Raw genomic sequence first — 72,089 nt, 5'->3', positions numbered from 1 at the left:
GGATGGCTCAGTCGGTTGAGCATATGACTCCTGCTTTCAGCTGGGGTCATGATCCGGGGGTCGTGGGATTGAGATGCTGTCGGGCTTGTACTGAGCATGGAGCCTGCTTGGGATTTTCTCTCTCTCTCTTTCTCTCAGCCCCTCTCCCCTACTCACACACACTCTCTCTAAAAATAAAATTAAATAAAGTTTAATTGAAATCAATTATGTCCTCCTTGATTAGGGCACATGGTCTGCATAAAACTGTCTCTACTTTTTATCGAAAAAACTGCAGCTTAATGTGGCACCACAAGTTGCCGTGTGTTGAGCAGGTATTCTGATTGAAAGTCATTATATGTGTTAAATTATTTAATTAACAAATATAATTTGGTAGATACAGTCTTTTAAGGCAAAAGACATTAGGGGGCAGGGGGAAGGAAGCACTACACTTTGAAGGGTCAAAGATGGGAACTCATGCCCTGGGTCATCTCTAAAGTGTTTCCTGTTCCAAGATTCTAGGTCAGGGATTGGTGAACTTTTTCTGTAAAATGGTCACCCAGTAAGTATTTTAGACTCTATGAGTCAAAAGATCTCTGTCACTACTCAGTTTTGCTATTATAGCAAAATATATATGAAAGCAGCAATAGACAATATATAGGTGAACAGATTTGTCTGTGTTCTCATAAAACTTTATTGGAAAAAATAAGCAGTGCGTTAAATTTGGCCAGCAGGCAATAGCTTGCTGACCCCTGTATTTGGTGATCCCTGAAACTTATTCATCAAGGAAAAAAAAATACAGAGACAGAAGGAAAGAGAAGCAGGAGGGAACCTTATGCCTAAGTTTTCTATGCCAGGTGCATTGATGAAATGACATCAGAGGAATTGAGTTTTTAATAAAAATTTTGAATAATGAAACAGGCATCCCTCTTATCAGTTCAGATGGAAGAATGAACAATGGAGGTCATATCAAACCCAGGCACAATCAGACTGGCCAAGAAACATGTAGGCCTAGGTTCGAGGGATAAGAATGCTTGCTTACCATTCAAAGAAACCTGTAGGACAAAGAGTTAACCAGTACTACCCTAGAGATATAATCACCAGATGTACCTAATGAATTCTTTAACATAAACAATAAAGGTATGTATATTTTTTTAAGATTCTAAGTCTCTTGAGATGGAAAAGACCTCTGGGGACCAGATGTAGTGGCACCAGAACACTTGCTAGCATGACCTCATGGGCCACCAATCAATGGTGTCTCCAATCAATGGGCCTCCAATCAATCGTGGGCCTCTAATCAACAGTGGGCCTTCAATTAATGGTGTCTCCAATCAATGGGCCTCCAATCAATGGCGGGCCTCTCATCAATGGTGGGCCTCTAATCAATGGTATCTCGAATCAGTGGTGTCTCCAATCAATGGGACTCCAATAAATGGCGGGCCTCCAGTCAATGGTGTCCACCTTCTCAGGAGACTTTTGCCTCAAATTTTTCCCATAAAAACCCTCACTCGCAAGCCATCAGGGAGTTGGAGATTTTACAGCATTAGCTCCCCTTTCTCCTGCGCATTAACCCAACAAATAGCCTATCTTTCTTCACTGCAAAAGCTCAGTGCAAGTTTTTATTGACTTGCCATGAATCAGGCAGACAAACTCTCCTTTGGGTTGGTTACAATAACTGATGTCCTGTTCCCACAGTGTCAAGCCTCGGTTCATAATAGCCAACACTGAGCGCAATAGCCGGATGCAGCATAGCTTGTAGCAGCTTCACACCCAAGAGCATGCTGCAGGGCTCTGAGCTTAGCTCTCCTTTTGAGATTCTTAAATGGGGCAAATAGAGGACTCAGTACTGTGGATAGCAAGTCCCAGAAGACAGTTTTGTTTTGTATGGCAGAAGCTCCTAGTTCTCATCTTTCCAGAACAAATATCCAGAACAAATTTCCAGAACAAATACCCATGTTCTGCTCTTTCATTTTCCCTAGAGCTTCTCATTTGTAGCTGCAGTTGGGTCTGCCTGGATTAAGTGTTTATTTTCTGGCTTTGGAAGCTGGTTATGGTTTCATGGCTAAGGTTTGGCTCATGGGACATAAGCAGAAGCGTTGTGTGTGACCTTAGGGAAATATTCTGGAAGGGAGATGGTGTGCTGTCCTTAGTCCTTTCTTCCTATCAGCTAAAATGCAGACATGACGGCTGGAGTAGCACATAAAGGGATTCTGAGGAGAAAGGGACATGCTGAGGATGACAGAGTAGCAAGTTGAAAGGAGCCTGGATCCCTGATGATTTTGTGAGAAAGAAATCAATGTCTAGTTTTTAAAGAACAACCTTATTTTAGTTTTTAAACAACCTCAATTGTATGAATTTGAAATAATGTTGCCTGTCAAACCTACCTTAGAGAATTCTTTCATGTATCAGATGAGGTGAAGGTGTTCCAAGAACCATGTAAACTTCAAAAGTGTAGCATATTGGGGCGCCTGGGTGGCGCAGTCGGTTAAGCGTCCGACTTCAGCTCAGGTCACGATCTCGTGGTCCGTGAGTTCGAGCCCCGCGTCAGGCTCTGGGCTGATGGCTCAGAGCCTGGAGCCTGTTTCCGATTCTGTGTCTCCCTCTCTCTCTGCCCCTCCCCCATTCATGCTCCGTTTCTCTCTGTCCCAAAAATAAAATAAAAACGTTGGAAAAAAAAATTTAAAAAAAAAGTGTAGCATATTGTTATTGTTACGAGTAGTAATAGCGATCATCTCCTTGGAATTAAAGATTCACATGGGGCACCTGGGTGGCTCAGTCCATTAAGCATCCGACTTCAGCTCAGATCATAATCTCACGGTTCGTGGGTTCAAGTCCCACCCTGGGCTCTGTGCTGACAGCTCAGAGCCTGGAGTCTGCTTCAGATTCTGTCTCCCTCTCTCTTTGTTCTTCTCCAACCTGTGCTCTCTCTGTCTCTCAAAAATAAGTGAACATTTTTTTTTAAATTAAAAAAAAGATTCACAATGACATGAACTTGTTTTATGACGTTATTACTATACATTTTTAAACGTAATATTAAAAAAGAAACCTTCCCAGACAATAGTAGATAGAAATAAAACTAGCTTGCATATATCAAGCGCTTTCTCTGTACCAGGCACTATGCCAGTTTTCATGATTGTATGGTCACATCCTCACAACACTAGTTGTCCTTCATTACAACAAAATTGAAGCTTAGAGAAGTTAGAGGCTTGCCCAAGATAGGAGTCAGTGGTGGTAATAAGCGGGACTCCTGAATTTAAACCAAATGCAGGCTGACTCCAGAATTCAAGGCTTTATCCAAACTGTCTTCTTGCCTCTCCACTTTTAAAGCTGAAATTTAATTTAATTTAATTTAACTTAGTTTCATTTAATTTAATTAACTTGAGCTAATTAACTTAATTGTTAGGAAATCATGGGGTTGGTCAGTGGTGATACTTAGAAAAATAATTGTTAGTTCAGTAATAGCAAAAAGTTCAGAAACGTGGCTATGATAATAGTGCCTCAAATCTGTATGAGCTGGGCCATTCCGGGTGGGGGCAGGCAAGGAGATGGGGTGGGGTGGGGTGGGCTGCACGGAGGTTCTTGTCAAGGGCCTTGTTTTTGTTTAGGGTGGTGAGCCCAGCAACCTTATTAAAGACTATTAATTCAAAAACTAACTAAAAGCAGACCTTGCCTTAAATGCAACAGTGATGACTATGTCATAAAGTAGGATTACGACTAATCCAAAATCTAATTCTCTGTACTTGGTGCCAGCAAAATAAATGGAAATAAAGAAAAGAGAGGGAATTAAATTTTTGAGTTAGTTTGAGAACATTCCTTTACCATTTTCAAAGCCTGTGAGGAGGCAATACTCTCTTTCCCCCAGTGGGTGGCACCCTTCTTCTAGCTAAGCCATCCTGTCCTCTGCTCTCAGGAAATGCTTGCTTCAGAACTGACCCAAGTTCCTCTACTCCTTCTCAGTTTCACCCGACTCATCTTGGCTGAGGTCTAGTTGTTAGAGGTTGGAGTGGAGTATTTTCATGCAAATTATTCAGAGAGGTTTGAAGAGACTTTAGGAAACTGGACATGTGGGGAAATTCCGAATGGTCAGGTTTTAAAAGGGGGAAGAACTGAGGAGAAAAGGAGACCTGACCTGCCTGATGGACACAGATCAACAGTTTTGGAGACAGTAGGACCAAAACTTCCACTAGGATTGACTAAATGTAGGGCATGATGTGTGGTCTCTTCCACCTGGGAAACAGAACTCCTCAATCCTCACTAGCTCTGTGAGTTAGAAAAGGATAAACAATCTGGGTCTACATCTTTTTTTCTTTAAAATTGAGAGGCTTGAGCAGATAATATATATACACACATATACGTATTATATATACATATATATGTATATACAGAGATATATAAATACATGTATACATGTATATATATGTGTATATATATACATATATATGTATATGCATATACATATACGTGTGTGTGTATATGTATATGTATATATATATATGTATATACAGAGAGAAAGATGGAGATCCTTGAAGTACTTTGGCTCACTAAATTATGAGCCAAGTTTATGTAAAATTATTCTTACTTTGCAAATTATTCTTACTTTTTTGCTGAATGTTAAATACTATTGAGGATGACTGAATGTCATAAGAAGGTAAAGTGTTTGTTTCAGAAGTTTATACTGTACCCATCTTCTCTAAGTAGCTTCTACATATATGAATGGAATGCATGTTCACAAATTGCTCTTTGTCAGACGGGGTTCCCCTAGACTCTGATACACCTTACCCCTGCTTTCTGTTTCTGCTCTGCTTGTTCATCTAACTCTTCTCTAACAACCTTATATCGCTCTTGAAAATATTGCAAATGTGAGTTCCTGATCGGTCACCTTGCTTAAAGGAAAATGATTGAACGTAAATCATGGTCCATTTGTTTCACTCCTTATTCTCATTTTGTGAGATTCCTCTGTGAGTTGGGGTAGGGAGGCTGGAAGTGAGGTTAAGGGTGCAGGATACTTGCATTTAAAAAAAGAAGAAGAAGTGTTTTTGTCTTAAATTTTGCAGCTGGTTTGGCTTTTGGTGGCCACAGGTTAATCGAAAATACATGCCTTTAAAACTCAAAATGAGCAACATAAATTTAAGATTAGTACTTAGCACTCATCACTTCTTGTTTTCCCAATAACTCTGCAATATGGATTATGGCTGTCTTTATTTTACAAATGAGGGAACTGAGGCTTACTGAGTTACATAAGGTGCCTCTGGTTGCACCACTAGTGACTGGCTGAGTTGGAGTTATGGCCAGACCTATTGGCTGCAGGGTGGGCACACCGTGGCTCTGTCCTCTTGAAGTTTATCCATAAAATGCCGTGCCCATTGGATCAGTGTTCAGAAAGAGAAGACATCTAATTACTGTCTGCAATGAAACTTCAGCTTCCAAACCATCGTATCAAGGAATTTGGGAAAGAAAAACTTACTTTTGGTGCTGAGTTTTAAGCAATGTAAGTTTTACAGTGATTTGTATCACTTATTTGATTAATATCCTTACTTGGTTTCCCCACACAGTTAATGGTAGTTTCTTGAAGCATTTGGTTGAATTTAGTGGTGCGATTATGGAAAAGAATCACTTCTCATGTCTCGTTGATATTAACGTGGGAGTGAATTCACTGTAACCGTGAAAAATTCTGAAGCTAAAGGGCATCGTAAGAGAATTAAATCAACCCTGGCTTGGCCTCTTAACTACTTTTGATCTTTAACGATAATTTATCCAGGAGTAAGAACACATATACCGTACTTATTTCAAGCAGTAAAGAATCAAATTAGTGGTATTAAAATGGCTCAAAACTTTTTTTTTAAGTTCTAAGATGGATTTTAAAATTTAATTTTAGCCCTAATCACCTAATTGCATTTTATAAAATGTTTATTTATTTATTTTGAGAAGTGGGGGGGGGGACAGAGAGAGAGAGAATACCAAGCTGGCTCCATGCTGTCAGCACAGAGCCGGGTGCGGGACTTGATCCTACGAACCTCGAGATCATGATCTGAGCCAAAATCAAGAGGTTGGACACTTAACTGACTGGGTCACTTAGGTGCCCCTAATTGCCTTTAACTTTCTTTTCTGATTTGTATTTTTTCCTCATTTTGAACTCTAATTTCTCAAGGGATGAACTTAGACATACATCATCAGTGTTCGAGTGTATCTGTATCAGTTCATTGGGCAACATTTCTAATGTAAAATTAATGGCACATGATAGTGCCCAGAAGATATGGATTGCTTTCATTAGTGCTAAAATTGCCAAAGTATATATACATAGGAATCAAGTGGGATTTGCCTTTAGCTTCCCGGATTTCCTCACATGATCTAATTTTTAAGATTTATGCCGTGTTTCATTTATTGAACTTTGTCATTACTTGAGAAATAAGGGTTTAGTAAATAAAGAGAATAAACATCTCAACTGCACAACACAATTTGTCTCTGGAACCATTGCAAAATGGCCAATTCTGAAAGTGTCCCTGCTAGAATATTTTAAAAGCCAAGATAAATTTTATGACTTGAATGCCAACTGTGAATATATGAACTAGATAAAGTTCAAGGCATCTTTGAGGCATAGGTAAAACCATAACATCAATTCTACAGTTGAAACTGCTAGAAAAACTGAAGTTTGTTAAGGATGCCAGTGGACTTTCTTTAGGAATCTCTGCTAATCACAAAGAGAAGGGCACAGAGGACCTAAAGTGTGGCCTTAATCTAGTGAAAACAGCTGTTTCCTTCCTCGTGTCCCTTCTCTAGAGTCCCTGCCACCCGCACGCAGTTGCTAGTGTTTCGATACTGACTTGGAACGCAAGACCAATAGACTTGGAGGAGAAGCTACAGATTCTCTTATGAAATGATTTGATTTACAGATGAGGAAAACTGACAAGATAGATGTTGGTGCACATAACAAGTAAGACATATGTGATGCATTCAATGAAATGTGAAGGACAGGCTGCTACAGGAATACATGACCGTGAGAACTCACATACCTGGAGAGGCAGAGAAAGACTCTGAGATGAATAAGCCAAAACCAGGGAATGACCAGGTATTACCTGATAATGCCTACATATCTACCATCTCATTCCCCAAAGTTATTTCTCTGCGTGCCGTCAGGCTCTTCCCCATCATCCCCAACATAATGATGGTTGGCGCAGGGATGAGAGAAATCATATCGTTTGCTAAGGACTAACATTTATTCTTCACTCTTTATTCTTGATTTGGTTGATCTGGTCTGTGTGCTTTTTGTTTTTGTTTGTTTTAAAGTTTATTTATTTATTTTGAGAGAGAGAGTGGGGAGGGGCAAAGAGAAAGGAAGAAAGAGAGAATCCCAAGCAGGCTCTGCACTGTCAGTGCTGAGCCGGAAGCAGGGCTCAAACTCAGGAAACCGTGAGATCATGACCTGAGCCAAAACCAAGAGTCAGACACTTAACTGACTGAGCTACCCAGGCACCCTTGGTTTGTGCTTTGTTAAAAAGTAGAATCTTAGAACATTATTTTTATTAATTAATTAATTTATTTATTTATTAGAGCATTATTTTTAAATATGGTGGATCTTCTGGTCACAGTTTTCATTAGCCTGCCGTGAAACTGAAGGTTTGGAAAACAGATAAATACTTCCGACGATAAGCGATTAATACACAGTTGGGGCTGAGACAGAAGGAACGCTTTACAAAATACTCAGAATATTTATTTAGTATGACTAAATAGTTAAACAACTAAAATTCAGAAAAGATGGGATTTTACATGACCTGGTAAGAATTAAAATTCCCTTTATAGGACACACCACACTAAAGAAACACATAGGCGAGAGCGCACACACACAAATTCTCTCAATGGCTGTGTGTTTCTCATGAGGTTAGAATAGTGCTTTAGTAATAGAAATGTTTTAAACATTATGCTGTTAGAAATTTTTGTTTTGTAGCAAAGTCAATATTCCTTAAACAGATACTTCCTGGACAGCCAGGGTCTAGGCATGCTGCCACACACTGAAAACAAAGGACACCATAGGGCAAGAGCAGTCCTGCTTTTGTGCTGCTTGCAATATATCGTTACTATTTTACTCACACTCAGAGTGTTTTCACTGCTCTCAAAACTACTAGACATGATATTTTATTGCAAAGTCCCTTCAAAACATAATTTGAAAAATATAGCGTATAAAATTTTGTCATCTACTTCACCTTAAGAGTGACATAAGATTCCCTCAAGTTCAACCAGGTATGGTTTTCCCTTGACCAATCCAGCCAGCCAGCACTCCACCGCCTTGCAATCACAGGAAGAACATGCATTATTTTCTAAATATTGACACTGAGCAGTGAAAAGCAGGAACTGTTTAAAAGAATTGTATAATTCTCAGCTTTTATTTAAGTTTTTCAATAATTAAAATGAAACATTAAGGTATAAAAATGTTCTTAGTAACCATACAAATTTTGAAGTGTTTATTTGTTTAAACAAATAGTGTTATGTGTCTCTTCACATTGATCTACTTAGTAAAATGTTAAGTGTAAGTACACAGATAACCGAATCATGAGAAAGACCACTGAGGAACCGTAGAAGTACCCTTGAAACAGAAGCTAGGCTAGCCATGAAATGAAGACAAAACTATGACAGTAGAGATGAGCAAAGAACATTGAAGAAAACAAAGATTTAAAATGAGAAGAATAGGTGGCACAAAAACAGACACACAGACCAATGGAATAGAATAGAAACCCCAGAACTAGACCCACAAACATATGGCCAACTCATCTTTGACAAAGCAGGAAAGAACATCCAATGGAAAAAAGACAGCCTCTTTAACAAATGGTGCTGGGAGAACTGGACAGCAACATGCAGAAGGTTGAAACTAGACCACTTTCTCACACCATTTACAAAAATAAACTCAAAATGGATAAAGGACCTAAATGTGAGACAGGAAACCATCAGAACCTTAGAGGAGAAAGCAGGAAAAGACCTCTCTGACCTCAGCCGTAGCAATCTCTTACTTGACACATCCCCAAAGGCAAGGGAATTAAAAGCAAAAGTGAATTACTGGGACCTTATGAAGATAAAAAGCTTCTGCACAGCAAAGGAAACAACCAACAAAACTAAAAGACAACCAACGGAATGGGAAAAGATATTTGCAAATGACATATCGGACAAAGGGCTAGTATCTAAAATCTATAAAGAGCTCACCAAACTCCACACCCGAAAAACAAATAACCCAGTGAAGAAATGGGCAGAAAACATGAATAGACACTTCTCTAAAGAAGACATCCAGATGGCCAACAGGCACATGAAAAGATGTTCAGCGTCGCTCCTTATCAGGGAAATACAAATCAAAACCACACTCAGGTATCACCTCACGCCAGTCAGAATGGCCAAAATGAACAAATCAGGAGACTATAGATGCTGGAGAGGATGTGGAGAAACGGGAACCCTCTTGCACTGTTGGTGGGAATGCAAATTGGTGCAGCCGCTCTGGAAAACAGTGTGGAGGTTCCTCAGAAAATTAAAAATAGACCTACCCTATGACCCAGCAATAGCACTGCTAGGAATCTACCCAAGGGATACAGGAGTACTGATGCATAGGGGCACTTGTACCCCAATGTTCATAGCAGCACTCTCAACAATAGCCAAATTATGGAAAGAGCCTAAATGTCCATCAACTGATGAATGGATAAAGAAATTGTGGTTTATATACACAATGGAATACTACGTGGCAATGAGAAAAAATGAAATATGGCCTTTTGTAGCAACGTGGATGGAACTGGAGAGTGTGATGCTAAGTGAAATAAGCCATACAGAGAAAGACAGATACCATATGGTTTCACTCTTATGTGGATCCTGAGAAACTCAACAGGAACCCATGGGGGAGGGGAAGGGAGAAAAAAAAAAAAAAGACGTTAGAGTGGGAGAGAGCCAAAGCATAAGAGACTGTTAAAAACTGAGAACAAACTGAGGGTTGATGGGGGGTGGGAGGGAGGGGCGGGTGGGTGATGGGTATTGAGGAGGGCACCTTTTGGGATGAGCACTGGGTGTTGTATGGAAACCAATTTGTCAATAAACTTCATAAAAAAAAAAAAAAAAAAAATAAAATGAGAAGAATAGGGGCGTCTGGGTGGCTCAGCCAGTTAAGTGTCCAACTTCGGCTCAGGTCATGGCCTCAGGGTTCCTGGGTTCGAGCCCCATGTCGGGGTCTGTGTTAACAGCTTACAGCCTGGAGCCTGCTTCAGATTCTGCGTCTCCCTCTCTCTCTGCCCCTGCCCCAGTCGCTCTCTGTCTCACCCTGTCTATCAAAACTAAATAAATATAATAAAAAAAAAGAAAATGAGAAGAATAAATGCTTCATGATTAATAAAACAGAAGTACTTGATACAAATAATCAGAAAGCTATAATCGGCTTGGAAGGGTGGAAGGCACACTGCGAAACCAGATATCAGAATTTGAGACAAACATTGAACACAAGTGTGAATATAATACCATTTAATAAAAAATATTAAGTTAAGCCAAGACTGTGTGTGGTACACTGGAAAAGTTAGTTTCTCCATTATTCGTGCATGGATATAGTGGTCTACTAAATTGGAAAAACACAAACAAGACAAAAAGTTATACAAGGTAAAGCTTTAAAAATTAGGTATTATTACTGTGAATGTTTATAGTGAAATCAAAATGGGTAATTTAAGCCTTCGTGTAAAAAACACAAAACATTTTTATTTTGGGGAAGTGCATTTATGTATCCATTCCTTTAACTCCAAAGCCTACCCATCACAGTTATTTGTATTGTTAAAAGGAACTCTTCTGAAAAGCATTTAATGAGACAATGATAATGTCTGTCTTGTACTCGGTCCTTGTAGATTCCGAGCTGAATGCCAAGCCCAAGTGAGCACACTGTCAATTACTTAAGCTTTACTCGATATCCAGAGAGAGGGACCAAAGGGCTAAGTGTGAGATCCGACTGATAGCTTATTCCCATGAGAGAACAATATTTTTGCAATTATGAAAAAGTCTCCATGGGGAAATCTTATTTTAAAGATGCTAACTACTCTTGGTGTGCTAGGGTGCTTACCCCCTAGAACACATTATAAAAATCGAAAATATGATGAATTTAAACAATTATTTTTTATATTAAAATCAAATTTCAAACATTATTTTTATATTGAACACAGAATGAAAATATGGTAAGCTAATGTGAGCTGTCTGATTTGAGTATTTATAAGAAAGTATGTTTAGAAAAAAAATAGTGAAGATGTCACTAGATGTCACCTTTGATAAAAAAAGTTTTTCAAATGTGATAGAGGAAGGGATTAATCAAAATAAAAGAGATATTATGTGTATCTCAAGTTATGTATGTTACTTTATGTGGGAGGAGGTAATCAAAAGGATATGACCATCAGTTGACCTGGGTGCTGGACCAGGGCAATCGGAGGCTCCCCGCCCCCATCCAGTCCTTGGCATGCGTTATGCCCACCGTTCCCACAGGGGGAGCTGTTCCAAGGATGCTGCCTAGAGAGAGGACGGTGTTGTTGACACCAGCTGGCCTGAACCAGGGAGCAAATATTTGTAAAAATACAAAATTCAGAGAAATTAAGTCGCTTATTATGAAGCTAAATAATTCAGAGAAATGCCTTTGTGACTTCCTTCACAAACTCAGCTGAATATAATGATTACAGGCTAGGGCAACAATCTATTTTAAAAAGAACAGCCCATGAGTACATCTGCTTTGAGTTCTTATTGATTTTCTAGGTAAGTGTTTACATAACAAATGACCTGATTACTCGCAAATGTCAACTTCATCTAGGACTCAAGTAGAAAAAAATAATAGTTGTACTACAGTTGCAGAATGTACATTTCAGATTTGTACCTGATTTGGGCTTAATCCATCAAAAATCAGCTTCCTGTCTAAATTATCTGCCTTTTCAACCTATGCTTTTTTTGGACTGAGCATTCTAATCTTTATATTCCTAGTCTTTGTGTATCTTTCTATTCTTTACACAGCTACAACCTCATTTCTGAGCTTGGTACATAGGCTATAAGATAACAACATTATTTTGTATCAAATTATGTCAAATATAAGTGATTATAGTTTATATTATCTGATACCTTCACCAGCCCCTTGAGATAGAGCAGGTATCTTCAATTTGAATGTGAAGAAACTGAAGCAGAGAGAAGGTAAATGGTTTGTCTACAGTTAGATAATAAGAAGAATCAGTACAAAAAGCAGATCATTTTATTCTAAATCCACGGCTCATATCATTGAAGTGATAGCCTTGGAGAATCAGGTTATTTGTGGATCTGTGAAATGTCTGACATTCACTCATTATGTTTACTACTATTGTTGTCACTTATAACGCCACAGTTGGTTTTCACACTGTGGTTAAAATTTGAGGATTGAGCGATCACAACAACTATGTGAAAAATATTTGTATAATTTGTAACCCTGATTTAAGTAGGTGCCATACTTGATTTTTACGGAACTTATTTAGGGTTTCCTTGAAAGCATCAGTGGGTTGGATGGGAACATTATAGTAATTTCATTTGTATACTATTCCATTATTTTTATAAGGCATATTGGATAAATTTGCAAGATAGATGCAGTTGAAGCAGGATTGTTAAGGAGTAAGGGTGAGACACAGAGACCAATGATATTTATATCATAAGCTCCTTTCATATGTAAGCTGATACACCTTTCTTTGTAGCCTTATATTGTATCTCTAAAATTTTTATTATGCTCCTTTATCAGTAAAAAGTACTTGAGTATGTACCTCTTCAGCATGTTCCTATAATAAATATATATTTGATTAAGTTACAATTTGTGTATGTATTTTAATTCTAATATGCTCTGTAAATTTTAAGTAAAATGAAATGGAAAGTAAAAATAGTATGAGGAAATGATTTTAAATTAATTTTTAATTTTAGCTATTTGCAGTCACCACTTCTCCTCCACCAAAATAAAAACCAAAACAAAGGTGAATCCACACAGGTTAGTGGACTGGTTTTGGAGGGGAGAGGGGAGGTTAGAAATGTGATTAAATATAAGTCAGTATATTTTCCCTTGATTTCTATGTAATTCCTTGTGATACTTGGTACGACTGATTATTATAGCTGAGGACCATCCCCACAAATGTATGCAAACTCAAATAAAACAAATGCATCTTGTTTTACTGGCTATGTTTGCTAAGTCACGATGCTATTTTTAAATCTCAGGCACAAAGTAAGTAAAGGGTTTGTTTGGTAATTTGAGTAGTAAATTTATATAATCCTCAAGGTCAACTGATTATTCATACAAAACAATTGGATTTATACAATTTTAATAAATGAGGTCAAAATCCACTGAAACCCTTCATTTGAAAAAAATCCAAAAAGCCAGAAAATTTTATATCCAGGTGATTTTTTTCTAAAGATTTTTTACATTGCCCACATTAATTGCTTTCTGCATCAAAACCATATAATAACGGAAGCTTCTCCAAACATCCATTTTCAAAATGCTTTTTCCAAAGCAGAGATTTCTTTAGAAAAGTATTATTTCCTTTTTTTATGTTTATCAAATCTTATTTTATTATTTTTTTAATATAATTTATTGTCAAGTTGGCTAACATACAGTTTATACAGTGTGCTCTTGGCTTCGGGAGTAGATTCCCATGATTCATTGCTTACATACAACACCCAGTGCTCATCCCGACAAATGCCCTCCTCAGTGCCCGTCACCCATTTTCCCCTCCCTCCCCCCTTCAACCCTCAGTTTGTTCTCTGTATTTAAGAGTCTCTTATGGTTTGCCTTCCTCCCTCTCTGTTTGTAACTAATTCTTCCCTTTCCTTTCCCCCGTGGTTTTCTGTTAAGTTTCTCAAGTTCCACATATGAATGAAAACATATGATACCTGTCTCTTTGACTGACTTATTTCACTTAGCACAATACTCTCCAGTTCCATCCACGTTGCTGCAAATGGCAGGATTTCATCTTTCTCATTGCCAACTAGTATTCCATTGTATATATAAACTATATCTTCTTCAGTATTATTTCTCTAATCATTTAAAAATTGTCTTCTTGGGGCGCCTGGGTGGCGCAGTCGGTTAAGCGTCCGACTTCAGCCAGGTCACGATCTCGCGGTCCGTGAGTTCGAGCCCCGCGTCAGGCTCTGGGCTGATGGCTCAGAGCCTGGAGCCTGTTTCCGATTCTGTGTCTCCCTCTCTCTCTGCCCCTCCCCCGTTCATGCTCTGTCTCTCTCTGTCCCAAAAATAAATAAACGTTGAAAAAAAAAATTTAAAAAAAAAATTGTCTTCTTTACACTAAAGAGATCAAAGAAGTTCTCTTGATTTTTTTCCCCCAGATACACCCCTATGACATCATCTCATGGGCTTATTACTCTTGACACCCTCCCTCCCATTGAGGCTAACAAAGACCTGAGAAGTTAGCGCTGCCATTTGGGGGTTGATCATTTGGGCTTATATGTGCAATATTATGTTCAATTCCCAGTTTCTTGGAAGGATATTTTATAGACTTTTCCCATCTTTAAAATGAGGATTACTTTAATTAAAATCACATAGTAAAATCCACTTCACTTCTCCAAATGCTCTAAGAATTTCCACTTTTCCTTCAGGGTAATTCCCCCCCTTAAGTTACAGAGGTCTGAGTGAGCCTGATGGCAACAAGCTCTACATTAACATTAGCTGAGCTTTGGGGTGCCTGGGTGGCTCAGTCGACTTAGCACCCAACTTCGGCTCAGGTCATGATCTCATGGTTCGTGGGTTCGAGCCCCACATCAGGCTCTGTGCTGACAGGTCAGAGCCTGGAGCCTGCTTCAGATTCTGTGCCTCCCTCTCTCTATGCCTCTCTCTCTCTCTCAAAACTAAATATTTAAAAAAAATATATTAGCTGAGCTTTATTTTATTCTTTTTTTTAAAAATAACAATCAAATACACATCGTGCTTCCAAAATTTGCTTCTTTTGTTCTAGTCTAGTGGATGACCACAGTCCACTGTGGAGGAAATGTGGATGAGATGAGCTATTGCAATGGACCATCCAGCATTTCAAATGCAGAAGCCTCCCAAATCAGATTATTCAAGCGTTGGAACAGCTCTTCAATTAAGGTATGAGTCTAGGGCTTATGAAACATCAGGTCCCAGGGCAACATTTTATGCCTCCACTCTGCTACCCTTTTGAGTCACCACAGGAGCTTTGGCAGCATTGGAGTTTGTCATTCCTCAGAGCCTAGCGTAGTTTAATGACCTATTTTATCCTAGGATCATCTCTGTGTGAAAGCTAGAAAAAATGAGCTATGACTTTTCAAACATACTTACAGCGAGATAATGGCAATGTTGGTCCAAAAGGCGTTAACAGACGGGACTGCTGACTTCATTTAGTCCTCTGACCATTAGACCAGGCTAATTAATGCCTAAAGTCATCACAGCTTTCTGTCAAAGTGAACTTTATTTGAACCTGTTTCAAAGTAAACACACCAGGGGTTGACATGGATGCATAAAATTTTGATAATTTAGACATTAAGAAGAGCCAGATGTCCTCTTATTAAATACATACTTCATATTCTGAGTGCAATGAGCAGTACAAGAGGTGAGCAGGGGTGGAAAGCGTTCAAAACTGCAGCAATAACCCTGTGGTTGGTGGTGCAGCATTTTTAGTTCTTGGATTTGACTGCAGCTTTTGATTCTGGAAATTGAAATTCTTTTGTGCCAAAGTATTAAATACACAGTAAAACCTTGGATTGCGAGTAACTCATTCTGTGAGTGTTCCACAAAACAAGCAAGCATTTCTAATAAATTTTAACTTGATAAACAAGAGATGTCTTGCAATACGAGTCGTACGTGACACCGCACGTCACAGGATCACAATTGAGCCAGTGGTTCTCCCCCCCCCCCCCACAACTCTCTCACTCACTGTGGGATTGTGGGTGATCATCTCCCACGTTCAGATGCTTAGTGTCAGGCTGCATCGTTTGGCAGAAATCGGTGATTTTTCAGAATGTTGGAAGGTGCCCATAATTAGTGTATTGGTGTATTTTTTTGTCACTTCAAAGCACCTATGGACGGTCCTTCACTTTTCCGTTCAAGAGTAAGCTTATGAATGCTTTGCTTCATTCTAGGTCAGTGGATAGGTTTCTTGTTAAAGTTGCAAGAAAGGAAAAGATTCCAGAGAGCAGTGATTCTGTTAGTGATAGTGAAAGTCACCCTACACAATAACCCTTCTCTCTTTTGTCCCCCTCACACCAGACATGAAGGTTTTCAAAGATAAGTGCAGGTTCATTTGTTTATTTTTCTTTATATTTTGTATTATATTACAATATTGTAATCACTTTCATATGAATATTTTTGGGTTGTGGAACGAATCATCTGAATTTCTATTATTTCTTATGGGGAAATTCGCTTTGATATATACAAGTGCTTTGGATTACAAGGATTTTCTGGAATGAATTATGCTCGAGAACCAAGGTTTTACTATATATATGTCTCAGAAGAAGGTCTTGGACATGGCATAGTCATAAGATGGAAGGACACTGTGTCCTTGAGTCAGCCAGTAGAAGATTCCCCAGTAAACACCCCATTGGACTATGATGGACCCCATATAGATGTCCAGTGGATTGTGGTAGGCCCCTGAGAGTTGTCTGATTAAGCAGCAGGATGTTATGCTAGTTGATGTGATATATCTTGTCCTCCTCCCCTTTTCCTCCTTGAATGTGTACCAGGTCAGTATCATGTACAAGAGACGAAAATGGTCAATTGTGTTAAAGAAATGGGAGATACTATCCTTGAGCGGTAACTTGGCAAATCATAAAGTGAAGAGCAACCCTAAGTAGAGTAGGATAATTCCTCTAAAGAGAGATCTGGCTTTTTTATTATAAAACTACTTTGAATTTATAAAATAGATTTTTTTATGTAGAGTAGTATGAAGGAAAAAAAAGCCCTTCTCTTCCCTTTTCCAAAAATGCCCTCTCATCTTCGGTTCAATATGGTATACAAAAGCCCTTTGCCTTAAGAGATTATCTTCAGAAGTCTAAAATACTGCATATTTTATAGTTCATTTATACCATTAACATGCCACTTTGGAAGGCCATAGTAGGATACCTAAATGTATCTAAATCCTCCAGTAGGATTTCTCCTCATTAATATCCACATAATAATCTTGAACTTCCAGTCTACACTTTGTGAGATGAGTCCACCTCTCCCGAGTCTCTGGAATCTCACAGGATTATATCACTGTGTTTATTCCTCAATCCATATTTCCGATAATGCTGAATTACTTACTGCTCATGCCCATTGTTGACTCATTTCTTTGATTGTCTTCTTTCCTTCACACTACTCTCAATGCCATTCTTCCCTCTTCTCATCCTCAATTCCTCAAAACGATAATGTAGACGTTTTGAATGAATCAGACTGTGAAAGCCATGATACCTTGCCTTGTGGTCACATGGGTGGGAACTTCACTTTTGATAAACGGAGACAACAGTCACTTTGCATCCTTATATGAGTCCAAACGACAAAATGAAACAAATAGCAACAACAGCAGCAACGAGATTCCTGATCGAACTCTAGTCTTCCAAAGAAATGAAAATTCTTAACATTTCTTTGAAGTTGCTGACTCTCTAACACAAGCAGCTTCATTCCTGAAGTTTGCAGTGCTGTCCCTGATGAGATGAAGACATTCGTGGATATGACACTCATGTGAGAAGATCGTTGTTTTCCATTATGAACGGATGAGGTCTAAATGTGGTAATATGGTGAACCTTTAAAAATTTTATCAGGAAGTCCTTGTTTTATTTTTTATTTGATGAGCCGGTTTCCCAAAGTCTAGATCCTTTGTCATCCTTCTTTGCAAATAATTTCCTTTTCCAAATCTCTGAGTGTTAGAAAATAGAGAAAGCTTTTCACAAATTTAAGTTAACATGTTTTTCTTCTCCTCTCTGACCAGGAGCACATATTTTCTAAAATGCCTGTGATGGCTGAGCCTGCAAACATAACTTGAAAGATATTTGTGAAGCCATTTTATGTGAATAGATTTATGTTGTTTGAAATCAGAAAGTAATTTTCTTTCTTAAAACTCAGAGCTGAATCCAGCATGCTGTCACCTACTAGAGTAGCGGAAATGTTAATACAAGATGATTATCATATACAAAAGAATAAAATAAAGCAACCACTCAGAATTTTTTTGTATTTTGTCTCTCAGTGTAATTTGGCCTGAAGCCCTAGCATTATGGCAACTTTTCTCATGATCTTAAATGAGTGTTTGCTGTAGAAATAGGCCATATGGTACTCTAGTAATGAAGAAACAGAAAACCAGGCTGTGATCTCAGGCTCATGAACATGAAGACAGTTCCTGGAAGCCTCTATTTTTTTGTAGCCCTGATTGGGCTCCCAGTTAAACACGAACAGAAACAGAATTTTCCAAATGAAGACAAGTGCACACTGCTGGATTGTTGGGGTCTGTCATCTATTGTGCATTTGTTTTTCATTATTTTAGAGTCTCCATTTCAGACAGGCTGCCTTAACTTCATTTTCATTTGCAAAGATTACTACATTAAAAGCAGCAGCTCTATTAAGGCAAATGTGCAAAAAAGTTATCTTTTTTCACAGGGAAGGGGCCGGAGGAAGGGGTCCTATACCTCCAAAAAAACTAACCATTGGATCTTGGCTCCTTCCAGAAAAGAGGCAGGGATGCCACAACAAGAAAAGGAGGCATTGCCATGTAGTAACGGTGACGAACAAACTGGTACAGGGTTCCTTGTGGGATGATGTATTTATTCAGTTGACCATTTTCTTCACGCTTCATGCTTTTCTTGTCCATCCAAAGAAAGATAGAATCAACTCTATGTCTTTCTTTTCTGGCTTAGTTCCAGTGATGCCAAAAAAATTCTTGCTCAATATAATAAATTCTGGGAAACATATTGCTAAAACAATTTGGATATGTAACTAGATATCAATGATTAAGTAGTTTATGTTTCAGTTTTAAAATGGGTTCAACAGCAGGTCTCATCACACTGATAGAGAAGTGAATTGATTTGATTTCAAGTGCCTGTTTTATGATCTGAAAACAATACAGAGGTCAGTAAGAGAAACAAATCTCTGAGTCCATCACCTTCTCTTCTTGCAGCCAGCTCACTATTTTGTTTTGTTTTGTTTCCTCAACTTCCACCCAAATGTACAAAATGCTTTCCTAATGATTCGCATGAACCCAAGCATGCCATTTGAGCTTCCCTGCCTACACGAGCTTCTGAGGCCCTGTGCTGGTCCAATGCCCCTTTTTCTTTTGCAGTCTAATTTGGAGGTACATAGTTAGGAAGAAATTGATTTACTTGGCATGTTATTCGCTCCAGGCATGTCTAAGATTAAATAAGAGATATATGGATCTTATAACCAAAAGAAGCTCTAATGGTGAATTTTGGCATCTAGAATCTAAGAAGAGCTCATTTATAGAGGGATTGTCTCATTGAATCTTAAAATCCCAAACGTAGATGGTTTTTTCTACCTCCTACAAGGTCATCACAGGACAATACCAAAATCGATTCTTAACACAGAGTTTATTTATCTCTCCTCATCCAGATCTGAGTGCATAGTAAGTTATAAATTAAAACAAAAATGTTAACATTTATTCATTTTTGAGAGTGAGAGAGACAGAGTACGAGTGGGGAGAGGGAGAGAGAGTGGGAGACACACAATCAGAAGCAGGCTTCAGGCTCTCAGCTGTCAGCACAGAGCCTGACGTGGGGCTCAAACTCACAGACCACGAGATCATGACCTGAGCTGAAGTCAGATGCTTAACCGACTGAGCCACCCAGGCACCCCTAGTAAGTTATAAATTATGGGAAATCTTATTAAAGCCCAGCAGAAATCAGTGTCATTGGTGAATTAGAGACCCACTGCCTTCCAAATTGCTATTGGCAACAAAAATCAATGATCTTGGATATTTGGCCCTAAGAATGATCAGAACTAGGAAAACTCTTCTGAGCTTGGGTAGGTTGTGTATGAGCCTTGCTGCCTACACATGTACATGTCACACTCACAAGAGCTTTGTTTTCTTAGCCTTCCTCTGTGATTTTTGTATCTTAGTTTTGTATCTTAGTTTTATTGAAAAATAATCAACAGACATCACTGTATAAGTTTAAAACTACAGTATGATGATTTGATTTACATGAATTGTGAAATGATTATTGTAATAGGTTCAGCTGACATCCCTCCTCTCGTACAGATACAATATAAAGAAAAGAAAAAAGTAAAAACAAAAATGTCCTCTGTGATGAGAACTCTTAGGATCTACACTCTGAACAACCTTCCTGTGTGTCAAACAGCAGTGTTAGCAATAGTCATCATGTTGTACATTATAGCGTGGGTACTTATCTTATAATTGCAAGTTTGATTTTCATTTGGAAAAAAAGCTCTTATGAAATAACCTGTATACTCCTGTTAGCAAGCCAAAGGCAAGACAATTCAGCTCTCTCATACACAGAAAGGAACAGAAAAAAAACCTCTCAGGCAGTCATATGTGGAAGTGAATCAAGGCTATGCTTTTAAAGTTTCTAAAAAGCCATCCCATTCAATTTTACAATTGGATGTCACTTAGGAGGATTGAAGTCATTTTAATTTTCATGGTCTTGAGTAGTGCATTTTCCCAGCAATGTGCTATTACAGAAAAAAAAAAATCATGCACTGTTTAGCAGTAGCTCTCCATTCTTACTACTCTGATGAGAGGTCGTGTTGTTGGAAAATTGGCAATTTCAGGGACTCCTGATAAATGTAAGTTCTCAGACTCGAGGTTGGAAACCGGTAACTGCAGGGACATATTTCTAATTTCCAATCTTCCATAAGGAGAAAAGAGTTGTAAAAATGAATGGCCGTACTGGTGGTGGGTGTTATTGGTGTTATTTTTGTGTATGTACATAAGAAGATTATATTATTGTATTAATTGGGATCGGGTTCAGTTGCAAGTTATAGAAAAACCCAATAATCTTCGCTTAAATAGGATGGAAACTTAGAGACAAGTGTGTAAGGTGTTCCAGTATCAAGGACTCAAGACTCTTATGGCATATCATTCCACTGTGTTTGACCGCCATTCCCAATGTTATGTGGAGAGCCAGGCTGGCCGCTGATGATCCAATCATTACGTCTGCGTTACAGCAATCAGAAAAGAAGGCAAAAAAGACGATACTCTTTCCCTCTAGGGCAACTTTCCGCCACTTTTACTTTTACATCAATGGTCATAATATAGCCAACTGGACTTACCCAGTTGCAAGGGAGGATAGGAATGCAGTCATTGTTATTCTCAATATCTGTCCAGCTAAGACTTGGGGGTCCCTCGCAGGAAAGAATGGACCTAGGAAGACAATTAGAAGCCTCAATCACATACACAATGTGTGACTTTGGGCAAGTTACTTTGTCCAATCTCAGTTTTCTCACCTATAAAAAGAGGCTGATAGTTCCTACCTTTTGGAGTCAGAGGCAGGATTATGTGAGATAATATATACGAACAGCTTTGCAAAGTACCTGACATATGACAAATTCACGGCACGTCCTGTTACTGCAATATACAGTATTTGGGTGCCTTTTTGGCAATGGTTCTTTACATCTTAGAGAACCACCAGTAACTGTTCTGCCACATAAATAAAGCAGTCCCCAGACTAGCCTGGCTACCCACACCATACTCCTAACTACACCCCGACCTAGATTTCCTTGTGATCCTTCCTTTCTTTCTTTTCTTTTCTTTTTTTTTTTTTAAGGTTATTTATTTATTTTGAGGTAGACAGAGAGAATGCAGGCTGGGGAGGAGCACAGAGAGGGAGAGCTCAATAAACTGTGAGATCATGACCTGGGCCAAAATGAAGAGGAAGAGCTCAGGAAACTGGGATCATGACCTGAGCTAAAATCAAGAGTCGAATGCTCAACCAACTGAGGCACCCAAGTGCCCCTCTTGTGATCCTTTCATACCAATATGACCTCAGGGTTAAGAAGAATATATTTCCCATTCTAAAACATAATCTTCTTTTTAAAGAATAGGAAGCAGTCTTAAAGAGAATGAGAAACATCTAAGCATTTAGTAGTAAATTGTTCATAATAATGCCAGTCCCTCACAAGTATTAGTGTTAGCTATTATCACTATTATTGTTGTTAGTGAAATTATTACCATCGTAAATTTAGTGGAGAGACTGTATGTCAGAATGTGGTTGGAAACATCTCATCGGGGAGGGTTGAAATTTGAGATCATAGCCATAAAACAATAGAAATGCATCCATCAGGGTTAAGTCAGGGAAGCAAAGCCTCTCTGAGCACTTGGGGAATAAGAGATTTATTATAGATATTAGATCTTCTGGAAATGTGGGAGGAGCTGGTGAAGTGAAGATCTGAAGCAGAGAATAGGGATCATAGAGTCTCTAAGTTCATCTGTCAAAAACACTGGCAAGAATAGAAAGGTCAGAGCTTGAAGGTAAATATAGAAGCCAAGCAGACCCAGACAACGCAACAGATGCAGAGGGGTATGTCATGGAGATGTCTACAAGAAGCTCCTAAACTCTGTGTGACCAGTGCCAATCATCTGCGGGCAACCCTCCATTGGCAAGGCAAGCTGATCAGAGAGCAGGGAGGATGAGGGACGACCTGGGATCTGCTAGGCACCTCTGCCAATGAACTGCACTGTAACTGATCCCGGAGTCCTTTCATGAATCTCAGCCACTATTTACCTTCTATCTTCCAAGTCACATCTAGAACCGTGCAGAGAAGGAGATTCAGGAAAATTTAAATCCCAGCTTAACCCAACAGATGTAGCTCAATCCAGCACAGGGATTAAATAAATAAAAACTTTGTTTTAAAACAGAAGGTCCCATCATTTGGTAAAATTTGCTCTCCTTCATGTCAATATTTATTTAGTAATTTTAAGTTTTTAGATACTTTAGTAGTTGTTAATGATGTTAGAGAGAATTATTCTCAACCTGGAAATAAACAAGATGATTGTGCAACATTTTAACATTATGCCAACGTGTTAGCCCACACACCTGACTCCCCCAGAAAATGGAACTTTCACTGTGGTAATTAAAGCCGATTAGGATCCAGGCATTTTATAGCCCTGAAATATAGAATGTAGGTTGTAGAAACCTGATAAAGTACAAGGATTTGTTTTTCTTCTGTCAGAGTTGATGACTTCTGTGTTATCATTTATGGTTTTATTGTTCTGTAGAACATAATCTAATCTGCACCTAATTTAGCAATCAGATTTCAGCACTTCTTCACTGCCCATATAAAATTTCTATTTTTCATTCTACTGGTTGCCTCATTAATGAATAAAGCAAAAATTTTTGTGTATGCTCACTATCTATGTATATGATAATTATGCTTTTAACATATTGCACATTATACTCTCACCATCGTCACACATCTATTATTATCTTTACAAACAAGAGGAATTTTCCAAGGCTGATAACACACAGGTAGGTAGGACAGAACGTGGGGAATCTGAGACTGTCAGCACTGAGAATCTCACTGGAATAGTGCAATCAAGAAAGGACACCATTGCAAAGACATTCAGCAAGAACCAGGAAAACAGGGGTGTTTGGAGAAAGTCTAAGCCCCACAGAATGAATAGGCAACAGAGCAGTCACCTAATTCAAAGTGGACTTGTTCCTATATGGTGCCGTAGTTTTGGAAAAGTGGGGCTCAGAGGATGTAATTAGAAAATTGTTTTCTTCACTTATATAATCTTGTCCATCCTGACCCTCAGGTGAAGTCTGGGACAAATGCATAGCTCCTGGGTAACAAAATATCCTTTGGTCAGTCAGTCCTCAAGCAGTTCAGCAATTAACCTGTCCGGTTCAGCCCGACACTTCTTTGGGCTGGACACCCAGTTGGAAGAAGGGGCCGTGGACTACTTCATCTCTCTTGTTTCTGCCTATTTCCCAAGCTAGAATTATATTCCTCCTTCTCCAATGAATTTCCCCACTGGACCCTTCAGAAGTGAAGAAGGAAAGGCAAGGAAAGTGATACTAGTTTCCGACTGCTGCTGTAACAAAATACTGCGAAGTTAGTCAAAACAACACACATTTCACAGATTTGTTTTCTTAAAGTTTTAGTGGTCATAAGTCTAAAACCAAGGTACTGCCAGGGCTGTGTTCCCTCTGCAGGCTCCGGGGGAAGGTCTGTTCCTCATCATGTCCAGTTCCTGGTGGTTGCCTCCATTCATTGGCTGTGAATTGCTGTGAAGCAGTTCCTCCACCCTCAGAGAACAGCATCCCAGCCTCACCCTGCATTGTTCCCATCTCCTTCTTTTGCCTTGGACTCTCTTGCCTCCCTCTTATAAGGGCCCTTGTGATTATACCAGGTCCACTTGGATAAACTAGGATAACCTTTCTATCTCAAGATCCTTACCTTAATCACATCAGCAAAGTTCCTTTTGTCCTGTAAGGAAACATTTCATAGGTTTGGGGGATTAAGACAGGAAGATTTTGGGGGGGGGGATTAGGGTCATTCTGCCTACCACAGAGGAAAAATCTTATTTTTTACTTTGCAAGTTATTTAGCACTAGTGTTCTCTGGGTTTCAAAGGTGTTTAAAACTGATTCTCTCTTTTGGAAAATTTCCATGTGTTCTTTGAAGACCAGTAACCCTCAGCCCCATTACTGGGAATCTGTTACTCACAGGTCCATCTTGTCAGGAGCAAATACATCTCTGCATCTACCAGAATCCTGAGGGGTTTTTGTTGTTGTTTTTAATGTGTTTGTTTCCTGCCGAGATCCCATTTCTCCAGGAAGCCCTCTTAAGAAGGTAGGCTGTAAATCAGCTCTGGCTGGCTGTGCTACCTGATGCCTTATATCTGCATCACGGGATACATGGGCTTACAGCATGTTTTAGAAATCATAGAATAGGGTTTTGAAACAATGGAGTATGACATAATGGGGGGAAAATGGCTTTGAGGGATTAGAATATAACTAAAGCTTTGTTGTATCATACAATAATGGTTGCAGTCTTGGGCAAGTTATCTCGCTTTTGTGAGGCTATTTTTTGGCTTGCAATTGCTTAGAAAAAATATTTTTGCTATTATATTACATTCATATAGACAATGCTTTGCCTACAGCTGGCTTCATTTAAGGGCTCATTCATTTCCTTGACGGAGCATTTCCCTGACTAAAGACAAGAGTCTTCATCATCTTCATACCCATCAGGTATTCAGTGTGGGTTTCAAGTTACACATTCTTTTGGTTACCAGACATTTTAGTGACAATTATTGAATATTTGGGAAGGATTCTGATAAAAGAGGTCAACATTTTCGCTTAAAATAGTTACCTCAAACTCCAATAACAAGCTTTAAAATATTGAGTAATGAATGATACACTACATGAATGGCAATTGACAGGATCAGTTGCAGAAATCAATCCTTATGAGATTTGTATTATAATCAGTTCCTAGAAGACAATCTAGGTATCAGAGAAGTGCATATATTCTAAACTTCTGGAAAATCAAGAGAAATTTAGTTTCTGTATTATTGTATGATGAAATAAGTCCTGACAAAATAAGTCAGCAGAAATAGAGCACAACGGAATCTAATCCTTCTCATTTCTACTTGAAAGTCTAACCCTCTGTCTTCTGTATAGAACATTCTTAAAAGATTAAGGCTTTTTTGTTCTTAACCCATTGTTACATATTACAATATATATTTCAATATGTTTGTACAATATATTTGTACAATATATTTCTTATATATTACAATTTCTTGTATATGTTATCTTATACATGAAAATATCTTTATAATAAGAAACACATTTCAATGGAAGATTTTAACAACTTACTCTTTTTCCTCATAACAGAGCCAAGGTCACTACCAAAATCCCATTTAATTTTTATTCCTTTATTATGGAATCTATCACCTGGTACATGGCCATATATATTATAATTAATTATAATTAAATATATAATTAATTAATTAAATTATATAATTAAATATAATTAATTATAATATATTATATGTAATATATGATGTATAGAATATATATTATATATATACTATACATATATTACATATATATATATATATATATATATAATTCTCCATTTCATGTTGTAATAGGACAATGAGCTTAGGGGTCTTTATCTTCATCTGACCCCATGACTTATTTCCTTAGTATCTTCTATTTCTTAGTATCTTTTATTAAATCAAAGTAGAAAACACTTAAAATTTTATTATTTCTGTTCAAGCTTTCATAATATAGGTATTCAGGGGTAAACAACACACAAAGCTCATTTCCCTGAATTCTTCAGGTAATGAAGAGGAAAATCACATTTTTAAATTTCCATCATTACATGCTCATTATCGTTATTCAAATATCATGGTAATTATGGAGAATATAGAAGAAAAAGGACTGGCATAATCCAAAATCCTTTAGCTAATTTTTCAGCATGAGATTTGTAGTCACAAACTTTACTCAATCCCAATTCATTCCTCACCTTGAAAGATCTGTTTTCTATCACTGGAGCCTAAACCTTCAAACCTTGTAAATATTCTCCCTTAAGCCTTCCATTCTAGGACACAGTTCAGACTCTAGCCACTTATTATTTTCTCCAGTTGTTATAGCTGTAGTTGAGTCTGATGAACTTAAGCTTATTTGATTATCAGTGGTCTTTTGGGGAGTTGAGAGTACCAATTAAGAAGTTATTAGGGGCGCCTGGGTGGCGCAGTCGGTTAAGCGTCTGACTTCAGCCAGGTCACGATCTCGCGGTCCGTGAGTTCGAGCCCCGCGTCGGGCTCTGGGCTGATGGCTCAGAGCCTGGAGCCTGTTTCCCATTCTGTGTCTCCCTCTCTTTCTGCCCCTCCCCTGTTCATGCTCTGTCTCTCTCTGTCCCAAAAATGAATAAACGTTGAAAAAAAAAATTAAAAAAAAAAAAAAAGAAGTTATTATGTCAATACTGGTTAGTCATTTGCCAACATGTTCGAAATCTAAATTCTCTTTTCCAGAGGAATCTACTAGCTATAGAATATCACTATTTTTTTCCATAGATAAACATCTACTGAGTTCCATGTATGTGACTTCACACGTATAAAATCTTTTAAAATCTTTACAAGACCTTCATCAGGCTTCTAGTATGGTATTTCTATTTTTCTGAAAGGAAACTGAGGTGGAAAGAAGTTAATTAACTGCCCCCAAGTTATCCAGATGATAAGCATCAGAGCCACTTACAAAGTTGTGTCCAGGCACAAAGGCCATAGATTACTAAATATAGTTTTGTGAGAAAAATGGGACTAAGGGTTTCTAGCCAGACTCCGATTTCCCTGGGTCCTACATAATTCACCATAGCCTTAGACAGTGTTCAACTTAAGACCGTTGGTACTGGACAGACAGGAAGACAGACAGGTTCTCCTATTGGCCTCATCCTCACTCGCCATGGCCATTCCATTTCTGTGCTTCCTGGCTACCAACCTGCCTTCAAAAGCTGGTGGGTCTTGTCACCAGAAAATGTTCTGTTACAATTCAAACCAAAATATCTCCCCCGAAAAGTTAAAATTTTATCATTTCTGTTCAGGTTTTCATGATATAGATGTTCAAAGGGAAACAATACACAAATCTTGTTTTCCTGAATTATCTAGATAACAGATAGGAAAACCAGATTTTTAATTAAATGTATCAACATTGGTGTCTTTATGGTGTAAATCTGTCAATTTGCTCATCACTGTTTCCTAAGAAGATTGGATTTGCCACAGTGGTTCACACAGTCTATTCAGCCTGTGATTTGATTGGAAAGAAAATCTCTAAGGGACAAAACATAGTTGATATACAGTCTTTTACAAAATTTTTGTTGCTATCAATTTTCTATTTATAAACTCACTGCTTGTATAAATATTTTGTTGTGGTTTTTCCCCAAAGATTTATTACTACAATTATTTATGTCTACTGAGGTCTACTGAGAGAGAACGAGAGAGAGATTAAAATGCTCACATTTTAGCCCTCAGTGGTTCCACAAAAAATTTAAAATACAATTACCATATGATCCAACAATTCCACTTCTGAATGTTTACCCAAAAGAACTGAAAAGGACAAGGGATACCTGTATATCCACGTTCACAGCAGCGTAATTTGCAGTAGCCAAAAACTAGAAGCAGCCAAACTGTCCATTCATTGGTTGGATGGATAAATGAAATGTGGTATATGCATATTTACAAAGGACTATTACTTAGCCTTAAAAAGGATGAAAATTCTAGAGCACCTATGTGGCTCAAGCCAAAGCGTCCAACTTTGGCTCAAGTCACGATCTCATGGTTTGTGAATTCGAGCCCCACATCAGGCTCTGTGCTGACAGCTCAGAGCCTGGAGCCTGCTTCAGATTCTGTGTCTCCCTCTCTCTGCCCCTCCCCTGCTTGTGCTCTGTCTCTCAAAAGTAAATAAACATTAAAAAAAAAAAGGAAGAAAATTCTGATACATAGTACCATATTGATTAACCTTGAGAACACTATGGTAAGTGAAATCATTCAGTCACAAAAAGACAAATACTGTGATTCTTCTTACATGAAGTACCTAGAGTAATCAAAGTCGCAGAGACAGAAAGTAGACTGGTGGTTGCGGGGGGCTGACAGAAGTGAGGAATGGGGAGCTGCTTAATGGATCTGAAAATCTTAGTTTTGCAAAATGAAAAGTGTCCTGGAGATTGGTTGCCCAACAATGTAAATGTACTTAACACTAGTGAACTCCACACTTAAAAATTGTTTAGATTGTAAATTTCATGCAATGTCTATTTTACCTCAATTTTTTAGCACTAAAATAAAATCAACCACGAGAGCGGACTTGTGGTGTTTCAAAAATTAGCTGTTATAATTTCTTTTTAAATTTTTTCTTTTTTAAGTTTATTTATTTTTGACAGAGACAGAGTGTGAGCCTGAGCTGGGGAGGGGCAGAGAGAGAGGGAGACACAGAATCTGAAGCAGGCTCCAGGCTCCAAACTGTCAGCACAGAGCCTGATGCAGGGCTCGAACTCACGAACCATGAGATCGTGACCTGAGCCGAAGTCGGACGCCCAACTGACTGAGCCACCCAGGCACCCCAGAAGTTAGCTAGTATAATTTAAATGTGATATTCTTTTGAATAATTGATACAGCAAGGTTTAGGAATGGCAGAAATTTTGCTTATTTTTCCAACTGAATAAACTGAAGAGAGAGGTGGGATAGCTGAGTTCCTACAGGACCAGTCCTAAATATTGGCTGGCCTAAGTGTGGCATGTTGAAAAAAGGCTGGAGCTGCCATTTAAGAAGACATTTGTGGGGCGCCTGGGTGGCTCAGTCGGTTGAGCGTCCGACTTCAGCTCGGGTCATGATCTCACAGTCTGTGAGTTTGAGCCCCGCATTGGGCTCTGTGCTGACAGCTCAGAGCCCGGGGCCTGTTTCAGATTCTGTGTCTCCCTCTCTCTCTGACCCTCCCCCGTTCATGCTCTGTCTCTCTCTGTCTCAAAAATAAATAACCGTTAAAAAAAAAAAAAATTTAAGAAGACATTTGTTCTCGTCTTGATGCCATCAGTAACTGGGTGATCTGAAGCAATTCCTTTTGCCTCTCTGAAACCAGGTATCTTTATCTAAAATCTGGTTGGTAAAATGGATCATATGTAGATTTCCTTACCCACAAATACACATTCAGAAATCGTGATTTAACTCTCCTGCTTCCCGGTTCCATACTTACATGTGTTCATTGTCAGCAAGTTTATGGTAAAAAAAACAAAACAAAACAAAACAAAAAAACAAAAAAAAGCAAATTATTACACTTATGGGCGCATTGTTGACTATATGAGTCCTTGGTATACGGAATTTTGTTTCATAGTAATGAGATGACTTTACGGTATTTCCCTTTATAATAATTCTGGATACATGAGAAGCGGTATGAGTAGGACGGGGGACACAACATAAAATGCAGGACTAGATCAGTTTTACAGAGCTTGAATGTTGGATTGGACTACCTGTTTAGACCATTTAGTAGAGAATGTATAGAATAATCCTCCAAGGAATAAGAAACCCAAAGGAACTATTATAAGACTTGTGAAAAAAAGTTGCAATTTTCAAATAAGACTATGTGGGTACAGGTTCTTATATATCAGTCTGTTAGTCATTTTCACCCCTTGAGAACACAGTACTGACAGTAATATCAGCCAAATCTGTCATCCAATTGTTCATGAAAATGTAAGCGTATTAAATAAGTTTCAAAAGTCTCTTGGGAGGCCTGGGTTACTAGGTCGGTTAAGCATGCAACTCTTGATTTTAGCTCAGGTGATGACGTCACCGTCCCATGAGACTGAGCCCTGCATCAGGCTCTGCGCTGTGAGTTCAGAGCCTGCTTGCCTGCTTGGAATCCTCTCTCTCTCTCTCTCTCTCTGCCCTTCCCTGCTCATGCTTTCTCTTTCTCTCTCTCTCAAATAAATAAATAAACAAAAAAAAGTCTCACTAAGTACACTATGTACCAAGACTCTAGCAGATGTGATTTTCATTTGTAAAACCTGATGAAAGAGGAGATCACTATACAAGTGGCAGTAAATGGTAATATATTCATATACTTTCACTTAATAATTTCATATGAAAACTCACCTCATAGAAATAATGTTCCTAGTGTATAAGGGTAAATGTTGCAGTGTGTTTAGTGTGGCAGTGTTTATAATGGTAAAAGGTTATAAACAGCCAGATTCCAGTTAAGGAATGGAGAGATACACCTACGCAATATAATGTCATGTAGTTGTTGAAAAAATGATGCATTTGTGTGGCACATTTTTTTACAGTTGATGAGCTGATATTGGTGCATTCTAGTTTACAACTGTAGCCGTTTAGCAAAATATTAGTAATGGGGAAACTGTGTACATGTGTGTGAGGGGATAGATGGGAAGCCTCTAGCTCAATTTTTCTGTAAGTCTAAAACTGCACTAAAAATTTGTATTAATTTAAAAGAATACACAAAGCAATGTTTAAAAAAATGAGTTAGGTATGCACTTTTGTTATGCCCAGAATTCGTGATCCCCAAAGACCACTAGGGAGCCGAGTCCGATGCAAAAGCAAAGAGCCTTTATTCGAGCTAGCCCGAGCTCAATCCCCTACCTGCACCGAGGCAGCGGTGAGATACCAGGGAAAGAGCTCGAGTTTCAAAAGGACAAAGGTTTTATTGGGGCCTGGGGGCAGTTGGTGAGGTAATGGCTATGGCCTCAGCCGATTGGCTGGGGAAGGGTCCTGGGGAAGGGTCCGAGTCCTGTTAGGCAGGTGAGGGGGGGTTTACTCAAGGGGAGGAGGTGTGGTCAAGGTGAAGGACACGGAACAGGATGGAGTCGGCCGGCGTAGGCCCGCCCTTTCACTTTTAGACTTGGAAAAAGGTCTTTAATGTATTATTAAGTAAGGAAGCTGGTCAAAGATCAGCATATATAGGATGACTAGTAAAAACAAATATCAATGAAACACCTTATATGTTTTCATTATAATTATATGAAAATAGACAAATGAGTGAAATACTACACCCGAGGATATTGACTGGTTTATTTGAATGCAGGCGTGTGTTGAGAGGAGGAAGACACAAATGGAAAAATACATGTACTATAATTTTAAATTAAAGCAAAGATTATACATTTTATTTTATTACTAAAACAAATGCTGACAAATACAACACATATGATATTGAATATCCACCATCTTCCACAACTATGGTAAACCTCCAAGCTCAGACTTCTAAGACTCACTCTTAATAAATAAAAGAATGCTTTTGTTATATAGAACTAGACTTCTATATTTCAAAAAAATCTTTCAGGATCATAATGTCATTATAGACTCAAAATTAGGTTTTTAAACTTGAAATTGTCATTTACTTCTTTGTTCTGCGTGATATCCACTGTCTGTGGGAAGCTGCAAGGAAACCTGATCTATGGGAAATTAACTTAATATACCTGTTTAATATTTTTCAAAGATATTATTTTTGTTATTCAACACAGATAATAATGAAGAAAAGTTTTGCCTTCCTCAATAAAAGTGAAGTAAAAGAGTAAGAAAATACATTATTTTTTTATTTTTTTTATTTTTTAATGTGTATTTATTTTGAGAGAGAGAGAGAGTGTGTGTGAGCAGGGGAGGGGCAGAGAAAAAGGGAGGGAGAGAGAGAGAATCCCAAGCAAGCTCCGCACTGTCAATGCAGAGCCCAGCATGGAGCTTGAACACACAAACTGTGAGATCATGACCTGGGCTGAAATCAAGAGTCAGATGCTTACCCGACTGAGCCGCCCAAATGCCCCCAAAATACATTCTTTATTATGGTTAGTGTGCTAATAATCTTGTTTATGCTGAGCAAACATTTCTCAATGTAAATTTTAGAATGACAAGTAAGTGGGTGGTAGTGACTTACTGTCATCAGAGAGGCCCTCCTCATCTTAACAGAGAAATGGTTGCCTGCTAGGCTTGGTTGCCTGCCCTCTAGGTTATAGGTAGAAGCAAGTACATGGATTAGGGAGGGTAATGCTTCCTGATTCTGTCTACATCCCTCAGTAAATTTCTATGCACTCATCACAAATACTCAAATAGAGTCTTTGCCACATGGGTTATGAGAATGAGTTGATGAAAGGGGTTTAGGGGATAAGTTGAGTGTAAAGAGAGACTGGCCTCTTATAAATACAAAAGGAATGCATCACTAGTTGGGGAGTCAGCTGGAGTTTGGGGTTTAATCACACTCCTCTTTCCAGCTGAGATATTTGCACATAAACAATTTCAACTGATGGACATTAAAATATCACTGTTATGATTGGTAGAGTTGGTTTTGGAGAATATGACTTGGAATAAGAGCCAAATAGACTTCCTAAAACTTATTCATATTACCTCAAATTGGAAAAATTACCCAAATAGTCCTAGATTCAACAGCCTTCACCACTGGGAGAGACGTCTCATAAAATAGGCCAAAAGAAGTGTGCCTGCTCTTGGCCACCTCTTCCAAATAGAGGAGGGATTGCACTGCACAGACAACTTCTCCCAACCTCACAAGTCAAAGACCGGGGTGAAAAGAATGGTCATAAATTTAATCAATATTTCCTCAAGGAAATATGAGGATTGGGGAAAGGATTCCTTCAACAGGAGGAATGCAATTTCTCAATGAGGTGATGGATAATTATCTCACACTTTGTTCTCTGAAAGCAAGTAAGGAACCAGAAACAAGTAAGCGTGACTAATTATGAAAGGGAAAATTATTGACTATGATATATTACTGTATATGATTTATTATTCCAGCCTTCCAATTCAGTATGATTCAATTCATTTCAATTTAGTGCACTATATCAGCTACCACACCGGTATAAAAATATAAAGATGAATAAAACATGCTCCCACCTCCAAGGGAATTTATCACTTGTTTGCCTTTTCTTAGTATTATACAAACTTTCCAAATCATTTAAAGGACGTTTTTAAAAACTCTATCACTGTATAGCTCTTCTTAAAATTTGGGTTTTCTGGGGTCCATAGTCTGAAGCAGAGTATAGAGAACACAAAGAAGTCAAGTTGCAGTACAGGCCTCCTAACAGCATCCTCCAGGGAGCTTCAGAGTCAAAGCAACCCATGCAGTGTTGAATAGGAGAGATGATCCTCACCTTTTTCAGTTATTGAACACGGACCCCTCCCCACCCCCCTTAGAAAGGACGTAAGCATGAGTAAGCTGACTCTCTTCAGATGAGGCAGTCCCTGAAGTGGCTGAGAGCTGGAGACTGTCTTCTGACGAGCTCCCTGAGGCTGGGCAGCATGTCCCTTCTCGAAGGCGATGTGAGTGTTATATCACCATGTCCACCCCAGTCTACATCTGCACTGCCTGGATTCACTTCTTATACATTTAGGGAAGAAGTCTACTAAGCACTTGTTCGGGCCTCTCTTCCTGAGAGAAATGTTAAGAGAAGGAGGTGAGTGGCCAAACTATAGCTCCCTCGATGGCATTGACTTTTGCTTCACAAATTGCCATAGTCTTCCTCCTCCACTGTTCATTCTAGATTTCCTTCACTTCAGTGAACACCTTTACTGGCCTTACTGGCTTATCAGGTGTCTATCCTAAGACCATATCCCTGAGGGGTCTGAGACTGTGATCACCAGGGCTTCTCAGACTGTGAGAGCGGTACTTTTCCATTTAACAAAACAATAAGGCAAGGGACTAGCTCCAGGGAATGAGTTTAGGAATTCTCCGAGCTTGTACCCATGGGTGAACAAGGCATAAAGAAATAAAAAGCCACAGGATGAAAGCTTCCAAGATTAGGTAAACAATATTAGGGTAAACAGGGCAAAGGCCCCCAGTATAGGACAAAGGTATAGAAATAGGAAAACTCGGGATGAAAGCAACCAAGATTAGGTAAACAAGATTAGGTATTCAGGGCAGAAGTGCCCTCAACTTAATAACAAGAGCAGAAAGCTGCTTTCACAGGAAGGAAGGACAAAAACAGGAGGACAGGACTTTAGACAGCAGAGGGGCTAAATTGCCCAGAACTGAGTTAATTAGCAAAAGAAAGGTGCCTTGTAGACCTGAGGGAGCCTGCTGTATTTCTTGTCCCCTAGGCAAGTTTAGGTAAAACAGAGGTGGTGCCTGCTGTCTGCGGTAAACAACCATCTGCCTGGTGCCAGGATTTTGTTTTGTATTGACCCAAACCCCTGACGCTGCATATCTTCAAAACCCTCATTCCTCCACGCCCAGGAGTTAGTGTTCACAGTGTTCATGCTTTCATTGTCTCTTTGGGCACGCACGTCTGCCATGCTTGTAAGCCTTCTGATCCTAACGAAAATGGAGCAAGGACCCTTACTTGGGGCTCTTGTCTCCTTCCAGACATTAGTCTCTCTCTCATTTTAATCCTGCATCTGCTCTCTTGCTGGACAAGAGAGAACTCCAGACCCAGAGTCTATGACAAATAACAAGAGATTCTTTAGTCTGAGATCAAATATATTCCTCCCTGCCTGCCTTCATTGTGTAGGCAGCCTTACTTCCTCGCATTGGTAGGGGTTCAGTTCTCGTCAGTCTGCTGACTCTTCTTACTGCTGGTCCGGTCTCAGAGAGCAGCCATAATTTATAGATCAATGGGGCTCTTTCTGTGTCCCCTGAAGAAAGTATCCTCTTTTTAGGGACCATGAACTCTTAATTATTAAGCCCAGGGCTGTGGGTATGAGAAGAACAAGTTCACCAAGTGGATTGTTGGAAGTGAAGGTAAGTAGCACCACTCCTGTTCATACCACTTGGTTCTTGGAGCTATGTATTCTTCCTCTTGGAGTCATAGAACTATATAAAGTTATTTGATTCAAGGTACATACTGCATCTTAGAGTACATAGGCACTATTCTCAGAAAGAAGAAGATCTGAGCTGATGCTTCAGCTATGACTCCAGAAGGTTGTGCCAGCATTTTGTGAAGCCAGCAGTTTCTGGATGGTGTGATATGTGACATGATTAGTAGATTCCATGGCATGGGCCCATCCTCACTCCCATATTTTTCATGGTAAAGTGGGTTACCTGATCTGTTGTGATTGTATGTGAGATTCTATATCAGTAAATCAAATATTTTATAAGCCCTTGGATAGTGATACTGCAACTCTGTAGGCAGGAAAGAAAAACCCATACCAAGAATATATATTTCTATCAAAGCAGACAGCTGGCTTGTGCACTAGTGATGAATGATGCATCATGTGGCTAATTGGTCTCCTTGAGAAATGGTGCCATATAGTGTGTGTTTGTGTGTGTGTATTCCTTTTTAATTTATTTTATTGTGATAAGAAACTTAAAATATAGCCTCTTAACAAATGTTAAGTGTTCGATACATTATTGTTGACTGTGGATAGAAAATCTCTAGAAATTACTCAGCTTACTTACCTGAAACTTTATGCCTGTTGATTAACAACTCTCCATTTCCACCTCCCCCAATCTCTGGTAACCATCATACCCGTCTTTGGTTTTATGGTTTGACTACTTAGGTATCTCTTATAATTTGAACAATGCAGTACTTGTCTTTCTGTGTCTGGTGTATTTCATTTAACATAATGTTTTCAAGGTTCATCCATGTTGTCCTATACTATGGGTTTCCTTCTTTAAGGCTGAAGATTATCCCATTGTGTGTGTGTGTGTGTGTGTGTGCGCATGCGCATGTGTGTGTATCATTTTTTTCTTTATCCATTCATCTGTTGATGGACATTTAGATTGTTTCCACATCTTAGCTATTGTGAATGTAGGAGTGATAATATCTCTTTGAGATTCTGATTTCAATTCTTTTGGATTTATACCCAAAGTGGGCAATGATATTACTGGATCATATGGTAGTTCTGTCTTTAATCTTTTGAGAAGCCACCATACTGTTTTCCATAGTGGCTGCAGGAATGGCATCGTAATTGGATTCAGTGTTATTCCCTATTGAGAACACTATTGTTTCTCTGTTCTTGTTGGCAATTTGGACATTCAGTGGTAGCAGTAGTTATATCAGCTTTGGTCCATTTTTGCCATTGTGGCCATCTTTCCTTCATGTGCCTATTATGCCAGCATTAGAGTGGCCAATGACAGACATTGACTAACATCAGCTTGCCAAATCATCTTGTATATGTTGTGGTTTGGTGCCTCTATAAGTAATGGTTGATTTCTTGTATGTGTTAACATATGACACAAAAAACTTCATATTTAGCCTTCTCTGATAGGTCTAGCCATACACCTTTATCCTAGTTATCTTTTTCCTGGATCTTCCAATATTTCTTCTAGGCCTTTGACTAGCTAACTAAATCATTTGGTAATGCCAATAAGTCCTTTTCTTGGAAATGATAATGTTTTTAATTTGATAGCTTGGCCAGGAATAGGGGGGATAGTTTTCTAGGCTTTGACTGGGCTTTTTCCCATTGTGATACCCTTTCCTTACAGGCCAAGGTTCCAAACTGGGGTACTTGAGAGTATGTCTGTGACAATTATCACCCAGTCCTCAAAAGGGACTCTGCATGGCACATTTCTGTGTCCATCACATATAAGTAGTATAATGTTCTGAATTCAATGGATATTGTTTTGAGGAACTATATTTTAAATTGTAATTATAATTATGTTTTAATTTGTTAAAGAATTATATTTTATCACACATTTACTATGGCCCTAGTGAATGCCATGAACTAAGTTTCTGGTAATTCCATATTTCAATTGATTTCTGATTTAACTGCTTTATTCTTTTTCTTCACCAATGGGATTGAAATTTCTTCAAAGGATTTATGATCCAGACCCTAAATTAACAACAATACTATTTTTTTTCAATATATGAAGTTTATTGTCAAATTGGTTTCCATACAATACCCAGTGCTCATCCCAAAAGGTGTCTTCCTCAATACCCATCACCCGCCCTCCCCTCCCTCCCACCCCCATAAACCCTCAGTTTGTTCTCAGTTTTTAACAGTCTCTTATGCTTTGACTCTCTCCCACTCTAACCTCCTTTTTTTTCCTTCCCCTCCCCCATGGGTTTCTGTTAAGTTTCTCAGGATCCACATAAGAGTGAAAACATATGGTATCTGTCTTTCTCTGTATGGCTTATTTCACTTAGCATAACAGTCTCCAGTTCCATCCATGTTGCTACAAAGGGCCATATTTCATTCTTTCTCATTGCCACGTAGTACTCCATTGTGTATATAAACCACAATTTCTTTATCCATTCATCAGTTGGTGGACATTTAGGCTCTTCCCATAATCTGGCTATTGTTGAGAGTGCTGCTATAAACATTGGGGTACAAGTGCCCCTATGCATCAGTACTCCTGTATCCCTTGGGTAAATTCCTAGCAGTGCTACTGCTGGGTCATAGGGTAGGTCTATTTTTAATTTTTTGAGGAACCTCCACACTGTTTTCCAGAGTGGCTGCACCAGTTTGCATTCCCACCAACAGTGCAAGAGGGTTCCCGTTTCTCCACATCCTCTCCAGCATCTATAGTCTCCTGATTTAACAATACTATTTTTTTAAGGAGTAGGCACAATCACATAGTCCCTCTCTTTTGAATCTTCCAATGGCTCCCTACAGCTTCCAGAATAATCAAACAACCAATTCATTGCAATCAATCAAATGAGAAAGTTTAAGTTTATGAATTAATACATTGGTAGTGAAAAGAAGGGAAACATTCAAGAATATTTAAAAAAAAATTGTGCAGAGCATTGTTGCATTGTGCAACCAATGTTGTATGATATGACGTAAAAAGAAAATTGAGGATGATGTAGAGACTTCTAGCTTGAGCTAAATCAGTGGTAACCACATTCTCCTTACAAAGCATGTACAAAATTGTTTATATGTAGGTATTAATCTCCTCTATCGGACTTGGATCTATTTGATAAATATACTAATTCATTTTTGTACTCCCCACAGTATTTACTATAATATACTGCATGTAACATTAGTCTCAAATCAGTAGTTGATTTATGAGTGGGTAAATGTGGACTACCAAAATCTTATCTACAGCATGACAAATATGCGGAGGTTATTGGAGAAACCAATCAGAGCAAACGAGCTGTTTTTGAAATCTTGACATTCAGGTACACATGTAGGCAAGCCATATTATATCTCTAGTAACTAGGCAAAAATAAGCAAATGTTTCTCTTCCTTTGTGACTCCACATTGACCAGAATAGGATTTCTATTTTGTTTAAAGACTATTATCAATGTTTATGTGAATAAGCAGGAAACCCTGGGGATGAAGCTGTGTGTGAAAAGGAGACTTGTTCATCAACCACATCAAATGTGCTAGAAAAAAAAGTACAAATCCCACAGTCATGGGCTTGTGAGTTAAAATGCAACTTCACAGCCTTCTTCCCTCAGCCTTCAGCCATGTACAACTACCTAGTGCACTCATGGGCAGGGTCAGCCTTTTACGTTTCATGTTTTGGGGAAGAGGAACAAATGATGAAGGAAGAATGACAAAATTCTAGCTAGAGGTGGTGGCAGGGAAAAGAGCTGTGGCTTTGAAAACTAAAGTGAAAAGCAAAACAAAACCTATTTGCACTGTTTGGACCCCAAGGGGCATCCAAGGCCTAAGGATATATCACATTAATAACCTGAGAATAAGGCAATTGCCATCCTTAGAATAGGTCTAACCCAGACTCTAGGCAGCCTGGCTCTTTGTTAATGGGAACTGACAACATATTTGGCACTGAAAAGACATCACGGAAAAAGAACAAAACCCAGCCCTGGGCAATGGCATCACGAGGAGCACTAATTCACTTAGCCTGGGACTGCTAGATCTTTCTTTTGTTCACACCAGCATATGGGTAGTATTATTGGAATAGCTGTTTTGCTCTTCTGCATCTGTTGCTAACAGCAGTAAAACTTCTCTGGTCACCTTATTTATACCTTCTGTTCTCATGACAAAGATAATGATTTTCAGTTCTGCCATGGCACATCTCGTAGCAACACAAGGTTGTTATTATAAATAGGTTAGTTTAACTCTCTTCCCTCTCTCAGATGTGAGGAACAGTTCATGGTCTATGCAAGCCGAGTTACAGGTTTGAATACAGATTCCAGAAGCTAAATGTACAGGTTTGCATAGAGATTCCAGAAGCTAAATCATTGTAACAAAGGGAATTGGAAATCAATTGCCAATGAAAGAAAAAAATTACAATTGAGGAAGGATAGGTCCAAAGGAGGTCAATTATACCAAAACACCCCCTTAAACAGGACAAATCAGTACAGAAGAAATAGGTTTAATTGGAAATAGATTATTATACCACTATGTGGTTGGTAACATTACTACAAAAAAAATAGTAATAATTACCAACATTTTGGTATTTGTTTTAAGGTAAAATAAATAAATAATTAATTAAGGAGCCAGTATGGAAATACCACATTTTGAATTTATATATTGAAAATAAACTGCTCATTGAGCAATATCTAGATTCTTTTTTTTTAATTTTTTAAATATTTATTTATTTTTGAAGGAAAGAGAGACCATCAGCGGTGGGGGGGGGGGGGGGGTTGGAGACGGAGAGAGAGACAGAGACACAGAATCCAAAATGGGCTCCAGGTTCTGACTGTCAGTGCAGAACCTGACGCAGGGCTTGAATTCACAAACCGCGAGATCATGACCTGAGCTGAAGTCGGTCGCCTAACCAACTGAGCCACCCAAGTGCCCCCAGCAATATCTAGATTCTTAAAGTTAGTTAAGGGCTGAGTCAACCCCAGGACCCAATTTTTTTTTTCCCCACCATGCTTTCCATAAGTCAACCCTAGCCCTTAAAAAAAAAAAGTCAAGCCAAATAAACTAAAATGCCAACAATAAAAGTTAAAATAGTCTCATCATCTCATTTTGCCTGCACTATTCATTTCTCTGTGTGTTTTTATCAAGAACATGTGAAGAGGTGCATATGCCATGGTATTAGCTTATACGAAGATTATCAAGCTCATTTCACCATTGGGTGCATGAGCCTGGGTAATATCTAAGTGTCAGAACCTACAGAAAAGATGATCAGTGTGTAAGTGTACCATCTTGGAAGTTGACACTTGTCTTCTGTGTAAAGATCTACTGGATTTGGAGAAGAGGCAACAATATGAAAAATCACGTCCACCACCGCTTGCTTTACTGTGAGTTGAAAGGAAGAAGAAACTCAGTTCCTGTGATGCAAAATCATTGGAAAACACTAAACCTTTTTTTTTTTTTAATCAAACATAAAGTATCAAGCAGGAAGGCATGGAAAGAAAAATCATCAATATACTTAACTGTAGCTCGTCTTACAGCCTCATTATTCCCCCCTTATTTTCTCTACGTTCTCCTTCTTTTACTGCCTTTTCCTCCCTTGCTTTCTTGAACCTCCTCTCTCAGTTGTATTCATTCTGCCATCTTTTCTTTTTGCCTTTGTCTCCCATTTCCTTTCTGTGTCTCTGGGAAGTTGAAAACAGAAGCTATGTGGTAAGATGGTTACATGTGTTTAACACCCATTTCTGAGTATTTTTACTTACTTAATTAAGAAAGAGAGAGAGCATGAATGGGGGGAGAGGAGCAGAGAGAGAGAAGGAATCTTAAGCAGGCTCCAAACTCAGTGTGGAGACCAATGCAGGGCTTGATCTCACGACCCTGGCATCATGACCTGAGCCTAAATCAAGTTGATTGCTCAACCGACTGAGCCACCCAGGCACCCTACTTTATTTTTAATGACATTTTTAAGTGAATTCAAATCCATGGTGGTCATTTAGTCTACTTTAACCTGCACTGTACTTTATACTTATATTTTGTATGTGATATCTCATATTTATAATAGTTTTTATCGTAGCTATTTTGAGTTTGACTAAAAATATGAGCTTGAGATAAATTACAAATTTGATCATTATATAAGTCCTGTGAAAAATATATGCATTCTATATCAACAGAAAAATGATAATTCATCTCATATGTTCATATTAAAATAATGTATTTTGTACATGTATGTATATATACAAAGAGAGAAAAAGGATAATTAAATTAAAAATATTGATTTAATTTTTAATGCTTTTTCTATAGAATACAATGTTTTTCTTTGTTAGAACATTTGACCACTAAATTTCCAGATTCAGAGCATAACATTTTGATTAATTGACATAGGTAAGAGACTGGCTTTTTAGCAAATACCATGTGGCAAGGCTAGACTAAACCTGGAGCCCAGACATTTTTCTCCCTGGCAATTATACTTACTTTGGATTGCCTATGTTTACCACTGAACTTAAAAATGTAATTAGTTAAATTGCTGTTAGTTTGGGGGATGAAAATTTGGGGAAACACAAAGTGTAAAAAAGCCATAATTACTCAAAGTTACTCAAGTGAATTTGTGGGAAAACAAAAAAAGTACAAAATCTCCAGGAAATTTCCATGCAATTTTAATTCACCTAATGTAGAAAAATCTACATCTACTGAAGATAAATGTCTTTAAATCCATGTCTCATTGGAGTTATATTTCTTTAATATCACAGAGTTCACAGTTGTTTTCTTTTCACTTAGGGAGTTCTGATTTTCCCAACATACTGTGTCAAAGTGTGCACATTCTTTTTAGAGCCTGATAAATAGAGAGGCAATCTGTCATCTCTGATACCATCTATGATAGCAGAATCTGGGCAAATATTTAAATAAATACCCATGAGCAACACTGAGATTATGAGCTCTAGAAGGTATTTATAATTATCCTTTGGAATTTTCCAAGACAAAAAGGTGCTTTCCCACACTTATCTCATATAATTTTGAAAACGCTCTGGAGTTTGGGGACCAAACTAAAGCAAAAATTCCCAGAGGTCATTCAGAGAGTTTACCTTAAAGCTAGCAGTTGAATCTGGGCCTACCCAGATATCCTTCTTACTAAATGCTATGTGTGCCTGGGCTCTGATAGCTCCTTCCAGCTTCTATCACTGTCCTTTTCTGGTCTGTAGCTCCTACCATCCAGGAGCTGGTCTCTCAAATGTTCATGGAATACCAATGCCAGAAGATGAAATACCTTGGGGGTCATCTAGGTCAGGTCCTACACCTTTCATTTTTTTATGGAAAAAGAAATTGATCCCCGGAGAAGTGGAAGATTCCATCAGAGTTAATAAATTCTAGACCCGAGAATAGAGTTCTCACTTTTGCTTTGAGATCATTGCTTTATTTTCAATTTAGCAGAATGTTTCTGCTTATTTAATTTTCCAGTAGACCTTCCCAACACACTACTCAAAATGTAATCTGTGTATTTTCACATACTTCTCATTTTAATTTGTTGTTAGTCACTTTTATCTTTAATTAGTTGTGTGATAGAGTGGCAATTTGTATGTAACAGTTGCCATTTCATTGCAGTGTAGCCTTTATTTCCTTTTTTTTGACTCAAGGGTTTACCCATGACTGAACCCAGGGCATTTGTTCAAGCAGATGGCAAAATGATATAGTCAAAAAGGGCCATGGTGGTAAGGCATACTTGTAGATTTTTCATAAATATCGTGTCTGAGATATCAAAATTTAATTAAGAACATTGAACAAAATTCTCTACGGATGTTCCCCCTTAGTTATAATAAATTGCATGACAACCAATGTTGAATATTATTTCCTTATCATAGAAATAAAGAGTAATACATTAACATAATATTTCAAAGATCAAGTATTATTTCACAAAAACATATATTTTAATACTAAAGGTGTCTTTTTAACTTATTTTTTGGCCTATTCTTGGTATAAAACTCCAACTAGTCTTTACAGGGTTTTAATAATGTAAGCAATCAGTATAGATGGTGATTGGAGTATAATTATAGTATTTTATGGTTTACATAGAAGCTTTGTTTGTGTGGTCTCAATTGAGGTTCATTATAGCCTTCTAATTTATAGGTCTGTTATTGTTATATTATGAAAATTAGCATTTAGTGGTGTTAAAGTATTTACTTAGCCACAAAATGAGTTAATGGTATAATGTGAGATTTAACCATGTTGTCCAACTGTAACCGAACTAATGTGAGTTGGCTCTTTGGTGAGTCACAGAAGCTACACTAGGTGACTTGTCACACACAAAAAACTTTATCTGCAGCAAATAAAAAGATCATGGGAGAATAGCTTCCAAAGCTGTGACTCCCCAAGAGAGGGTGAATGGGTACCCTTTGTTTAAGGTTAGGATGAATATTTAGTTAGGAAGCCTTGTCATCATATGTAGAGGAGGAAATAATGTTCTGTATGAGCTTTAAGGATACATGCCTATACATACATTGGATGTTACATAAATAAGGCTGAGTCTCCTCCTTGGTCAGAGATTTTAGTATTGTAACGAAGTAAAGGCAATTGTGGGTCATTCCAGTTGTCATTCCAATGTTCACCTGCGCAGGTGTGTGGTGAGTCAGGGGTTTATCTCAAATGGTCTGGATGGTCTAGGCCAGTGGGAAGTCTTGTCAGGGCTGTCGCTATCATGTGAGGGGTGGTTTCAAGTTTCATTTGCCTGCTTTTGAGGTCAGCCAGAAAGAAGAGCTTAAGGAAAAATGTAAGACAAAGGTTAATGAGCATAAGCAGGTGAGCAGTAAAAGTCAGGTCTTGGGGTTTAGCTGGTGATACAACTCCAATTTAGTCAATCAGAAAACAAATATTTCTTGAGCATTTCCATATGTCAGACATTGTTCTAGGTAGTAGATATGGAATAGCAAATAATATGGTCTTGCCTACAGGTCTACAATCTTCTGGGTGAAAATAAAGGTATTAACCAAAAGCAAAAAAACAGACATACAATAAACAAATTTCAGATACTACTTATGTGTAGAAAACCCATGATAATACATCAGTGCTTGGAGGCAGGGGCAAAGTAATTGCTTTGGAAAGGGTGAATACAGAAGGCCTGAGAAGGTATCATTGAAGACCCAAGCTGTGAGAAGGAATCAACTAGGTAATAACTCTGGGAAAGTGCTCCAAGCACAGAGACAGGAGATGGGGATGCTCATGGTGTGTCAAAGGAAATGACAAGGGGTAGTGTGGAGAGATAAAGATGGTGATGTGAGCAAAGATGAGATTGTGTAAGATCTCACATACTGTGTTGAATGGTTTAAAATATTTTATAGGTTCAGTGGGAAACCATTAGAGAATTCTGAGTACAGGGTGATGGGATAAAATTTGCTATTTAGAAAGATCACTCAGCTGTAGTGTATGGGGGGGATATCTTGGGGCAGGAGGCAATATTGGTTAGGAGGTTACAGAAATAGCACAGTGAGACAGGATGGTGCCTTGGACTGGAAGTGGGGAACGATTAAGACAGTGAGGAATGTTAGGATGTGGTATGCATTTTGAATTAGATTGACAGGATGGGATGTGGAGGGTGAAAAAAAGAGAAGAATCAGGTATAATTCTGGAGGCTCTTGTTCTGAGCAAATAGGTATATAGTGGTGCCATTTTCTGAAAGATGTATTGTGAGGAATAGTAATTCAACAAATACTTATTGGGTGCATATTATCAGTCCATAATTATTCTTAGCACTGGAAATATAGCTGTGAAGGCAACAGAATAAGTCCCTATCTTTCTGAAGCTAGATTTCCTGGGCTGTGGGGAAGGAGACAATAAATAAATAATACATACCAGATGGTGATAATTGCTATGAAGACAAATTTAACTTTACAAAGAAAATTGAAGTCTTAAAGTAGGTTTACTCTTTCCTGTTTTTGGGGGGTGGTCTCAGCAGGGAGGTGATGTTTGTAGAAAGACCTAAAGATCGTGAAGGAGTAAGCCATGCCAATATTTATTGGATATCCATTGCATATATGAATTGAACAGCTAGATATTCAAGTCTATGTTTTAAAACAAAAGAGGTTGAGGGGCACCTGGGTGACTCAGTCAGTTAAGCATCCAACTTCGTCTCAGGTCATGATCTCACAGCTCATGAGTTCAAGGCCTGCATCTGGCTCTGTGCTGAGAACTCAGAGCCTGGAGCCTGCTTCAGATTCTGTGTCTCCAGCTCTCTCTGCCCCTCCAGCTCTCTCTGCCTCTCCCCCACTCATACTCTCTCTCTCTGTGTCAAATATAAATAAACATTAAAACAAAGGTTGAAGATCAAGATATGAATTTGGAAATCGTAGTGTACAGCTGTATTTAATGGCATAGAATTTATGGGAAAAGATGAGGCCTCAGATATAGAGCTTGGCTTTGGGACATCAACGCAGAGGTCAACATAGAGGTCATATGGGGGAGGATAATCTGGGAAAGGCAGATAAAGGGAGAGGAAGAGAAGGGGGGAGAGAAAGAGAAAAAGAGAGAGAAAAGTTTCAGGTATGAAGAAAAATTAGACTATGGTCACAGAATTGAAGAATAAAGGTGTTGGAAAAAGGAGAGAGAAACCAACTCTGTCAATTGTTGAGAGAAGAATCACAGTAAGATGAGGGCAGAAAAAATGGCCATTGGCTTTGACAAGATTCAGGTTATTGGTTACCCTGAACAAAGCCAATTTAATGAAATAATGAGGACGGTAGCTCAACTGCAGTGGATTGAGAAGAAAATGTGATCTAAGGAAGTGAAAACAATAGGTCTAGGCAAGTATTGGGAAGAATTTTCTATGAAGGAGATCCAAGATACACAGATGTGGCTGAAAGCTCTCATGGGATCAAAAAAGGCTTTTTATTTGCTTGTTTTTATGAGGGAGATATCAGTACATAATTCTAATCTGAAAAATGACCCAGCATAGAGAGAAAAACGTGATGTAGGAGAGAAAGAGGATAAATCAAAAGCAATATTATTTTAAAGGCGGGGAAAGATAGGATCTAGGGCACAAGGGGAAGTAACAGACTTGGCTAGGAAAAGGGACCCTAATTCCATTAGAAAAGGATAGAAAGCAGAATTTGTGTGTGCATGGTTGATGGTAGTTTGAGAAAATTGGTAACAGGAGGACAGGATTGGCTTTGGAAAGGATTTTATTCTTTTCAATGAAATATGAGTTGGAAGTTTTTGACAACTGTATGTGGGAGGCATCTGAGCTTTAGAGATTTAAGGAAATCAAGGTGTTAACTCGTTTCAGAGAGGAAAGTGGATTTACTAGAACACCGTTGGATGCCCATTAGTATGGATACAAATTTATAGTGAGTCCAGTCAGTAAGTATCCACAATTTATCCAGGGTTTTTAGCTGCTTGGAGACAGCTGCATCAAGTAAGCAGATAGTTGACTTCAACTAGGGTTAGGGTTTTCCCAGTTCAGTATGATGAAAGAATTTTTATAAAAGAGTCATTACAGTTTTGGACCATGGAATCTGTGCTTGATGGGGGAAAGGTAGGGACTTAGAAGGGGGATATGGATAATAATAATTTAAAAAGTAGCAGAGTCAGTAGATTGGAACTAGCTTAGGGAGATAGGACATAAGACTATAAGTAATTATCAAAGGATGAAGATTTGTGAGGGTAGTTTAGGTAAAGAGGAGGAAAAGACTGTTGGTCCTGAAGAGTCCAAGCACTGAGAGGCCAGGGAGTTACATGGCTATCTGTGAATGATAAAGTCATAAGACCAGTGAATGGAGTAGCAGAATCCATTGATGAGAGAGATTTTGAGAGTTTGGTAGATGGCATATCATGGTATAGTGAGAGTGGTAAGCACTCTGATATGTGCTTCAAAAAAGAAGCAGTTTTGAAAGAAGATTAAAGTAGTTTGGGAGTGACAATGAGGGAACTATGATAAGACTTATTCAGTGTCTGTACTGTAAAGACCATAGGGAGTGTAATTTATGTCTGTATTTGAGAGAGAAACAGGAAGAAATTTATTCAGGAAAGAGCCAAATTTCATTTAGAGCAATAAGGGGTAGGAAATTTCCCTCCAATAAGAGGAGGGATTGTGGGATGTGGGAACAACAGACTAGGAGTTCCAGAAGCCACAAGGGAAACATTTGGGAAGATGGAGGAGGGTGAGAGATGACATAATGCTGTTATAGAAGAATAGGGGACTGGCATCCATGTGATAATCCTTGAGACTTGGGCTGGACTCATGATGAGGGGGAAGAATATTGTGAGCCCTGCTACGTCTGGCCCAGAGCAGGTGGCAACTGAAGATTTTTGATGGCTGACTCAGTCTACAGTTGGAAGTTCAGGGAAACTGGAATCACATGAGATAAAAGCCTTCAGTTATTAATCCCACCTATTTAATCCAATTCTATTATTTTCCTTTCCACTTAGTTGGGTCTCTTAAATTATAATATTTTTTCAAAGCTCCTATTTGATATGTGAGTGTATCATGTGCTATACGGGATACAAGAAAAGAAAATTTGCTCCCAGTTCTTGTAAAATGCACAGAACAAGGAAAGGAAAACAACTAGAGCAAATAAATAATGGTTGATTTATATGATACAAACTGTACATTTCTATTAGGAAATGTATAAGATAGGCTAAAAGAATGCTACTTGGAGACTGTAAGCTGAATAATGCCTGGAAGAGATTTTACTTTGGTGGAAAATAGAGTAGAGGGTATTTTGGTCTGCTTCTTATAGTTGCAACAAATGGAAAAAATTCAAGCTAATTCAATTTATTATGAAGCTGCCCTTGGGAAAATAAATGGCTTCTCATGGAAATTTGGGAAGAGAAGTCACACCAAGGTCTCAATAAACCTAGAGTTTGTGAGGCGTCTGGGTGGCTCAGTCAGTTAAGCGTCCGACTTTGTCTCAGGCCATGATCTCAGGGCTTGTAGGTTTGAGCCCCCCATCAGACTCTGTGCTGACAGCTCAGAGCCTAGAGCCTGCTTTGGATCCTGTCTCTCTCTCTCTCTCTTTCTCTCTGCCCCTCCCTCTCTTGTGCTCTGTCTCTCTCTGTCTCTCAAAAATAAATAAATGTTAAAAAGAAAAATTGAAATTACAAAACCTAGAGCTTGATAGGAAGGGTATGGATTTCTTGGAATCTTGAAAACTCAAAATTCGTAGTTAATGGATTTTGTCCTCGAAGACTTTGCAGTTATGACTTGGCCATAGTCTAGGAGTTTTGGTCCTCCTGTCTCTCAGCTTTCCAATTGTGAATTCTTTACTTTCAACTGCAGTCAACAGAGAGAATCTGATTAACTCTCATGTCATACCAAGTGATTCAACATCCCATATATTAACTGCCTCTAATTAGGAACAGTCTTACCTCAGAGGGCTATATGAGCAAACAGGTGATGACTGCCATCCCTAACTACTACACTATTCTAGGCCAGAGGGGAACATGAGCAAATGCCTGAAACTATTTATATTTTTGGATTGAGGAGTGATCATCAGCATTCTGAATTCATGTATATTTAGTCTTCTGATTGTAATTTGTATTGCATAATGCTATGTTCCATTTTGGCTTATACTCTTGAACTCTTTGAACTTTGAACTCTCCTGAACTCTGAACCACAAGAAGGGAAATGACTTAATAAAATAGTTCTCAGAGGATTGTCATATTACTTTTTTTGCAGCCTGTTAACTACTTGGTGTGGGGACATACAGGAAGCATATTTGGTAAGAAATTTATAACTTACTACTAAAATATGCTTCTGTTCCTAGAATTATGCCAAGTGAATGGACCAGATTGTCTTTTACTAATGTAATGAGTGTACCCATTAGTACAGCTATACCTCTGCAAGTCTGAGGATAAGATAATTTGAGGAAGAGAGGTTTCGGGATACTCATATTTGGCTTTGTTTAAGCCTTGTTTTCCTTCCCCTTAGAAAACTCAATTAAACATCTTTTACCAAATAGCCTGCTGCTTCTTACTTGTATAAACTTTTAATCCAATATTATAGAAATAAAAAGTTTCCATAAACGTTGCAAATAAAATTAAAACTTAAGAAATATCAACCAATGTTTTTTATGGCTAAAATCTCTTCTAAAATCATGCAAAACTAGGACAGACACTCACAGTCTTCATTCTTCTTTTCGATAGGTCCCAAGGACACAAATGCTTTCTTCTTCTTTTGTAAATGCTACCTTATCTTCTAGCTCCTTGGAGTTTCCTTCTGCCCTGCAAAATTGAGCTCAAAAATGCAATCAGTCACCATAGTTTCTTTGATATTTGTTGTTCTCAAGGATAATCAGGAAGGCTGTAAATAACAACAAAAAGTCACCAGTCACTACACATAACAACTACAAAATTGCAAACGCAGGGAATCACAAACCTTTCAAATTTCTTCCAATTGTAGTTCCTAACCTGAATCTAAATTGGTAACTCAAACTTCCATGGATTTGTATTTTTAGTTGTTTAATCTTTGGGACAGGACTTACCAAAAATCTCTTCTCACATTCTATCCTTCTCTGCTGACAGAATGGAACAGGTGGAATACTAACTATCATTTTGGTTCAAGGGGACAAATAAGAATTTTCAAAGGCCACCAGATTAACTGACACTACTGCACCAGATGCTGGCCTTGCTCAAGTAAAATCTTTGGTGCATTTCCTCCTAAGTTTCACAATGATTGTTTCCTGTTTCCTGTTCCAATACAAAAGTCCTTATGGCCTTCCTTGTTCCCAGCTCCACGAGCCCAGCTCCTTGTCCTTCCTAAGACTGAGACCCTATACTAGTCTCCTCCACTGAGATGTCCTTCTTAGTCAGTCTAATGCCATTCTTTTCCAGGCCTGGGGTTAGTTAGAAAAAAATCGCCCACTCCATTGATCTCCATCATATATTATAGAACAGAGAAATCTAGGAAGCTGGTAAAGAAGAAAAATATGACAATAATTTTGTTTTCTCTCTTCCATATCTGATCACCAGCACTGGCCACAGCATTGCTTCAGGCTTTTCAACTTCAAGTTTACATTCACAGGGTCATGTTTACTGTTCTTTCTGTAGAGTATCTGAGTGTGAGTTGGGGTAGAGGGTGAGAATACAGATGATTTTTTCTTTTTAGGGGAGTTCCTTGTTCTAATAGAGGCTCACAAATCAGGCTAGGGACAGGTTAAAGAGAAACAAATCACTCCAATATGGGCTACACAACTGACTTTATCAGTTGTAGCTTTCAAGGAAATCTATGAAATATTATTGCTATCTAAAAACAAAGTAAGAAATTGTATGTGACTGTTTACAAAATAAATGGGGTCATTTTTCACAACCCGACATTTATACCAGGTACTTTTTCAACAGAAATGTATCAATAGCAGAGAAAGGGAGCGAGGAGGGAGGGAGAGAGAATGAACAGTGAAGATTAGTGTGATAAATATGAAACTAAATCTACTTTCAAGACAGTAGATTTGAAATTCTTGAACACTGGCTGGAGTTTCTTGTTTTCCACATAAATTAAATGGCTTATCTAAGACAGTGCACCCTACTTTTGGCTATATCTTACACAGAATAGAATTGGATTTTGAATTTATAGGAAATGGGTTCCTTTCTCATCTCTAATGCAGATACTTTTAGGCTCTGATAAGAAAGCAACTGAATTTTATTTCATCAGATAGTTTAAGGATAACATTCAGGAATGGAAAAGCTGGACTACACTAATATCATTTTAGTGAATAGCAGAACATTCAAATTAAAAATAATCTGTGGCAAAAGAGTTGACGCTATTTCTATTTCTATGACATCAAAATCTAGAGAAACTATTCAGTACTAACGCAATGTCAGGGTAAAAATGTGCACCCTAAAGATGAAAGTCAATTACTGTGCTTTTTAAATTATTTTTTCCATATTACCAAAAAAGTAAAACATCCTCAATCACACCATTTTACAATTATACAAAAAAGTGAAAAAATTCCCAAATATTTCCTCCAAAGTCATTTCCAACATAACCAGTGTTAGGACATCAGCACACTTCCTTGGTTTTCCTGTGCTTTTTCTCACTCTCTTTCTCACACTTTTACCTTTCCTTAATTCCATACTGTTTTAATACTTTCAAGTATTTACTTTTGATCAAAAAAGATATAAAATGTATGTGTTATCTCCTACTGCTTATGCAAATAATTATATCATAAGCAAACAGTCAGAAACAATGATAACTCCCAGAGTTTTAACAGTTCATGCTTAGACAGCTGGCTAGCTACTCTTTGGTCTATGAATTTCAGTTCTTCACTTGGTTGAAACATGAAAAGGTAAAAGGGGGTGAAAACCAGAGCTACCAACTTCATTTCTTGGGAAGTGAATACATGCTAAAGGTATACTTATTTGAAACTTATCTGGGGTGGATAAAGGCATTCACTCCTATATCTTGTAAGACCAAGAGTTTGTAGGTATCTTATTTATCTGAATCTACTAATCTGCAGAAAGGTTGCCTTCTTGGGGATGGGAAAAGAGACTGGAACTATGTTAATATATTAAACAATGATACACAAATGTATTTTTGATCAATTTGAATGGCCTCAACAATGCACAGATCACAAAGTCAACAGAACCCCAAACAGAAGAATCTGGATTGTGAGTCCACATTTAGCAAAAAGTCCTGCTGATATAAGGACGTAAATGATTTTGAAACTCATTCCAGTTGGGGACTGTGGGGGTATTTGCATGACCTGGGATCAATGACGAAATACGTGAACTCAGAAACAGCTACAACATTTGGGGACCCCTGCATCTTTGCTGCGGAGTATTCCCTGACTGAGCAGAAAAATGAACACAATAGTTGGCAAATATTCATTTCACCATATATAATACTGATGCCTGGGTAAATCAGGAGGTATTCTCTAGCAGAGGGGATGGTGGCAACTGTGACACTTCAAGTCAAGGAAACTCGTGGCTGCATGGAGCTGCCCTCTCAGTGGGTGCCTGGGTCATGAGAACCTGCCTTGGCCATGTTCTCATGTAGCAAGTGGAAGAGCTCTGTCATTAACTACCAAGAGATGTTAAAGCATGTATGCCCTTGCTACAGGACCTTTCCCCAAACTGAGTGTCACGCAGAAAGTATGGTGATACAGTAATGGATCAAGAGGAAGGTTTTAGCTCCAAGGTGGCACCTTGACTAAGAAGTCAAACCAGGCTGAGGAGCAGCAGCAATAGCAGGAGGAGGCAAAAGGCCAGAACTGATGAGACACAGTTTGTGAGCACCCTTGAGAATCCTCAAAGACAGTTGAAGAGGTGCTTTCCATTAGTAGGCAAATAAGGGTTTGGAGCTCACGATTTTAGTACTAACAGATATTAGTGTTAATGTTTCTATATTGCATTTGCTCTGTTTTGAGTGTGTTGGTGGAGGGGATGTCTCCCGTTATCACCCAAGATGAGTCTAGAACAAGTTTTTCATAGACAATAAATTGGAAATTATTTTTCCAAATCACTGTGGCTATTCCTCATCTATGCATATCATCAGATTATGATTTTTGGCTTCTAGCTGTTTTAGGTAACTAAAGCTTATTTAGTAAAATCACAAAAATTTATTTTCAACAAGTGGAGTTACTATTCAATTAACATTTTCTTTGGTTTCTTCCTTTAAAAAACATTGTCAGAGTTTGTTTTTGTTTGCTTACTTTAATTTTTGCTGTAGAAGTGATTGGCTTGGTTGGCTTAGAAAAATGTAAAGATAAAGAAGAAAATAAGCATTACTCACAATTCTACAATTAATTTCTTCTATAACTCACATAGCTGGTGATCAGGGTGTATCAAACCTGAAAATTCTTTTATTACTTACTCCGTTTTCGACCCATCTAAAAAGTAATTAATGTCCCTCGTTCCTTTTATCTCAGATTTTCTAACTCGAAACTAACCTGACTATTCATAATCTCCCAAAAATAAAATGCCATGGCCATGAGAATTATTCTTCCTGGTTCTTGACTTGATGAATTGGCAGAATGATTTCATGGTAGAGTAATAATGAACAATATGATGTCACCAAAATGTACAGAATTTGGTAGCAATAATATTGGTAGCTAACATATTTTCTACTTGATATGTGTCAGGCTCCATTCCAGGAGTTTTACATGTATTATCTTATTTGTTCTTCACAAAAGCCCTGTGAGTGGATGCTATTATTATTTCTACTTTACAAATGAGGAAATGAAGGCACATAAAATTTGTGTAACTTGTCTAAGGCTACATAACCACAGGTGGCGGTCACATAGGCAAACTACCTTAGTTTAATAACTATATGGGAGATTAGTGGATGAGCTGGCATTTACCAGTATACCTTCCATTTGATATTAGCTATTTACATGCCAGTCTTTGCCATTTTTAACTTGGAGAGCTTCTAAATTAAAATAGGGCATATATGAAGGGCTGCATTTCAACATGCCAACTGGCAAACATCATAAAAGAACATAACTTATTTCGGGAGATGCCAATCATTGATGTCTCTTCTGTTAAAGAGAAGTTGAATCATTGTGCTTTAGTTACAGATCACATTTCCAACTGACTCTGAATGAGGAAGGGCATACTTTGCTATATTTGAAGTGTTATCCTCAGGCAACGTGAAATTACTTGTGAAATTGGCCAATGTATTCTGGTCAAAAGAAAGAGGTATAGAATTTCATATTATTGTAAATTCATGTTGGCTCATACAGCTTTTTTCCCAAGAATATAAATTTAACTTTATGGTTTTAGTAAATCTAATAAGTTGTATGAGAACAAATGGATCAAGTTATTCCTGATGAACCCAAGTGACCCGTTTCCAGCAAATGGAAAGCATTATCCCACACAATCCTGTTACTCATTCAAGGTACAGAAATGTTAAGCAATGAACCTTATACCTGGGAAGTTTATTCATGTTACCTTTATCAGAAATCACACCCAATGTGATCTGTTTTTTCCAACCTTGTCCGTTTGGGGCTATGAGGTACAGGAAGTAGAAGGGTAAGATGTAGTAGAGAAATTTAGTCACACAGATATCCAATTTAGATAACTTGCACATTGTGTAAAATGACACTTCTCCTCTTAAGCCAGTGCTTGCCTGAAAGATATCAAAACTAAATGATATTTTTCATCACAACTCTTTGAAACTGATGACCAGGAACTTTGAAAGGCCATCTGCTTCAGGTGATAAATGACAAAGAATTTTGAGAGCTATCAGTACCCTACACTCTCACCAGATTTAACAGATGCCTTCCTGAACAAGGAACAACCAGACTCATTTTAATCAGTTAAGTACAGACTTAGGAACCATTCTGTCCCGTCCGGAATGTCTATTTTCAATCCTTAAGTAGCATTACTATAATAAACTCCACCTTTTCAGCACATTAAAACCCATTGATTTTTTTCCACTAAGATAAAGACATTTCACTAAGTTAATGGTAAGTTGCTTTATTGGTCTGTGTTCCTTTGCCTGGCAAGGAAATAAATTCATTGATCACATTATCAATTACTTACGTAGTCCTTGTCTTTTCTGTAGCATTGCTTCTGTTTTTATTCTGTATGTTAATGGGCTACATTCATTTTCAATACTTAAACTTTTACTTTTTTCTTGAAAATCTAAATAGAAATTTATGCCAAAAATATAATTTTAATGCATTTAATTATTTTTTAAATGTTCATTTATTTATTTATTTTGAGAGAGGGAGAGAGTGAGCATGAGCAGGGGAGGGACAGAGAGAGAATCCCAAGCAAGCTCCGTGCTGACAGCACAGAGTCCGATGTGGGGCTTGAACTCATGAACCATGAGATCATGGCCTGAGCTGAAATCAAGAGTCCAATGCTTAACCAACTAAGCCACCCAGGCACCTCAAATGCATTTAATTCTTATATAACTAAAATTTTTTTTTTTTAATTTTCAGCTTGAAAGGGGACTTTGCCACCTTTTGCTGGAAAGTGTGGTGGAGTTACTGCATAGATTACAAGTGTTGGCAACATCAAAATTATGTTACAAAAGCCTAGGCTGGCTGGTCTCATTTCATTAGATTCTCTTTACACTGTAGTTCTCATCTTCGTGACTTACTTGTGTTATCAGGCTTTTCTACCTAGAGAACTTCTTCATCTGTCTAAAGCATTAAGGATTGTCCTTTCAAACTAGAAAGACCTGATTCCTTTAATTCAATCAGACTTCTTTCTTGGGTTAAGAGCTGATTTTTTCAACATGTATGGTAATTTCACTTTTTTATTTTTTACATTTTTCTCAAGTATAATTTACATACAGTGATATGTTAGTTTCAGGTGTACAATACAATGATTCAACAATTCAATACATTGCTCAGTGCGCATCAAGATAAGTGTACTCTTATTTTATTTTATTTTATTTCAATTTTATTTTATTTTACTTTACTTATTTTACTTTATTTTATAATTCCAGTATAGTTAACATACATTGTTAGATTCGTTTCAGGTGTACAATGTAGTGATTCAACACTTCCATACATCACTCACTGGTCCTTAATCCCCATCACCTATTTTACCCATCCCCTCACCCAGCTCCCCCTGACAACCAACAGTTTGTTTTCTATATTTAAATGTCTGGGTTTTTTTGTTTGTTTTTCCCATTAACAGATGATTTAAAGCTCATCTCCAGCAAATTTTCTCTGGTCAACTCCATTACTCTGATTTTGCATCATCTTTGATATTAGTATTCTAAAATATACTGGTTTTAGTGTTTCGCTTGGTAATTGTACTTTACCTGCGGTTTAACTCACAAGAATATTCCAAATTTCCCACTGTTGTTCACAATGTCCCCTCCATCTTGCAATCTCTCGAATCTTCTGTTGGTTTTAATAATTCACCACCCTTGGTATCAGTTCGCAAATCTGACCGATTCAACCATTTATCAATTGTCAGAAATTTCTTTTTTCTTTTGGAGGTGATAAATATAGTACCTCTAGCTTTTAGAAGCTCTTTCATAGCCTCTTTAAAAGGTGAAATGGTGCAGTGAAAGCAAATTTAAGCCAATATCTGTCAACTATCAAATAATTACTAGATATAAAGCACAAAACACTAATATATCCTGGGAGGTTTTTGTTTGTTTGTTTGTTTGTTTTTTAATCTCAGGGAATCTTTGAACTCCATCTTCATCCACTTTGGACAATTGCCTTGCAGGAACAAAATGCAAGAATCCAAGATATGTGGCATTGTCATCCCAAAGCTCTGTTTGGTCTGGTGCACCCACTCCTATCACAGAGCAATTTTTGCCATGTCTGATAAAAAGGTGGATTGATTCTGCGATTAAATGCAGCTCCAAAATAACCCTTTTTTTGCACAAGGATCCAGGGATAGAAGAATATTCCCAACTAATGTGGGGAAATCCCTACTCGCAAAAAGCCATTGTCCAAGTCAAAGTGTCGCCCAAAAGGCATTGAGGGACACTGCTTAGATGTTACAAAGCACATTTTGGGTATATGTGGGAACTGGAAATGGACCAGGTGATGATATTCAGGAACCACTTTTAGTTTTATTGGGCAGTATTCTGTTATTTTGTTTACAGGAGTTAATGTTATTTTGGCAACGTAAGAAGATACTTTTGTTTTTTAGAATGGGATGTTATGCTGTCTGTGTAATGTTTGGTTCTGACTGTCCCATACTGCCACTGCATCCCACTTATAGAGCAGTCACTTTGTGAACTGCCTCCAGTGTTGGATGACTCTGCCAAAGGACTGACATTGCACTTTGCTCATGAGAATCCATGAGGACCCAGTGGGAATGCTCCGGACTCATGTGGCTAGATTGGGTGATTTCTTGCTTATAATAAACATTTATTTGTCAGAAGGTTGTTTAAGACTTCTTGCTATTATGGAAAGCCACCTGTTAGAAGTGATAGCTGGAGGCATTCTACATATGATAAAAAGAGCTCTGAAATTTCTAAAATGTAAAATTGAATTAGCAACAATGAGATTTTATCATTGACTGGGCATTTGAACGATATGTTCTCTAAATCATCTTCCTGTGTAAGACAGTAAATCACTTAAGAAAAGCTATCCTGACCTATCGGTAATGAGATAATTTTCTTCCAGACTTTGTCTTTGAAATAGTAGTTACTTCACAAAGATCTTCTTGTCTGAGTTTTCTTTTTTAAATTACTGTCTTCTCTTTAAAAGTATGAGGGTGTTCTAGAGGCACTAACAATCAAATCCAGCGTCTCCTTTTGTAATAGTCTGTATTTCATTTTTCACAGAAAGTGTGGCGGGTGTGGGTTAACACAGCAAATCAGGTAAGCGTAGGTCAAATATCAAGTTTCTGTGACAGTTCTTTATTTCCTCACCCTTCCATGCAGCAGAGGGCAGCAGTGAACTGTGCATATTTCCTCTAGAAACAAACCAAATAAATGTAATTACGTAATTTAAAAATCATGTTGAAAATGATCCACATTCAATAGTGGTCCCTTGAGCAAACAGTAATTTACCTGGGCTGCAATTCAGTATATAGTAGCTAATTTCATATCTCAGACTTATGGTTTGGTTGAAACAATTTAGGATTTCAGTATAACATTGTATTGGATAGTCATTCACAAAATAGGTGTGGGCAGAAAATAAGTATTTTCTTTTTTTCTAAGAAAAATGTAATATACTGAAGGAAATTGATAGCATAGAGGTATTTAGCTATTTCTAGACTTACAATGTTGTCTCTGTCTTTTTATGAAATTTTGTCTTCTTTAAAAGCCTTTTTAGTAAATTAACTTAAAACGTTTTTTCTTACCAACTAATAACATTTATGGAATTTTTATTAACCTATTTTTCAACTTATGGAATGACCTTAAGTATTAAATTTCAACTTTTTAAGCTTTTTCCTTGTTTTTTACCTACATATTTTCATACTTATCCGTATTTCCCCTTAAATGTCATCTATTGTCTTCCTAATAAAGAAAATGAAAAGTTAGTGCCTTTACACTTCCCTCAGATATTCCTTCACCATATTCCTCCAAAATACCATTTTATATGATTCAGTTTTAGGCCCTTACTCATAGAGGGCAATTATTAAACATATGTCTACTGACGGCTGGAAGAAATTTCCAATTAAGGAAAGGTTACTCTGTTTATTGAGTCCCGACTCTGCCTAGGATTTCCAGTCGGTGTTAAACCACCATCACACAGAAAACCATTTCTGTGTACCTTTCTAGATTGTAGCATTAGAAAAGATCTTTTCAAAGTAGAAAAGGGCACGTGTTCTTGTTAGAGGAGAAAAGATCTTAGATTTCAGTTGTATAGTTCATATTTAAATTCCGGCTCCACTTAGCAGTTGCCAGAACTTCACCACTTCTGCTACCCGTCTGTCTTCCCAGGGATGCGTGGCAGCAGCAACGATCATTTTTGTATTCTGCTTATCTTGTTTGCTTCAATTCTTACTTGGAAGAACCTGCCACTCCCTTGAGGAGGCGCAGCATTTAAACTTAGGTATATTAGTAGTTATATCACATGTAAATGGAAAATATTTCAGTTGAAAGACAAAGTGTGTTAGATTGGGTGAACAAAGAAAATTGAACTACATGTTATTTGTAAGAAGCACACATTAATTAGAAAAACGGAAAGGATGAAAGTACAAGGACAAATATTTCCCATGCAAACGTTAGTGGGAAAAAAAGCTGGTGTAAGTATATTGATATCAAAGTAAATTGTAAGGCAAGTAGTACTAGATAAAAATGTGTCAGTTCATATGATAACATGGTCAATTCGAGAGAACGATATAACAATTCAATATTTATATTCACTTAAATACATATTTTAAAATATATAAACGCAAGCTAACAAAATTGGAGAAAGAATAAAAGCAAAGTCAATATTAGGGATTTTAACACACTTTTTCTGTAACTTATGGAAAAATTGTTAAAATCAATAAAGATTTAGAAGATTTGAGCAACACAATTAACCACCTTGACTTATTGACATATATTGACCACGACTCCCTAAAACCATAACATTTATATTCTTTTCAGTTGTATAGGGAACATTTACCAAAATATACATATCTTGGACCATAGAGTGAATCTCAACAAATCATGAAGAAGTGAAGTCCTGCAAAGATCTCTTCACAATGGAATTAAACTAGAAATCACCAGGAGTAAAATAGCTTTAAAATCTTCAAAAGATTGGAAATTAATCAGCACACTTTTAAATAACCCACTAGTCAAAGAAGAATTTACAAAGGAAATTAGGAGATATTTTAAAGTGAAAGATAATTCAATATAACAAAACCTATGGAATGCTACTGTATTTAAAAGAAAATTTAAAACCTCATATTTTTAAAAACAATTTTCTTAAAATTTACCTACAGATACAATGCAATCTCACTGAAATTTCTAATTTTTGTGTGTATAAATTGACACATTTTCTATGGGAATGCAGAAGACCTAATAAAGACAATTTTGGTAGAGAAAAACAAATGAAGGATGTACAGTACCAGATATAAAGGCTAGCTGTAAAGCTATAGAAACTAAGATAGTGTAGGCTTACCACCAGCACAGACAAACAGACCAATAGACTAGAATAGAGAGCCCAGAAATAGTTCCACACAGGATATACGATATGTCAAATGGCAAAAGCACCACTCCAGTTTAGGAGGGTAAAGAGTGCTGGGTTCAGTGGATATCTAAATGGAAAAATGTACTTTGATCCTTTACATAGTTGATTAATTAATTAATTAATCAATTAGTTAATTAATTTGAGATAGATCATAGACCTGATATAAAAAAGGAAACAGTAAAGCTACCTGAAGCAAACAGAAGAAAATCTTCAATATTTTCCCTGGTGTAAACAAAGATTTCTTACACAGACTGCAAAAGCCTCAATCTGAACAAGAAAACATTAACTGGACTACATTAAAATTAAAATTTTATATTTATTCAAAGACATTTTTAACATTAAAACTGCTAAAAAGCAAACTAGACACTGGATATTTGTGACACATATATTTCATAAAGGATTTATATTCGTAACAAAGAGCTCCTACAAAATAAAATAAACAGACAAAAAAGAATGACAATGTGATTTTTAAAAATGGGCAAAGACTTAAATAGACCCTTCATAGAAGAATGTATCCAAATGATCACTAGGATATGAAAACAGGCATTTCACAAAGAAAGATCTCCAAATAGCCAAGTGATCAGAGAATTGCAAATGAAGGCACAATCAGATAACAGACACACATCTACCACACAAGCTGAAGTTAAAAAGATTGCCAATTCCAGCAAGGATATGGAGCAGCTGGGGAAAGTGTAGGTGGTAGAGAACTGGGAGCCATGGCGCCCTTAGTCTATAAGAGCTCTAATATGATCCTAGCAGAAGCCCATGGGAAGAGAAACCCAGTGACTGGCAAGTAAGGCCCAGCATGGAGGGAGCCTTCTCTTCCAGTATGTGGTGCCTCCCATTGGCCAAACCTAAGCTGGAAGCCAGAGGACACTCGATGTGGTGAGGTGGTTTATAAAAAGTGGATCTGAAGAGGCAAAGATTCAGCTCCATTTATTTAATTATTTGTGTATTATTTATGTATTTGTTGTATCTATCAATGCATCGATTATCTATCTACCCCATCTATTTATTTTTGCCTTACCTGGGATGTGTGTGTGTGTGTGTGTGTGTGTGTGTGTGTGATAATGGTTACATGTGTACAGTGTAATCAAATGGCCAAAGAGACTAAGAATCACAAACGACTAACATTTGTGTATTTACTATCTGTTAAGTATGTTGACAGAAACTTCCAGGCTTCTTGCTTAAGGTACAGTATGATGAAAAAATTTTTTTTCAGCATGATTAAATTCTGGCAGTGAGAAGAGGACATTAGCTAAAAACCGTAACATAAGCTGCAACAGAATTGTTTTAATCTTTCAAGGACAAAATGGTTTCATAGCATATGTTATTGAAGTTCCCATATTCAAAATTTATGAGGCAAGAGAGACAAGCATTCCCTATTTTATGAAAGCTAATAGTTATAATTAATTTGATTAATGCTATGAGAATTTCATATAGCAATAATTAACATTATTTGTAATTTGAATGGCAATTATTTGGGTATCTTATTATTAAAGAAAAAGTCTACAAGAGTGTTAAAACAACTATTACATTTTGCAGCTTAGGGTCTTTTACGTTAATTACATAGTTTTTCCTTGGCACCCAAGACATGCTGCTTATTGTAGAAAATGGAATATGTACGCAAAAAACACTTGTCATGTTCTAACCATCAAAAACAACATTACATTTGGTATGTTCTGTAGTCTCTTTCAACATATTTCTAAACATATAAACTTTTTTTGAGAGAGAGAAAGAGCACGTGTGAGCAGGGGAGGAGTAAAGGGAGACGGAGAGAGAATCCCAAGCAGTGTCCACACTCAGCACAGAGCCTGACGGGGGGCTCAATCTTATGACTGTGAGATCACAACCTGAGTCAACATTAAGAGTCAGAGGCTTAACTGACCGAGCCATCCAGGCACCGCTAAAACATACAAACTTTTAAATAAAGGATCCTATTTTATGTACAGTTGAATGTCTTCAACTTTCACCTGTATCATAGACATTTCCCCATCTAAACATTAATGCATAGATTTTAATTTTCCATATCAGTAATAATTTACTAATGAGAGATTTCTAGAGGTAATAGTACTTCATCAAATTCACATTAATTCTTTTTAAAATCTTGATAAATAATAGCAAATTATTTTCCTGAAAAGATTCAACAATTTATATTCTTAGCAGAGTCAAATCAGAATGCAGGCTCATAGTTCCTTCACTATTTTTTTGAACAACTTGATAAGCAAAAAAATTGGTATGTCATCATTTTAACATTAATTTGCTTAATTGTGAGATTAAATGTGTTTCTTGTTTGCTGACTACTTTTATTTCCGCTACTTTCACTGAAATCCATTTAACTGAATCCGCATCTTCTGTTCTTTTGGCTACGGAATATACATTTTTAATTTTTTAATGTTTATTTATTTTGGAGAGAGAGACTATGAGCAGGGGAGGGGCAGAGAGAGGAGACAGAGAATGTGAATCAGGCTCAGCACTGTCAGTGCAAAGCCCAATGTGACCCACAAAGCATGAGATCATGACCTGAGCCCAAGTCAGTCACTCAAACAACTGAACCATGCAGGTGCTCCTAGCTAGTAATTATTTTTAAAAATTATTTTTTAACAAAGAGTAAAGATACCAACACTTGTTATACAAGTGCCAATTAGTGTTATAATTTTTTTTAATATGAAATTTATTGTCAAATTGGTTTCTATATAACACCCAGTGCTCTCATCCCAACAGGTGCCCTCCTCAATGCCCATCACCCACTTTTCCCTCCCTCCCACCCCCCATCAACCCTCAGTTTATTCTCAGTTTTTAAGAGTCTCTTATGCTTTGGCTCCCTCCCTAACTTTTTTTTTTCCTTCCCCTCCCCCATGGTCTTAAGTTTCTCAGGATCCACATAAGAATGAAAACATATGGTATCTGTCTTTCTCTGTATGACTTGTTTCACTTAGCATAACACTCTCCAGTTCCATCCATGTTGCTACAAAGGGCCATATTTCATTCTTTCTCATTGGCACGTAGTATTCCATTGTATATATAAACCACAATTTCTTTATCCATTCATCAGTTGATGGACATTGAGGCTCTTTCCATAATTTGGCTATTGTTGAGAGTGCTGCTATAAACATTGGGGTACAAGTGCCCCTATGCATCAGTACTCCTGTATCCCTTGGGTAAATTCTTAGCAGTGCTACTGCTGGGTCATAGGGTAGGTCTATTTTTAATTTTTTGAGGAACCTCCACACTGTTTTCCAGAGTGGCTGCACCAGTTTCCATTCCCACCAACAGTGCAAGAGGGTTCCCATTTCTCCACATCCTCTCCAGCATCTATAGTCTCCTGATTTGTTCATTTTGGCCACTCTGACTGGAAAACCCGATAGACTCCACCAAAGTCGGCTAGAACTGATAAATGAATTCAGCAAAGTCGCAGGATACAAAATTAATGTACAGAAATCAGTTGCATCCTTATACACTAATAATGAAGCAACAGAAAGACAAATAAAGAAACTGATCCCATTCACAAGTGCACCAAGAATCATAAAATACTTAGGAATAAACCTAACCAAGGATGTAAAAGATCTGCATGCTGAAAACTATAGAAAGCTTATAAAGGAAATTGAAGAAGATACAAAGAAATGGAAAAACATTCTGTGCTCATGGGTTGGAAGAATAAATATTGATAAAATGTCAATACTACCCAAAGCTATCTACACATTCAATACAATCCCAATCAAAATTGTATCAGCATTCTTCTCAAAGCTAGAACAAGCAACCTTAAAATTTGTATGGAACCACAAAAGACCCTGAATAGCCAAAGTAATATTGAAGAAGAAGACCAAAGCAGGAGGCATCACAATCCCAGACTCTATTACAAAGCTGTAATCATCAAGACAGCAAGGTATTGGCACAAAAACAGACACATAGACCAATGGAATAAAATAGAGACTGCAGAATTGGACCCACAAATGTATGGCCAACTCATCTTTGACAAAGCAGGAAAGACTATCCAATGGAAAAAAGACAGTCTCTTTAACAAATGGTACTGGGAGAACTGGACAGCAACATGCAGAAGAATGAAACTAGACCACTTTCCTACACTATTCACAAAAATAAACTCAGAATGGATAAAGGACCTGAATGTGAGACAGGATACCATCAAAACCCTAGAGGAGAAAGCAGGAGAAATCCTCTCTGACCAACCTCAGCCGCAGCAATTTCTTACTCAACACATTTCCAAAGGCAAGGGAATTAAAAGCAAAAATGAACTATTGGGACCTCATGAAGATAAAAGGAAACAATCAAACTGCAAAGGAAACAATCAACAAAACTAAAAGGCAACCGACGGAATGGGAAAAGATATTTGCAAATGACATATCAGACAAAGGGCTAGTATCCAAAATCTATAAAGAACTCACCAAACTCCACACCCAAAAACCAAATAATCCAGTGAAGAAATGGGCAGAGAACATGAATAGACACTTTTCTAAAGAAGACATCCAGGTGGCCAACAGGCACATGAAAAGATGCTCAACGTTGCTCCCCATCAGGTAAATACAAATCCAAACCACACTGAGATATCACTTCACACCAGTCAGAGTAGCTAAAGTGTTATAATTTTTAACACTAAGGCAATTTTGGATTTTTTTGTAGTCAAATGTATCATTATTTGTTTTATCTTTTGTATTTGGGGATTTTATTTTATTTTACATTTTAATGTCTAACTCATGTAGAGTTTAATGTATCTGTAAGGAAAGAATCATTTATTATATATATTAATTTTTTTTTCAAATAGAAAAGCTCTCCAACAGTGTTTAGGAGTAACCTATACCTTCCCCACTGGATTTATTTGTTTTTTACAAAAGCCATACTTTTGACTTTTGTGTGATGCCTTATAGCAATTGCTAGAACCTTTAACAATAATAATGCTATTTACACAAACCCTTATGTCTTCTTGATTTTAATAGAAATCCTTTTGCTATTTTTTAGGTAATATTTAGTATTCCATCATAGTCTACAATTTGATTTATGATTCTCTTTTAGATGTACAAGTTAAAATGGAATATTTTAAGTGTTTAAATTGTATTTGCATGTATATAATGATGAATGGGATTTAGAAGTTATGTTTTTCTTATTTACTTTTAACTGAATTGTACTGTGGTAGGATAATTGATAGCTATAATTTCTGCACTTTATAATTTATTGAGGAAGACTTCATGATCCAGTGTATATTTTCTCCCCAATCTCCAATGAATACTTGAAAATGTAGATGGTAAAGTTAAATTTGTAGCTGTCAATTTAATAATTTAAAATATTTATATTTACTTTTTGTTTACTTTATTTGTTGATGTTTAAGAAATGTGTATTATAGTTGTAGGAACAGAAATTCTCATGATAGAACATACCAATACATGGCACACAAACAGACACATAGACTAATGGAATAGAATAGAAACCCCAGAACTAGACCCACAAACGTATGGCCAACTAATCTTTGACAAAGCAGGAAAGAACATCCAATGGTAAAAAGACAGTCTCTATAACAAATGATGCTGGGAGAACTGGACAGCAACATGCAGAAGTAGAAACTAGGGAAGGCTGGGAAGATGGCGGCGTAGGAGGACGCTGGGCTCACTGCACATCCTGCTGATCACTCAGATTCCACCTACACCTGCCTAAATAACCCAGAAAAATGCCAGAAGACTAGCAGAACGGAGTCTCCGGAGCCAAGCGCAGACAAGAGGCCCACGGAAGAGGGTAGGAAGGGCGGAGAGGCGGTGTGCCCTCCATGGACTGGCGGGAGGGAGTCGGGGCGGAGGGGTGGCCCGCCGGCCAAGCAGAGCCCCCAAGTCTGGCTCACAAAAGCGGAGGGCCTGGACAGAGTGTGTTCCCACAGCAAACGGGACTTGACATCTGGAAGGTTATAAGCTAAAAGCTCTGCTTAGAGAACAGGAGGGCTGGAGGACAACAGGAGGGAGAGTTGTTGAGCCCCGGACGACAGAGCTCAGCTTGGCGGGGAACAATGGAGCTCGCCAGCACCATCTCCCTCGCCCATCCCCCAGCCAAATCCCAAAGAGAACCAATTCCTGCCAGGGAACTTGCTTGCACCGCGCAAACACCCAAAGCTGTGCTTCTGCGGATCCATCCCTCTGGCGGGTCTGACTCCCTCCTGGTGCCGCAGGGCCCCTCCCGAAGCAGATCACCAAGGAGAAGCGAGCTGAGCCTGCCCCTACCGCCTCCGTGCACCTTGCCGATCCACCCCAGCTAATACGCCAGATCCCCAGCACCACAAGCCTGGCAGTGTGCAAGTAGCCCAGACGGGCCATGCCACCCCACAGTGAATACCACACGTAGGAGAGGGGAAGAGAAGGCACACACCAGTCTGACTGTGGCCCCAGCGGTGGGCTGGGGGCAGACATCAGGTCGGACTGCGGCCCTGCCCACCAACTCAAGTTATTCAAGACAGCACAGGGGAAGTGCCCCGCAGTCCCACACTACTCCAGGGACTATCCAAAATGACCAAACGGAAGAATTCCCCTCAGAAAAACGTCCAGGAAATAACAACAGCTAACGAACTGATCAAAAATGATTTAAACAATATAACAGAAAGTGAATTTATAATAATAGTCATAAAATTAATCGTTGGGCTTGAAAACAGTATAAAGGAGAGCAGAGAATCTTTTGCTACAGAGATCAAGGGACTAAGGAACAGTCACGAGGAGCTGAAAAACGCTTTAAATGAAATGCAAAACAAAATGGAAACCACCATGGCTCGGATGGAAGAGGCAGAGGAGAGAATAGGTGAACTAGAAGATGAAATTATGGAAAAAGAAGAAGCTGAGAAAAAGAGACATAAAAAAATCCAAAAGTATGAGGGGAACATTAGAGAACTAAGTGATACACTAAAGAGAAATAATATATGCATAATTGGTATTCCAGAGGAGGAAGAGAGAGGGAAAGGTGCTGAAGGTGTACTTGAAGAAATAATAGCTGAGAACTTCCCGGATCTGGGGAAGGAAAAAGGCATTGAAATCCAAGAGGCACGGAGAACTCCCTTCAGACGTAACTTGAATCGATCTTCTGCATGACATATCATAGTGAAACTGGCAAAATACAAGGATAAAGAGAAAATTCTGAAAGCAGCTAGGGATAAACGTGCTCTAACATATAAAGGGAGACCTATAAGACTCATTAACCATCTCTCTACTGAAACTTGGCAGGCCAGAAAGGAATGGCATGAGATCTTCAATGTGATGAACAGAAAAAATATGCAGCCAAGAATCCTTTATCCAGCAAGTCTGTCATTTAGAATAGAAGGAGAGATAAAGGTCTTCCCAAACAAACAAAAACTGAAGGAATTCGTCACCACTAAACCAGCCCTACAAGAGATCCTAAGGGGGATCGTGTGAGACAAACTACCAGAGACATCGCTACAAGCATGAAACCTACGGACATTACAATGACTCTAAACCCATATCTTTCTATAATAACACTGAATGTAAATGGACTAAATGCGCCAACCAAAAGACATAGGGTATCAGACTGGATAAAAAAACAAGACCCATCTATTTGCTGTCTACAAGAGACTCATTTTAGACCTGAGGACACCTTCAGATTGAGAGTGAGGGGATGGAGAATAATCTATCATGTTACTGGAAGTCAAAAGAAAGCCAGAGTAGCCATACTGATATCAGACAAACTAGATTTTAAACTAAAGGCTGTAACAAGAGATGAAGAAAGGCATTATATAATAATCACAGGGTCTACCCATCAGGAAGAGCTAACAATTATAAATGTCTATGCGCTGAATACAGGAGCCCCCAAATATATAAAACAATTACTCACAAACATAAGCAACCTTATTGATAAGAATGTGGTAATTGCAGGGGACTTTAACACTCCACTTACAGAAATGGATAGATCATCTAGACACATGGTCAATAAAGAAACAAGGGCCCCGAATGATACATTGGATCAGATGGACTTGACAGATATATTTAGAACTCTGCATGCCAAAGCAACAGAATATACTTTTTTCTCGAGTGCACATGGAACATTCTCCAAGATAGATCACATACTGGGTCACAAAACAGCCCTTCATGGGGCGTCTGGGTGGCGCAGTCGGTTAAGTGTCCGACTTCAGCCAGGTCACGATCTCGCGCTCCGTGAGTTCGAGCCCCGCGTCGGGCTCTGGGCTGATGGCTCAGAGCCTGGAGCCTGTTTCTGATTCTGTGTCTCCCTCTCTCTCTGCCCCTCCCCCGTTCATGCTCTGTCTCTCTCTGTCCCAAAAATAAATAAACGTTGAAAAAAAATTTTTAAAAAACAGCCCTTCATAAGTATACAAGAATTGAAATCATACCATACATACTTTCAGACCACAATGCTATGAAGCTTGAAATCAACCACAGGAAAAAGTCTGGAAAACCTCCAAAAGCATGGAGGTTAAAGAACACCCTACTAAAGAATGAATGGGTCAACCAGGCAATTAGAGAAGAAATTAAAAAATATATGGAAACAAATGAAAATGAAAATACAACAATCCAAACGCTTTGGGATGCAGCGAAGGCAGTCCTGAGAGGAAAATACATTGCAATCCAGGCCTATCTCAAGAAACAAGAAAAATCCCAAATACAAAATCTAACAGCACACCTAAAGGAAATAGAAGCAGAACAGCAAAGGCAGCCTAAACCCAGCAGAAGAAGAGAGATAATAAAGATCAGAGCAGAAATAAACAATATAGAATCTAAAAAAACTGTAGAGCAGATCAACGAAACCAAGAGTTGATTTTTTGAAAAAATAAACAAAATTGATAAACCTCTAGCCAGGCTTCTCAAAAAGAAAAGGGAGATGACGCAAATAGATAAAACCATGACTGAAAATGGAATTATTACAACCAATCCCTCAGAGATACAAGCAATTATCAGGGAATACTATGAAAAATTATATGCCAACAAACTGGAAAACCTGGAAGAAATGGACAAATTCCTAAACACCCACACGCTTCCAAATCTCAATCAGGAGGAAATAGAAAGCTTGAACAGACCCATAACCAGCGAAGAAATTGAATCAGTCATCAAAAATCTCCCAACAAATAAGAGTCCAGGACCAGATGGCTTCCCAGGGGAGTTCTACCAGACATTTAAAGCAGAGATAATACCTATCCTTCTCAAGCTATTCCAAGAAATAGAAAGGGAAGGAAAACTTCCAGACTCATTCTATGAAGCCAGTATTACTTTGATTCCTAAACCAGACAGAGACCCAGTAAAAAAAGAAAACTACAGGCCAATATCCCTGATGAATATGGATGCAAAAATTCTCAATAAGATACTAGCAAATCGAATTCAACAGCATATAAAAAGAATTATTCACCATGATCAATTGGGATTCATTCCCGGTATGCAGGGCTGGTTCAACATTCGCAAATCAATCAACGTGATACATCACATTAATAAAAGAAAAGATAAGAACCATATGATCCTGTCAATCGATGCAGAAAAGGCCTTTGACAAAATCCAGCACCCTTTCTTAATAAAAACCCTTGAGAAAGTCGGGATAGAAGGAACATAATTAAAGATCATAAAAGCCATTTATGAAAAGCCCACAGCTAACATCATCCTCAATGGGGAAAAACTGAGAGCTTTTCCCTGAGATCAGGAACACGACAGGGATGTCCACTCTCACCGCTGTTGTTTAACATAGCGTTGCAGGTTCTAGCATCAGCAATCAGACAACAAAAGGAAATCAAAGGCATCAAAATTGGCAAAGATGAAGTCAAGCTTTCACTTTTCGCAGATGACATGATATTATACATGGAAAATCCAATAGACTCCACCAGAAGTCTGCTAGAACTGATACATGAATTTAGCAAAGTTGCAGGATACAAAATCAATGTACAGAAATCAGCTGCATTCTTATACACTAATAATGAAGCAACAGAAAGACAAATAAAGAAACTGATCCCATTCACAATTGCACCAAGAAGCATAAAATACCTAGGAATAAATCTAACCAAAGATGTACAAGATCTGTATGCTGAAAACTATAGAAAGCTTATGAAGGAAATTGAAGAAGACATAAAGAAATGGAAAGACATTCCATGCGCATGGATTGGAAGAATAAATATTGTCAAAATGTCAATACTACCCAAAGCTATCTACACATTCAATGCAATCCCAATCAAAATTGCACCAGCATTCTTCTCGAAACTAGAACAGGCAATCCTAAAATTCATATGGAACCACAAAAGGCCCCGAATAGCCAAAGGAATTTTGAAGAAGAAGACCAAAGCAGGAGGCATCACAATCCCAGACTTCAGCCTCTACTACAAAGCTGTCATCATCAAGACAGCATGGTATTGGCACAAAAACAGACACACAGACCAATGGAATAGAATAGAAACCCCAGAACTAGACCCACAAACATATGGCCAACTCATCTTTGACAAAGTAGGAAAGACTATCCAATGGAAAAAAGACAGTCTCTTTAACAAATTGTGCTGGGAGAACTGGACAGAAACATGCAGAAGATTGAAACTAGACCACTTTCTCACACCATTCACAAAAATAAACTCAAAATGGATAAAGGACCTGAATGTAAGACAGGAAACCATCAAAACCCTAGAGGAGAAAGCAGGAAAAGAGCTCTCTGACCTCAGCCGTAGCAATTTCTTACTTGACACATCCCCAAAGGCAAGGGAATTAAAAGCAAAAATGAACTACTGGGACCTTATGAAGATAAAAAGCTTCTGCACAGCAAAGGAAAAAACCAACAAAACTAAAAGGCAACCAATGGAATGGGAAAAGATAGTTGCAAATGACATATCGGACAAAGGGCTAGTATCCAAAATCTATAAAGAGCTCACCAAACTCCACACCCGAAAAACAAATAATCCAGTGAAGAAATGGGCAGAAAACATGAACACTTCTCTAAAGAAGTCTTTAGAGAAGTCTAAAGACACTTCTCTAAAGAAGACATCCAGATGGCCAAGCACATGAAAAGATGCTCAACATCACTCCTGATCAGGGAAATACAAATCAAAACCACACTCAGATATCAATCACCTCACGCCAGTCAGAGTGGCCAAAATGAACAAATCAGGAGACTATAGATGCTGGAGAGGATGTGGAGAAACGGGAACCCTCTTGCACTGTTGGTGGGAATGCAAACTGGTGCAGCCACTCTGGAAAACAGTGCGGAGGTTCCTCAAAAAATTAAAAGTAGACCTACCCTATGACCCAGCAGTAGCACTGCTAGGAATTTACCCAAGGGATACAGGAGTACTGATGCATAGGGGCACTTGCACCCCAATGTTTATAGCAGCACTCTCAACAATAGCCAAATTATGGAAAGAGCCTCAATGTCCATCAACTGATGAATGGATAAAGAAATTGTGGTTTATATACACAATGGAGTACTACGTGGCAATGAGAAAGAATGAAATATGGCCCTTTGTAGCAACATGGATGGAACTGGAGAGTGTTATGCTAACTGAAATAAGCCATACAGAGAAAGACAGATACCATATGTTTTCACTCTTAAGTGGATCCTGAGAAACTTAACAAAAACCCATGGGGGAGGGGTAGGAAAAAAAAAAAGAGATTAGAGTGGGAGAGAGCCAAAGCATAAGAGACTCTTAAAAACTGAGAACAAACTGAGGGTTTATGGGGGTGGGAGGGAGGGGAGGGTGGGTGATGGGTATTGAGGAGGGCACCTTTTGGGATGAGCACTGGCTGTTGTATAGAAACCAATTTGACAATAAATTTCATATATTGAAAAAAATGTTTTAAGTGCTTAAAAAGGTTCTTCTGAAAAAAAAAGAACATACCAATACAAAATAGACTTTAATTCTTTTTATTTTAAATTCTGCATAGATATTAATAGGACTTCAATGTTTCAGAACTTTTCACATATGTCTCAGTCCATCTCTTTATTTTAACCTTTTATTGCTATTTTGTTTTAAATGTAATTTTTATAAGTCAAATGCTTTTGAGTTTTGTTATTAATTATTGCTTTCAACTTTTCAGTTGTAATTTTATTTTTGCCTTTACTTCGACTCTATATAAACAGCAGACCATATTTCAGATGACTTTCCTCTCTATTTGGAAACAAAAACTGTTGGATTGGCATTCTCATGCATATTTTTTAAAGTTTTTATTTAAATTCCAGTGAACACACAGTGTAATATTTGTTTTAGGTGTATGATATAGTGATTCAATACTTCCATACAACACCTGGTGCTCATCATAACAAGTGCATTCCTTAATCTCCACCGCCAATTTAACTCATACTCTCCTGCCCACCCTCCTCTAGTAACCATCAATTAATTCTCTACAGTTAAGAGTCTGTTTCTTGGTTTGCCTCTCTCTCCTTTGCTCATTTGTTTTGTTTCTTAAATTCCACATATGAGTGAAAGTATATGGTATTTGTCTTTCTCTGACCTATTTCACTTTGCATAATATTGTCTAGCTCCATCCATGTTATTGCAAATGGCAAGATTT

The sequence above is a fragment of the Lynx rufus genome, unplaced genomic scaffold (assembly GCF_022079265.1).
Source record: "Lynx rufus isolate CCGP_SWC_20201006 ecotype Redwood Valley unplaced genomic scaffold, mLynRuf1.p SCAF_1, whole genome shotgun sequence".
Classification (NCBI taxonomy): Eukaryota; Metazoa; Chordata; class Mammalia; order Carnivora; family Felidae; genus Lynx; species Lynx rufus.
The sequence above is the reverse complement of the archived record's forward strand: the minus strand, read 5'-3'. Positions refer to the sequence as shown.